Source organism: Dioscorea cayenensis, chromosome 17 (assembly GCF_009730915.1).
Source record: "Dioscorea cayenensis subsp. rotundata cultivar TDr96_F1 chromosome 17, TDr96_F1_v2_PseudoChromosome.rev07_lg8_w22 25.fasta, whole genome shotgun sequence".
NCBI lineage: Eukaryota > Viridiplantae > Streptophyta > Magnoliopsida > Dioscoreales > Dioscoreaceae > Dioscorea > Dioscorea cayenensis.
Genome location: NC_052487.1, coordinates 15,851,126 through 15,915,288, shown reverse-complemented (window position 1 = coordinate 15,915,288; position 64,163 = coordinate 15,851,126). Strand labels below are relative to the sequence as shown.

At 35.2% G+C, this 64,163-nt stretch overlaps 3 protein-coding genes across 3 annotated transcripts; 2 read left to right on the top strand and 1 right to left on the bottom strand.

The window, feature by feature from the left end:
- Window positions 1-5,332: 5,332 nt before the first annotated feature.
- LOC120280374 (dipeptidyl aminopeptidase 4) lies at window positions 5,333-10,426 on the bottom strand. Its single transcript, XM_039287199.1, has 5 exons — window positions 9,823-10,426; window positions 9,398-9,592; window positions 7,871-7,900; window positions 6,680-7,786; window positions 5,333-6,044 (listed from the first exon to the last, which is right to left on the bottom strand). The coding sequence occupies exons 1-5, from the start codon at window positions 10,273-10,275 to the stop codon at window positions 5,493-5,495; spliced, it is 2,337 nt and encodes a 778-aa protein (XP_039143133.1). The 5' UTR covers window positions 10,276-10,426; the 3' UTR covers window positions 5,333-5,492.
- A 41,385-nt stretch (window positions 10,427-51,811) lies between these two features.
- LOC120280231 (GDSL esterase/lipase At5g08460) lies at window positions 51,812-54,849 on the top strand. Its single transcript, XM_039287006.1, has 5 exons — window positions 51,812-52,255; window positions 52,395-52,522; window positions 52,868-53,107; window positions 53,900-54,155; window positions 54,234-54,849. Exons 1-5 carry the CDS (start codon window positions 51,871-51,873, stop codon window positions 54,461-54,463), a joined length of 1,239 nt encoding a protein of 412 aa, XP_039142940.1. The 5' UTR covers window positions 51,812-51,870; the 3' UTR covers window positions 54,464-54,849.
- A 773-nt stretch (window positions 54,850-55,622) lies between these two features.
- LOC120280698 lies at window positions 55,623-56,461 on the top strand. The gene has a single exon (XM_039287625.1). The coding sequence runs from the start codon at window positions 55,758-55,760 to the stop codon at window positions 56,340-56,342; it is 585 nt and encodes a 194-aa protein (XP_039143559.1). The 5' UTR covers window positions 55,623-55,757; the 3' UTR covers window positions 56,343-56,461.
- The last annotated feature ends 7,702 nt before the right edge of the window (window positions 56,462-64,163 follow it).

The window sequence follows — 64,163 nt, the reverse complement described above, 5'->3', positions numbered from 1 at the left end:
GTGGCCTTCCTTAAATTGAACCCCTTGTATAATATCACAAATTATATTTCATTTCACTCAAATAAAATAATTTTTTTTTGCATTTCTTTCATATATAGGAAAGCATGTCCAGCCAGGATGAATGCATCATAAAGTATCATCATGCAGGGATATTAGTGAAAGAAGAAAAGGTTGAATATCTTGATGGGTTAGAAGTTGAATTTGTTGTTGATCTAAACAAGGTATGCTACTGGGATTTATTATCAAATATTGAGATAGGATATGATATTACAAATTCTGTGAGCATATTTTTCAATGATGATGGGGGAACATTGAAAGAGATTTCTAATGATGAAGGCCGTATAAGTTTAGTTGATCATTTAAGGAAAAACAAGAGAGCAGATGTTTATGTGGAGTTTTTAGTGGTTAAACATGAAAAAAACATTCCACAAAATTTGTTGTCTAACTCCAAAAGTGATATGGATTTGGATGTGAGAGAGGTTGAAGAAATTGACAGTGGTAATGACTCAATTGAAGATGATGAATAGGAGATGCTGCATATCCCACTTATTAATGACTATTCAGATGTTGATGAAGAAAGAGAGGAGGCTAGGGTCAAGATGAGCAAATATGTGCAATTAAAAAAGTCAGTGCTAAATGAAGGTGGTAATCAGGATACTAGTGGTGGAAGGTCCAATAATTGTGTAGATTGTCCTACTGAATAGACAATGGATCATCTAGAACTTGAAGATGAGCATATTGGTGGGTATAAGAGTGACTACATAGAGTCATCAGAACCTGGGAGTTTTTTGATACTAGTGGTGGGAGTGATGCAAACGATGCAAAAAGGCACAAGTCAAGTAGAAAAAATTATGATCCTACTATGCCTTTAGAAGAATTCTACCTAGATCTTAGGTTTCCGGATATGAAAATGTTCAAGAATGCACTTGTTGAATTTTTCAACAAGAAAAGGTTTGAGTTTAGGTATATAAAGAATGATGTAGTGAGGGTTAGAGCCAAATGTTCTTCAAAAGGGTGCACTTGGTTAATTCTTTGCTCATGGTGCACTGCAAAGAGGTTGTTTATAATCAAGCACTATATGGTAGAACATTCCTGAATTCTTGGGGCAACAAGGAATAGGTGAGTGATAATAAATGTGGTTGTGGAAAATTATGGAGATATGATGGTTGCTATGCCTATATTGAAGCCCAAACACTTGAAGGCCCTTGTTAGAAAGGAACTAGGTGTGTTCATTTCAGATAAGGTTTGCAAAAATGCTAGGTGTTTGGTTTTGAAGAAAATAGAGCAACAATTTACTGAAGATTTCAATATTCTGAATAATTATGCTTTGGAATTGAAAGAGACAAACCTTGGAAGTAATGTGATTGTTTTAGATGAAAGACGAAGTCCAGAGGCATTACCAGTTTTCCAAAGAATGTAAATCTGCCTCACAGCAAACATGGAAGGCTTTATTGCTGGTTGTAGAAGGCTAATTGGACTTGATGGTTGCTTCTTGAAAGGTTTAATGAAAAGCCAACTAATGGTGACTGTGGGAAGGGATGGGAACAATCAAATATTCCCCATAGCTTGGGAAATTGTGGAGAAGGAAACAACTCATAGTTGGACATGGTTTCTTCAGCATTTAAAATCAGATCTTGGCATTGAGGATATCCTTGGTTGGTCAGTTGTCAGTGATATGTAGAAAGTAAGTAATAATTTTCATTATTAGCCCTTTCATTGATCATTTTGTTATATAATTTTCACATTGTTTTTCTTGTAGAGCCTTATTCATGCGATAAATGATCTTATGCCACTAATTGAGCATAGGATGTTTGCACACCATGTTTACGCAAGATGGGGAAAGCAACACCCAAGTAAGGAGCTTCAGATTCAGTTTTGGAAAACAGCCAGGGCTACCAGTCCGCCTGAGGTACAGAAGCAATTGCAATGTATGAAGGAGATGAAAAGAGGTGAGTAGGCTATGGAGGATCTATTTGAGAGATGGCCTATTAATAATTGGTGTGCAACATTCTTTAATGATTTTGTGAAATCTGATGTTATTGACAACATGTGCGAGACATTCAATGGAGTGATCTTGGAAGCTAGAAGCAAACCAATGATAACTATGTTAGAAGACATAAGAAGATATGTGATGCAAAGAATAGTTATAAAAAAAACTTTACTAACAAGTGGAAGTTTAATGTTGGGCCTAACATACTTGCTAAACTTGAGAAAGAGAGAAACCAAAGTGCAAAGTGGGAGGTTGACTGGAATGGAGTTGTAGAACATGAAGTGTCTCGAGATGATGTGTTAATGCTAATGAGGGAGAGCTATGTTGTGAGGTTGGTAAATAATAGTTGCTCTTGTGGAAAGTGTGAGAAGAGTGGTATCCCCTGCCAGCATGCACTAGCAGCGATTGCATTCCAAGGAGCTGATCCACTTGCATATATTTCTGAATGGTTCAGTAAGGAGATATACATGAGGGCATACCAATTCACAATCAGTCCAGTAAAAGGCAGGAGATTTTGGCCTACAAGTGAACAAGACCCCATGTTGCCTCCTATAACCAAGAGGATGCCTGGGCAACCTGCAAAAAAAAAGGAAAAGAGAACCCTTAGAAGGCAAAGGCAACACAAAGCTTTCAAGGGAAGGGAGGCTACTCAAGTGTGGAATCTGTCATGTGGAGGGTTATAACAGGAAAAGTTGTTTGAAAAAATTTAACAGAGTAAGGTTTTAATTCTCTTGTGCTATTTATTTTTGTTCCATTGAGAATTTAATGGCCATAAGCATAACTATTATGTCTTTACAGGGCACAACTGAAAATGTTGCCTCAAGTATCAAGCAAGAAAGATATGAAGTAGTGAAGAGACAGGGTAAAGAGAAGACACAAGCTACATCACAAAAGGAAGGTTATAGGCCAATGAGAATTTTACAAGTAAGCAACATTTACCATATTTTTACCTCTAATGTTGAATTAAACCTTAGTGTTTCATGAATTCATCATTAGGTGTGTGAGTTACAAAGGAATGAAACATTTTTCTTTAATGTGCAAGGTCTTGCACACACTAGTGATGTTGTAGTTGGAAGAGAAGTGGCACATAGTCTATCATTACCCAATGAACTTTATGATCTCCCAACACAACAGAGCATAATTAGTGATGCATTTGAGAGAAATCCATAACCTGAGGCAAAGAAGCATTTAGTTAGGGTGACTTTTGTTACTGGAGTTTATTTTATTTTATTTTTATCTCCAGTTTGGAAAAGTATATCTCTAGTAAATTGAATGTGAGAATTGGTGACATGAAAGGTTGTATCTTTTTTTGTTAATTGCATGCCAATTTTGGCTCTTAGATTGTATCTTTTGCCATATTTCAGACTATCAGTAAAACCAAGATAGTTTGCATCAAATGTTTCTTCTTTTATGTGAAAATATGAATATCAGAGAGTTGAAATATTTATTAAATGGATGTTTGTTTGTTTACAAGAACAGGTGGTATCTCTTGCCATATTCTAAATTGTATTAATTGTGAGTGAATGTAAAAAACTTGGATCAATTGTTAAATGATATATGTTTGCAGCTTTATAAATTAAGGTTGCAGTTAAGATGACAGCATGGGACTTGTTCCTAATTGAAGGGAATGTATGAATGATTGTGTGTGATTAAATCTTTAGTGTTTTTTTTTTCAATTGTAAAGATCTGATTAACCTCTCCATTGCAGTACATCGTCACCCAATATCTGTACAATACAAAGCAATCAAAAATGGAATTCATGACAAATTTCCCATTAACTTAGACATAAAACACATGTATACATTTTCATGTAGAATGCCATCAATAAAGTGCACAATTAAAGAAAAAACTGAATACAATCTATAAAATAACGTCAAATATAAAAACAAAAAAAAAACAAAAACAAAACAAAAGACATTAACCATTCTCTATTTATCATTTGTTTCTTAAAGCCTCATATCCTTAAGTCCTCAATTGAATGACAGATGGCATTCTTTGCTTGGCATCTATTCACAATTTAAAATCTTTGAAAGAGAAATTGGGTGAATTGCAACCTCTTCTTATGATCGTGGTCTCCTACAATAGCTGCAGCAGTGGCAATTCCCAGTAGTAGCAAATTCAACTCTCCAAAGGATGAACAACTGATGAAATAAATCTCCCCTTGGTGCCAAGTAGCTGCAGCAGTGGCAACTCCCAGTAGTAGCAAATTCAACTCTCCAAAAGTTGAACAACTGATGAAATAAGTCTCCCCTTGGTGCCAAGGTACTCGAATGGTGGTAAGGCCTTGGCTGTAGTGCTTCACCGGTGTCTAAAGATGGGAGATGTGGGGGAATGAGAAGAGAGGAAATCCTATGGATTAGGGATTTCAGATGGGTTAGGGATTTCATAGATTATGGATGGTTTTAGACTTGGGATTCGGATTCTGATCATTAGATTAGAATCCGATAATAATTTTTTAATGTTTTTATTCATCTACTCTTTTTTTAATGAGTATTTTAGTTAAGATTATGCCACGTCTGCAACCATGTAACGGCGAGTTCAACGCCCGTCACCTAAAGGATCTAATTTTCCAAATCCGAAAAATAGGACACAAAGAGTCTAAAAAAAAATATAAGAACCAAAAGGGAAAAAAAATTGTACTTTTTGAGAGACCAAAAAGGTAGTAAAACCTTTTATATATGTTATAATATTTTTATTTAAAATATTTATATATTAAGTACTATTATTATTAAAATAATTTTCTATTTTTTATAATAGATAAACTTATTTAATATAATATATAACTAGGGACAAGTATCTCAATTACAAACTTTGTAACATCATGGTATTTTACTTACAACATGAATAAATCACTATTCATATAATTCACCCTGTGTAAAAACGAATTCAACCTTCAACCTCCTACATATGAAACCCCCATTCAACCTTCAACCTCCTGCATGAAACCCCTACCCCATACTGTTAGGCTACATCAATATTGGTACACTATGACCTATAAATAGCTTTATAATTTACAATTTTCCTGCAAGATAACTAGCGAGTCTTAACACGTGGCGCATCAATTAGCTAAAGGTGTTAAACAACGATTCAAGACATACATATATTTCTCACAACAATCATAAACTATACATTCTTCATGTAGGTTAAAAAAAATAAAAAAATCTATTTTGTAAAATGAGACATCCCATTCTGCTGCAGGAATAAATACATCAGATCAGACAATAAAAGGTTAAAGACCTTGCCTGAGGCTTCTGACCATGCTCCTTTTTCAAACATTTATTGAAAGGAACCTCCACGCCTCACTTGGAAGTGTGGGTCTACTAGAGAGTGGAGACCAACACAAATCAATCAAACTCTGAATTTCCTTTATTGGCAGAAACTCCATGAGACTTATAACTTATGCATTGCAGGTAGAAGAAAAAAATTGATCAAAAGAAAGAACCATCCTCGCTCAAAACAACAACAAAAAAAATAATAATAATAATAAACAGAATGTCTCGCTTTACAAGTTCCTCTCAATGAACTCCCAAATCCTCTCTTCCATATAAACTCTGTCCCGAAGTCGCCGAGGCATATGACGCTCATCCGGGAATACCAAGAGCTCATATGGCTTGCCAGCATCAATAAGCGCATTTACAAGCCGCACTGTATGCCTGAAATGCACATTTTCATCAATCATACCATGAACTAGCAGTAGTTTCCCTTTTATCCGGTGAACATGTTGCATAATAGATCCGTTCTTATAGCACTCAGGACTTTCCTTGGGTGTATTCATGTATTTTTCAGTGTAGAATGTGTCATACCCATCCCATGAAGTGACAGGCGCCCCAGAGACAGCACACCTGAAACTATCAGGATATCTTGCTAGGCTCATGGCTGAAAGGAAACCACCATAACTCCATCCATACAGGCCAATCCGTCCAGCTTGAGCAAGACCTTGTTTCACAAGCCAATCAGCACCAGTGAGCTGATCTTCTGCATCTACTCTACCAAAATTTTTCTTTAGATGGCTTTCAAATTTCAGTCCTCGCCTTGCAGTCCCTCTGTTATCAAGCTGCAATATCAACATAGAGCTTATTGAGTTTATAAAGCAAGAAAGACCTCCATTGGTTACAGTCCTTGAAAGTGATGTGCATGAGAAATAAGCAGTTTGTTTACTTCATATTGTTCATTTTAACAATCTTATAAGTGTTAAGTACAATTATCTGGATGCAAACTTGCCCTAGTCATCAATCAAAGATGAGGCAAAGAGTTTCTTTTGCATAAACCTTCCAAAATATTATTGAATTGCCAATAATCTTTAAACTTCACAATCATAATATAAGGCCCACAAAGGCTCAGCTCCCAGCAACTCCCTAAAAGGAGCATTGTAATCGATGCCCAAAAAAACTGTCAGACAGTGGAAAGAGTGGCTTGCCACCAATTAGCATTTAGCAAAAAATTAGATAAATAAATAAAGGTCAAGATGTCACACATTATTACAGAAACTTTCCAGAAGAAGACGGTGGAGAAATGCAAAGTCCTTTTCCAAACCCTTGAACTACCTGAACTACAACTCCCATAAACCAAATTTTCACAAGTCATGCATAATATTTTTAGTCTGGAAAGCTATTGTGATTACTTGGAACTCAAATAACTTATTTATAATATGAACAATCTAAATTTTAAATAATTGCAAAACTGACCTACCTTCCACACGAGGATCCCCTTGTTACGTAGATACTGAGCTCTCATGTCAACAGTATTCATCCATGAATCACATACAAGCTGGATGCTTGGACCACCATAAACATTGATTAGTGTTTTGTAAGGAGGGGGTCCGAACCTATCTACATCAGGCTTGTATAAAGCACCATACAAAACAGTCCCATCCTTTGCTGATAACTGGACAATCTCTGGTGGCACAAGTTGAAGTTTCTTAAACCTGGGGATAGGGAGTGGCTGCTCATAAAGAGGCAATATCAAACTTCCATCATGCAGTGAACAAAGCAGTACTCTAGGTGGTGTGTTCAGTGAATCATGAACATCAACAAATTTCTGCATTTGATGATCAAGAATTACCGTATGCCTGCCTTTTTCATGAGTCAACTTCTGTGGAGGTTGCAATGGAAGGTTCCAATCGGGAAACAGGCTTGTACAATACAAGTTAGACTCAAGGGGACCATCCATCGTTCCAGTGAAGTAGATCAGTCCTGCATTATCATTCACACCAACAATTTGCTCAACCATCCAATCACCTTCTGTGATAGGTCCTAAGCAAATCCCATTCTTGTCATACAGATACAGATGCCTAAAGCCAGTTCTGTCACTGGCCCAAACAAAGCCATGAGTAATTTTATTTATTCCTTTATCTAGAGGCGTAAAGCAGTCATGTAAATTAATCCATACATCCTGATTTTCTTCCATTATAACTTCCTTTTTCCCTGTCCAAATGTCAAACTTGAGAATCTTCAATGTCGAGTGAGATCTATTCAGAACTTGGGCAATAAGAGTATTATCAGGCATCCAATTGACTCTAGCTAAATATTCATTGCTACCAACTCCATCGAATTTACCACAAAGAAGATCCATCCAAGTAACCTGTTCATCACTGATGGAAACAACACCAATTCGGACTTTAACATTGGAAGCACCAGCAAAGGGGTAAGCATGATCTTCCTGTGCATCTGGACCAACAGAATCTTTACCCTGGTGCATGATTCTGAAGAGAGGAATCTCTGATGAATCAACTTCAGTGAATGCGATGTACTTGCTATCAGGTGACCACCAGAACCCTGCCTTCCGATCCATCTCTTCCTATAGCCATCAAGCATAAGACAATGACATGCACATTGTTTTAGTGTGTGTTTCTGAAGAGTAAGAGAGATAGAGAAAAAGCACCTGGGCAATATATTCGGCGAGACCATGGGTCTGAAAAATATAAAATAAAATAAAATAGGTCAGAACAGTCAGAATCCAGAAGGGCAAGCATGGAGATTAAAGAAATATCTTAAATTAAATTATTTAAATGTCTGACACCATACTATTAACAAATCTTCAAGCTTTCAAGTCATTCTCTTTTGGATCAAAAGGGAAAAAAAAAACCAGCTCTTGTCAATAATTTAAGGGCCTCTTTGACTTATGAATAAAGCATTTCTAAAGTTTTCTGTGAGTGATTCTACCATAAATGATTTTATTGAGTTCCTATCAAACACTTCATACATTATTTGTGTGAAGGGCAATTTCACCCCAAAAATGTAGCCCACTTATTTCAGGCCTATAGAAATGTCCATCCTAAAGTACCACCCAATAGCCTGAAAACAGCAGTCACTGCTGTTTATTCAAGAAGCCAACACAAACAATGAGAAGCAGACCCATATGGGATTAACTTGTCAAATAAGTGCTTTTTACACAGAAGAGTCGCTCTAAACCAGCCCAAAAAAAAGTTTTTCTAACAGTCTACTGAGCGTAAAATTAAACAGCCTAACAGACCTGTTCAGAACTTGACCTGTAAGTAGTACATTTTATAAACCAAGAGCCTGGACAGTCTGTTCTGATAATATGAAAACCAGTGCTAGAAGGAAAAAATACCAACATAATGGAATGGTGCTCCTTCTCTCATCTTCTATAGTTTTTTGAGCATTCAATAGGAATGTACTACAAAGTTCAAAAAGTGTGTGCTTCTTCAAACCAACCTATCAGCTTATAGCAGTAGGCTAATATCAAAGTCCAAGCCATCTCTGTAAATCATATAACAGATAAATATCTAAATTAGCAATTGTTGGAATTAACAGAAGAAACATGCGCTTACTTTAGAGTTATCATTTGAAAACTTCTAAGTTTTGATATTTTGATTCATTATTAACCTATTAATTGAATTGCATGGCCACCTTCATCTTGTTTACATCAATATGGCCGAAAAGTTACAATTTGAGCATATTATTCTAATCTAAGCATGGATGTAAAGGAATGTAGGCAATGGGAGGAGTTCACATTAAATTCTAAATCAAGCTTGGAAGAACTAACATATGCACTATCCTTCTGACACCAAAATGACACTTGAGCAAGGACAGAAAAGGTTTCTATTTAGAGAAAAGAACAATAGCCATAGGTGAGCATAGAACCGAAAGAAAATATATTTAATTTTCCAAACATAAAATTTCATGATTAGTTTTAAGCAAACCTTTTCTACCATCTACTTTCTCAATGCATTTTTTTTTTCACAACAAGCTGACTTTAATTGATTTAGTAAAATTGTAACGAAACATATCAAGGAGTGATTTGTACACACATCTTTAGCTAAATCATGAAATAGCACACAAATAAATTGAAGAACAACAAAAATAACGCAACACAGCTGAAATCCAAAAGGAAAATACACACACATTATCTGGCATGGCATACCACCCAAAAAGAAGAAAACCACACCTTTGCATTTCCTCTCGCCCCAAAAGACAGCTGTTTAGCCTCGCCATTAGACAAGTGCAAAACATGCAGTTCATCATCCTTCACATAAGCTAGCATACTTCCATCTGGAGACAAATGCGGATCAATAATAGGCGAGCCAGCAACACTTAGCAATTTGAGTTCAGGTTCCCCGCCAGCTATCTCCTGGAAGAAAATCTGCACCATCAAGAGAAAATAGTCTCACATTCTCAAAATAAGAAAACATGCCAAAATGCAATCAATTCTGTAAAGAAGCAATTTTGCCAAATTCATCAGAAAAAAGGAATCATCAAGATGACATCTTTTTCAGCAGATCACAGCATATACAAAAAAATGAATAAATAAATAAACTTTCTACCGACAAAAAGCCAGCAATAAACAAGGAAAATCAGATCTTAGGAACAAACCCCGGATGGCAAAGGCACCATAATGGAATGACCACCAAGACCACCAGAAGCCGTAGGGTTCCTCGCCCTCCACTCATACCGGGTGACGCCCAATCCCCTCTCCCTCGATCTCTCCCTCCTCAGCTTCTCCTCAGCCGAAAGATTGCTCTCGTCCAAGCCTCCTCCCTCCGGCGGGCTGAAAACCATCTCCTGGCTCCGCGACTGGAGATCAAACAAGAAGACCTTGCGGTAAAGCGACGCATCAGGGCTGAATAGGAAGCCAATAAAGCGGTCATCAGGGCTGAAGCTGATGCAGGAAGGGGAGACGTAGCCAGGAAGCGGGTACTGGACAATCTCCTCCACCGGAAAGAGGAACGAGTCGTCGTTAGCGTCGGTGAGGGGCATCTCGCCGTCGATCCGAGGTTTCTTGGTTTTGGTGCTGGTGCTCTCCGACGCCGACGAGGAAGCTTGCATCACAGGGAGAGAAGTCGAAGAAATGGCGAGGATTAAGGGAGAAGAGATGATCGAAACCCTAACCCTAGGAAGCAGAGAGCGGATCAGGAAGGAGTTGAATGGGATGAAAGAAAGAGGCAGAGAAACACTTGCCTTACGAATATCATTTGAGTGATTGGCAAATGAAATTATTATTATTATTATTATTATTACTATTAATAAAAAAAATAGTATAAGACTGAGTTCATGATTCATTTTTGGAATTTAAAATTAAAAGGTAAAAATACAAAGTAGATCCTCAGTTATCTCCTATAATGTTTATTTATATTATTTGATGAAATACTAAGTTTGTTCTTAAATTATATAAATAATATATCAATTTTGTTCTGTACATTACATATTACATCAATTGTTATGTAATTTACAGAATGATGTAAATCCATAAGTCCTAGTTATGGATTTAGCATGCATTCTCTAGAGTTATAAGATTTTCTTAGATACTTTGTCCTAAAAATTTTCAATCACGCATCAGCATAATTTGAATAAACATTTAATTACAGTACATTCAGCAATCATTATATATATCCATCATATTGATTAGCTAGTGTCTTATATGGTGTTCATCTCGCCTGGTTCTATAACTAGGTGAGTCCCTGGTCAACCAATTACAAACTGACAATAGTTTTCATGAGATGATGCCACGTGGCCACAAAGATTAATAAAAAAAATTATTAAAACTTCTCTTTGACGGTGGACGACGGGCCGTCAACAAAGAGAACAGGAAATGAAAATTTCTCCACCCTCTCATCTGGGTTCATCTCCACTAACCAAAACCTCTTCATCCTCTCCTTCTACTCTACCGCTGCTGCCGCTGCCACATCACCTTGCTAACTCCGAATCTGGTGAGATAATCTCCTTCTTTGCCCTCCTCTCTCCGGCAAGACAATCTCCTTCACCAGCCGCCTCTTCGTAACGCACCATGAATTCCTTGAAACCTAGATTTGAAGCTAGGGTTCCAAGTCTCTTCTCCTAGTTTCAAATCTGAGCATTTTAAGGTCTGTTCTTCACGATTTTAGCCCCATCTTCACTTAATTTTGCCTCTTTTTTGGCTTTTCTCAAGTCTCCAAGATATGATTTAGAGACATAGAGTGGAGGAAAGAGATTAGTTTTGGGGTTTGGAGAGGTTCTGATCAAGAAGTCTGATAGCTTTCGGGATTTCCATTAAAGTGGACACTGCCATTTCCCAGGAATTTCTGGTACTCTATCTGTTTTACCTGCAAAGATATTGGTTTTATACATTAAATCATTTCTTTTTCATGATTAAGTTTGGATAGACTCTTGCAATATCTTAGCACATCCATCAATAAATTTCTACTAGTTCTTGAAATTTCACAGTAAATCCTTGCTTCAATTTTGTACTAATTAGAAATTTTTATTGTTTAGATATGGGAGACAATTTGAAGCATCAACTATGTCAAATGGAACCAAATGGCTTAGATCTTTTATTCTCTATTAATCCTATTGATGTTGTTGGAAGCTCGGTACCACAAATCTTGGTAAAGGAAAGTTATGCAGTGGAAAGCTCGGGGGATGGGAGCTTAAAAATGAAAAGCTCTGTAGTAGGAAGCTTTGATTGGTATGTAATTAAAAAATATATTACTCACTGGTTTTTATAGAAGCAAAATTAGTGAACTTGACTAAGTTATTTATGTTATTGTCATTTGGTTTAAATTAGGGAATATCATTCGGAGGAAAATATGATAGAACTTGATGAAGGAGATGAAAATGTGAACCAATGTAACTATGACAAGGAGAGGGAGAAGGTTAGTTTATCATTTAATAATTAGTATAATTAGATGCATAATATTAATAATTTAAAAATAATAACTGCTTTATTCTTTTCACAACAGGATGGTGACATATTTTATGATGATAACCCTAAATTGGGTAAGACCTTTGGTACCGAGTAAGATATACTCTTTTTACAATGCATATGCATTGAATGTTGGATTTAGCATAAGAAAAGGGTGGGTTAAGAGAAACAAATATGGTGTGATACATTGTAGAAGATTTTGTTGTTCTAAAGAAGGGAAACGTGCTCAAGACAAGAGGTATGAAAATTTGAAAATTCATCGGGCGGAGACAAGAACAGGTTGGTTGACACATATGATAATTTCATGAGAAGATAGAGGAATGTTTATAGTATCATGTTTTGAAGGGCAACATAATCATGAACTTGCATGTAAAGAGTTTGCACATATGTTACGTCACACCGGAAAATTAGTGAAGCTCAAGCAACACAAGTAGAATTGGCTTACAAGGCACGACTTACACCAACAGAAATATATGAGTTGCAAAACAAGATGGTTGGAGGTCGGTCGAATGTGGGTTTTATGAAAAAAGACATTGAAAATCATTTGGGGAAAAAATTGGAGAAACAAGTAGAGAAGGGTCTCCATAAAGTGATAATGCAATATTTCAATATGATGAGGGTTAAAGATCCACTTTTTGTGTATGACATGCAATTCGATGATGAAGGAATGATTACAAATATTTTTTGGGCTAATGGGAAAGGAAGATCCGATTATGAAGTTTTTGGTGATGTGGTTACCTTTGATACCACTTACCGAACAAATAATTATGAAAGACCTTTTGCTCCATTATTGGGGATCAATAATTATGGACAAACAATAGTCTTTGGTGCATCACTTCTATATCAAGAGAATGTGGAATCATTTGGTTGGCTATTTCAAACATTTATAAAGGCGATGAATGGGAAACATCCGAGTAATATTCTAACTGATCAAAGTGCTGCAATGACGAAAGCAATAGTGATGGCTTTACCAACTACTCATCATCGTATTTGCATTTGGTATATATATCAAAATGCTGCTAAACATTTGGCACATGTATTTTCTGGTATGCGCACTTTTGCTATTGCATTTCAGCATGTTATATATGACTATGAAGATAAAGCATCTTTTCTTGAAGCATGGGAAAATTTACTTGAAAAATTTAACTTAAGAGAGAACCCATGGCTTTTGAAATTATTTGGAGAAAGGAAAAAATGGGCTATGGTATATGGTCGGCATATTTTTTGTGGAAACATGATGAGCACCCAAAGAAGTGAGAGCTTTAATAGTCTATTGAGGAATTACTTAACATCCAAACTCGGGGTAGCAAGATTTTTTGAACAATTTGAGAGAGTTCTTGAAGATAGGTGGTATGCAGAACTTCAAGAAGATTACAAGATGATGGATCAATCAATATCATCAAAGGAGTTGTGCCCGATCTTGTGACAAACGGTACAATTGTATACTCCTAATATTTTCCAAAAGTTGAAGGAAGAACACAATAAGATTCTTTATGTGATGGTTGAATTATTAAGTGAAAGAAATCATTCGAAGACCTACAAGGCTATCCATGTTGATGCTCCTCATCATGTTAGTGTAGTGACATTTGATTCCTCAAATGATACAATTGAGTGTAGTTGTAAAAAATTTGACTTTTCAGGGATTCCTTGTATGCACATATTGCGTGTCTTGGATGTAAATCAGAAATTTGTGCTTCCTAGTACGTATATATTGAAAAGATGGACTAGGAAAGCACGAGATATTGATACTTGTATTTTTGTCTCTAACAGGGCGGAAGAGGATCCTATTGTGGCAAAAAGCAAGAGATACATGGATATGTGTCATCATTATTAGAAATTAATTTCAAAAGCATCTGAATGTGAAGAAGCTTATAAAGAGGTCGTGCGTCATTCTTTTGTTCTTGATGCGAAGGTGAAGGATATTGTGAAGATGTCTCACTCAGGGAGGAAAGAGTGTCTATCAACATATAATGTATATAATCATAATTTAACTTGTGAGTACTCTGATGCTAGAGGATTGGCTATAAGGCATAAGCCAAGTCGTGGAGGTCATAGCACTAAAAGAATTAAAGGTCCACTATAGCAATTGAAGAAGAAGTAAAAGAACTCGTGAGTGATATTTTTTATTGAATTATAATACCTACACATATTAAAATAAAATAATCCTTGTTAAATTCCTTTTTTTTTGTGCTACCTTGCAGGTGATCCATTGGAGGGAGAAAAATTGAGTTGATTTTTATTTAGGAGTTAAGAGGTGTATGGAGGTGGTCATAATAGGCAATATGTAAGTAACTTGATTTGTATCCAAGTGGCTATGAGAGAAGAAAGCATTTCTAGTTGCCTATTTGTGACTGACATTTGTTCACTTTATGTAGGTATTGGTAGCAATTATCCTAAAGAATTGTCCTTAAGCAATCTTGCTGATGAAGATGTATTTTTGAAACAATCATTTTATCTTTTGATTTTTTAGAAGTCCAGTGAATGGAATCATTTTGTAAAATACAATTGTTTATAAGCATGTTTGTTTCATTACATCCTGCTTGTTGTTTAGAAGGTAAAACATTTCAACTTTGCTGGGATCATTTTCTTTTTTGATTTTTTTGAAAGTCCAGTGAAATGAAATCATTTTGTAAAATGCACTTGTTTATGAGCATGTTTGCTTCATTTTATCCTGTTTGTTGTTTAGAAGGTATTTTAAAAACATTTTAGCCTTGTTGCGATCGTTTTCTCTTTTGATTTTTTTGGAAGTCCAGTGAAATGGAATCATTTTGTAAACTACAATTGTTTATGAGCATTTTGCTTCATTACATCCTGCTCATTTTCATTCACAACCTTCAACACTTCCAACAAAGACAAAATATTGAAATAGTTTTGACAAAACAAAACAAAATGACAACCAATTTTAAAAAGTTCTATGGAAACAAACAAAGATACAACCAAAGATAACTAACATATTTTCATTTGTACATTTCTTGGTCATCTTATTTGCTTCATTACATCCTCTGGTTTTGGTTCTTGTTCTTAACATTTGCAGGCATCCCTGAACTGCAGTTGTTATGGTCACAAACCTAAGTCAACATCAAAAACATCCAAAAATATTTATATACACATGCTTGATCATATATATATATATATATATATATATATGATAAACAAATCACATACAATACTTAGTTGTTGTGTGGAGAATAGTATAGTTAAGCTCCAGGGACACACTTCATATAAAACAATCACAAAAAGAAATTTGAAGAAAATGTAATGTAAAAGCAAATCAAGAGAACAAATCAACCCATAAACCAATTTCATCCTTTTGCACACTCGTTTTAAGGCAGAAAATCAACTCAGAAACCAATTCAAGACAAGTAGACTATGCCAGAATAAATTCATCAATAAATACTCACAAAACTACACAATAAAGCCAAACTCAAAAGAAATTAAAAAAAAACAGTAAAATCATAACAAGATCAACCTAGAGAGGATTAACCCTAAAAATCAACTTAAAATCATAACAATATCAACCTTGACAATATTAACCCTGAAAATCAACATTAATCAAGAAAATAGAACAAAAAAAGCCAAATAGAAGCACAATCAAGAATCCTCAGATAGAATGACAAGACCCAAGTCCTGGCATCTTATCCTAGCAAAATTGAAAAGGAATCGGAATCTACAATGAGAGCAAGGTGAAGAATGGACCTTGAAATGCTCAGATTTGGAATCAGGAGAAGAGACTTGGAACCCTAGCTTTAAACCTAGGTTTCATAGCATCCGCGGTTTACTTCGAGGCCGCCAACGGACCTCAAAATGCTCAGATTTGGAATTGGAAAATGAGACTTGAAACACTGACCTCAAACCTAGGTTTCAAGGAATTTGCAGGTTATGAAGAGGTGGCCGGTGAGGCTAAGTATAATACGAAGGATCAGAGAGAGGAGGTCAGAGAAGGAGATTATCTCACAAGATTCGGAGTCAATGAGGGCGATGCTGCAACGGCGATGGAGAAGATGGAGAGAGGAGGTCAAAGAAGGAGATTGTCTCACCAGATTCGGAGTTGTCGAGGTGATGTGGCAACTGCAGCAGTGGTAGAGTAGAAAGAGAGGATGAAGAGGTTTTGGTTAGTAGAGATGAACCCAGAAAAGAAGGTGGAGAAATTTTCATTTCCCGCTCTCTTTGTTGACGGCCCGTCGTCCACCGTCAAAGAGAAGTTTTAATAATTTTTTTTATTAATCTTTGTGGCCACGTGGCGTCATCTCATGAAGACTATTGTCAATTTGTAATTGGTTGACAAGGGACTCGCCTGGTTATGGAACCAAGCGAGATGAACCCCCCTATATGCTCACCGAAAGTCTGAGTTTATGAATTTAGCATGCATTCTTTAGAGTTGTAGGGTCTTCTTGGATACTTTGTCTTGAAAATTTTCAATCATGCATCGGCATAATTTGAATAAACACTTAATTGCAATACATTCAGAATCATTATATACCCATCATATTGATTAGCTAGTGCCGCATATGCTGACTACTAGATAGCAATAATACATTTTTGAAATGGCGAAAGTCCCTTTTAACCAGTTGCATCAACCCTGAATTGTAAATATTTTGAATGATTTTTAAGAGCTTCTATAACTAGCAAGGACAACATCTTCCACATATGAAATATTCGACGAAATATATTCTTAGGATAAACTAATTCATTAGCGAAATAGTCATTTAAAAGCTTTTAGTGTCCTATTTCATGATCAAAATTTAAATGCCTTTAGTTTGTTCTATGCTTGTTGAATGTCTCACTTTGTTTTCTCATTTCCTTTACTTCTAGTGGCATGCACATTTTCTCTTCATAATCACCCATGTACTCATCTATTAAAAACTATTTGTTTTATTCCAAATGGGCAAGATCCATTTTCTAAGATGTAATTAACTAATATAGTTTGCAAAAATACAGAGTTAATTGAGTGGAGAAGCATGCAAATTATTCTCATCATATATAGAAAGTATAACATAAGCTAATTTTATAACGACTACATTTATAGTGGCTAGTTCATAATAATTAATTTGCTAACGGCTAGTTGAAAACGAGTAGCTTCATAACGGTTAATTTTCCTAGCAACTAGTTTTGCAACGGCTAGTTCTTTAACAACCATTTTTATAAATTAAATTACATTACTTATAAATTTCATTTTAATTGGATTCATTAATTGCAAATTACATAATAATAAAGCTATAATATAGCAGATCGCATTAATTTAAAAGTATATTTCATTAAAGACTAAAAAAATTACATTCCACTAAAAATATAAAAGATAAATATTAAATATTATATTTTGATTTTATGACATTGCACATCAGACGATGGTTCTCAAGTTGCTTTGCATTAATGTGGCTAATATCTATGGTCAAAATTTGATGATCTGCAATCATTTCAAAAGATTTTTCAAACTTCGCATTTTAGCTAATTTTTCATTCCTCTATTCTTATAATTCAACACATCTTTCTTCCATTCTTCATCCACATTTTTATCAATCGCCTTTGACTTCCTCATTCTCTTCATCTTCACTTTTGCCTTTGCTATTTTTTACCAAATCGAATGAAATTCAATTTCATTGTCATTTATACCAAGACTTGTACTTACATTAAATAAAAATGTGCAGCCACTGCTCTTTGTTTTCTTTGTGGACCTAGGAAGAGGAGCGTTTGTTTTTCATTTTAGATCGTTTTTCAACTTCACCCAAACATGCTCATGAAAGAAATGTTTTGTATGGTTTTGATAATATAGAGTATGAGTACGTTCCTTCAATTGGTTATCATTCCATCCACTATGATGCTCCCCCAATAATTTGTTATATAATTAGTTGAATTCATTAATAATTAGAAGTAGTTAAAACCAATGTTGCTTATAGCTAGTTGATTTTCTTCTTGGATCAAATATTCAATTTTCATTGAAATATTTAGTTACTCACTTCCAAAACATCTTATCGCTTTGATAGTGCCTACAATGCTATCATTTCAAAATTGTAAGCATGCACTCATAAGTATTTTATCATATCCTACTCTCCATAGTTAATGTTTTTTCACTTATTCTTTACCTTGTTGTTCATTTAGAACAATATTCTTAATCCTTTGGTGTGTTTAATAAGAGAGAAATTAAGAGTCAGAAAAAATCCATTTTAATAGCATTTTATTGATTGGTGCAAGAACCTCTATCAAAATTTTTGGGTTAGCTTGTAGGAATTGGTAGACTGCTGATTTCTACATTGTGAAGTTGATTTATAATGCACGAATTATAAAAACCCCTCTCCTAAATATATAGGATAAGAGTATAGAAAATTTGGTTGATTTTGGACAATTGAATTAAATTATGAAAAAAATTGTGAATTTCGATATTAATGCAGATTTTGAAATTTTTGTCAATATTGAAATTTTGCATACTTGGTAGAAAAAGAGTGGGGATAATTTTACAAATTTTGACACTTATTTAAATTTGAAATTCGTAGAGATGGGTGTTAGTTCCGGTGGGGTACAAATGTGGTGCTTTTCACTCAATCTCTCATGTAATGTAAGCTCACGCACACTCAATGTAAAATCAAACAAGCAAGAGAAAAGAGATACACAAATTGGATACTCAGTTTGGCACAACTTGCCTACATCTGGGTAACTGACTGCAGAGATAATGATCCACTAAAAGAGGTAAAGAAAGAAAAGTACAACACTCACTCTCATTTTTACAATGAATACATAAACCCTCTCTAGATTAGGTGATGCCCAGTCTCACTTACCTACACACTTGGGTTTCTCTCAAATAACACATCTTAAATCTAAAAGCAGGATCTTTTATATAGATGTCTTCACGTCCCAAATATAGTACCTCCCTCTTTTAGAATCTCCATGTCCCAAATATAGCACCTAATTTAGACATTTTTCAAAATTATACGTTGCAACTCATGTTATAATTGAGCTTGCAACGCGGCCCACTTGTTGATCCTAATTGAGTTCTAGCTTTCATTGCAACATGACCTTGTGACTTCTCCAATCCTCCCGATTGTGCCAGTTCAAGATGATGTAGTCAACTCCTTCTGAGTGCTTCCTGCCAGCAAATAGCTTGCCTCCTCACATCATATCAGTAGGTCTCTCTCGTGAGGATCGCACCCACCAAGGTGCGTCTCCATCTCACCAAAGATGGTCTTCAAATATTTTCAAAATCTTCTTTCCAAACTTGATCTCCATTCACCCAAGTTTGGTCTTCACAATTTTCAAACTTGATCTTCATTCATCCAAGTTTGGTTTGTCAATATTCTTGTTACTAAACTTCAACTCCTTTCATCCAAATTTAGCTCTTCAATATCTTCCAAGCATGATCTTCATTTATCCAAGCTTGGGCTTAAATTATCTCCAAATACATTTGTGCCTTCAAATAGATTTATCCTTGAATAGCTTGTGCTTCAAATAGCTATGGCCATAAATAGCTTTATATCATCAATTAGTTGTGACTATAGATATCCTTGTGTCTTTAAACACATTTTCTTTGCAAAGATAGTTATGTAGATATTCTCCACATGCCTTTAGCTTGCTCCTCAAAAGAGATCTTCCAAGGTTGATGCTCTTACCAAAGATAGCTTCAATAGATTTTCTCCACTTGGTTTCTTGAGAGAGATCCTTCAAATATAAGTTCTTACCAAAGATAGCTTCACATGGTTTCTTGAGAGATCGTCTAATTATAGCACCAACCATGGACTTCCAGTCTTCAAGCCATATCATCATCATCTCTTGCCAAGTCATCTTGTCACGTCACCATTGACACATGTCAAATGATGGCAATCATAAAGTCTAGCTCTAACAATGTGGAATATTTTTATCTATAATAGATTAGAAGATTGAAAGAGAGTAGCAAAGTGGACAAAAATGTAATTTTTTTAGAATAAATCATGTATTTATAGACAATTTTTTTTTAAATAAGTAAATAAAATAAATAAATAAATAAAAATTAATTGTTTTCAAATGGTTCTCGTCTGAAAAAAAAATACGGATGCAACTGTCTTATTTTAAAATGTGGGTGGGTCTTACAATTAAGCTTTTGGTGGGCACCAAACACTTATGGTGTTTTAAATGTCAAACCCTTGTGGGCTTTACTCATTCCACCATTAAAGATACCCTAAGTCATTCCACCATTAATGATGTCGTAAGAATTGCAAATTGGTCCTTAATTCTAATCCAGAGAAGCCAACATAACAAGAGAAAAATGTTTTATTTTCTTAAAGAAGTTATTTGTTGTAACTTGTGGAAAAATTAGGCTTGAATTTTTTTTAATTTATGAAACTACCCTTCAACAAGTGGCATGATACTATACAAATGCCATATCAACCATATGCTATGCTTGGATGGGAGGATTTTTGGAGGTTTTATAAGGTAAGGTTTTAAACCAACTCATGCTTGGAACCATGGTTTTAGAGAAGGTATGGTTTAAAGGGGTAAAATGGAGGTTTGCAAAACTTCCATTTTACTCCCATTCTGGCAGAGGTAATAGTCTTTAGTTGTGTAGGATTATGTCTTTATTTCTAGATGATTGTTCATGAATTCCATATTTGTAATAAATTCATGATCCCTAGTTATTAGAGCACTGATGATGTCTCTTCTTCTATGGAAATGGTGTTAAATCCTTTAATTTCATATCTTTGGATAGGAGAAATATTTTGTGTAGGATTTGAGACTTGAGTTTATTTGACTGTTTGTGAATTGTTGATTTAAAATGAATTTTGAATACCCAACATATTCAAAGTTGGTTGTTTCGGAAGTCAATGACAAGATATTGAAATTAGATTGTGAAATACATGTTCTCTGCATTTAATTCCCCTCTATATAAGGAAAGAAGACTAAGTTCAGATGTGTAATATAATGTATGGAGGCTACTTATTTTTTTTTATTGGTTAAAAGAGGAATTAGGAGAAAAGAACAAGAGAAATTATTGTAGGACTTGACATTCATGAACTTGTTATTTGGTTTGTTTTTCTTAACAAATTCTTTCTAAACTCCTAAGTTACTAACATTTGTGAATAAATTTGATTCTTTGACTTGGATGATTGGCATGATGGAAGTTAATAAATGATTGTGGGCCTTCACATCCATGCTTAAAAATAAGAATCCATGAATTGGTTTGTTTGTCTTAATAAACTAATATGAACAAGTTATTTTGAAAATGAACTATTAACAAATAACAGTTTGTGACCGACTTGGATTTCATTGTATAGTCATTGCATTGTGTATAATATGAATTTAATTATTTGCCATTACGTATGAGTCATCTTGTTAAATAGAAAATATGAGATAAATTGGAAAGTACATAACATTTATTTTGAGTATTTTTGACTTTCAAAATAGTACATAACCATCTAGTCTTAAAATAGGAAATAGCCTAGTTTGGATTTTTCTTTTTAGTTGCTTCAAAGTTTACATACATGCGTTGGATTACTGGATTGGTAACTTGAGCTTTTTGCATTGCCGCATTAGGTTGAGGATGGCATGCATTGACACAATTTCTATCTCCATGGCCTCTATTTTAATATTAATAGATTAAAACTATTTCTAGGTATGCCTTCTCTTTTTATATTTTGGATGAAGCTAATGTGTAGATAATTATATTAACACTACCTTAACATTAGGAGAGTGGTACTCCACTTTGCTCCTAAGTGGAAGGTTGAAAGTTTGAGTCTCTTCAAACGAGGTTGAAGGTCGTGGCTTATCCACTTTCTCAAGAACAAAAATAATAATAATTATAGTAAAGTTTTATTTTTCAAGGCAAAACTAAATGTTAGAAACCATACATATAAAACCTGAGAAATTGTAATTTAGAGCATGTATTGTTTGAGAGAAGATTTTATAATGGAGAGAAAACACAAATTCTATGTAACACTAAATTGAGAAGAACACACACACCAAGGTTTTCTCTTTTGTTTAAAACCATATTAAAGCATGCCTTATATCAAGGCTTCAACGAGAAAACTAAAAATTGAAAACACTACTAAAAACATCTACTACTGCAATAATCAAAGGAACTGATTAACTAACTCAAGACTAAGTCTAAGACTAGCTTATTATTCAATGTAAGAAATCCCATAATTTTCTACTTAGCTACCACATTATTAAGCATCTTTCAATTAACCTCGAACACTCCCCCTTGATTGAAAATTGCATACATCCAACATTAACCTAAGGTAACAATGCCTTTGAGTAGGAAAAGCCTTAGTAAATATGTCTGTTATTTGTTCTTCAAAGTTGCAAAATTTCAATGTTGTCTGGCCATCTACAACTAAGTTCCTTATAAAGTTATATCTTAAGTCTATACACTTTGTGGGCCCATAAAGAACTAGATTTTTAGTGATAGCGACCGCTAATCTATTATCACAATAGATTTAAGTTGTATCGGCTTAGTTTTGGCCTAAATCAGAGAGTAATCTCCTGAGCCATATTTCCTAACACACTGAAGCTATTGTTGTAACATATTCAATTTCTGTTGTTGATAATGCAGTGACTTCTTACTTTCTTGAACTCCATGTAACAACACTCAAACCCAAGGTGAAAACATTGCCATAAGTGCTCCTTAGATCATCAAACAACCTTGCCTAGTCACTATTAGTAAAGCTATGAAATTTAAAGTTTGAGACATGTGTATACACTAAACCATAATCTAATGCTTCTGTAATGTATCTCAAGGTTCTTTTTTGTTGAATTGAAATGGAGTTTTGAGAGACAACTTATAAATATTGAGATTACTCCAACTAAAAAAAAAATATAGGGTCTTGTGTAGGCCAGAAAGATATATCAAGCCCCCCACCAAACTTTTATTTTTCCTTGCATTTACACCTTAAGTACCATCATGTAAAAGAAATTTATCTCCAAAATTCATAGGTGTCACTACTTTCTGACAATGTTGTATGTTAAAGTATTTAAGCAGGCACTCTACATACTTTTTTGTTAAATAAATATGCCATCCTCTCCCTGTTTGATCTCCAACATGAGAAAATAGTGTAGTAGCCAAGGTTTATCATCTTAAATATGTTCATCATCCCAAGCTTGAATTCATCAACAAGAGATTGTGTTGAGCCCATGTATTTTATGTCACTTGATGAGCTTGCCATGCTTCCAACTTGTTGAGTTGAATCAAAATTATTAGGCATGGATGATGATGTAATAACTGGCTCTTCCATAATATCAAGTTGAATCTTTAATTATTTGTCATCATCACTGCTTCTCCAATCCCACTTAGGGTCTGTTTGGTTAGGAAGTGAGTGACCGAAGTGGGGGAAGTCTGAAAACACCACTTCGGTGGAAGTGTGAATTTCAGCTGGAAGTCTTGACTTCCATGTGTTTGGTTGAGAGGGAAATTGTCACTTCAGTAACCACTTCAGGTGTTTGGATGGTGGAAGTGAAAATATGGAAAAGATCACTTCACTAGTTCCTTGTGTTTGGTACACCGAAATGGGGTTATGATCACCACTTCGGGATGGGGGTGTGGTTACCCCAATTTTTTTTATATATAGGTTATAAATACTTTTAAAATATAATATTGGTTATTAACATATTATAATGCTAATTAATTACTTATAAAATATTATAGTTTTATGAGGATAAAAATTGGGATAATTTTAACTATACAATTTTTAATTGAATTAATTTTGTTTTCTTTTGTTATAACCCCAAAGTTAAGACTATAATTTTTTTAATTATTTTTTTTTTGTTTTTAACAATATGATCTTTAAATTGTAATTGAAATAATTTTTTTAAATTATTTCATTATACAATATGATCTTCCAATTATCTGTTTCTTATAATTTCTTGAACATTATTTTATATTTTTGTATTAATTTATTTTTTTAAATGTTTTGCTACAAAAGTACAAGTGCTATATCCAATTATATAAAATATTGTCAAATTAAATAAATATATACATATAATACTGATTTTGCAAAGGCACAAGAGGAAACATCCACCTGCAGATTTATAAGGACAAGAAATCAATTCTAAGTAAATGGAAACAAACATTTTAATAACAAAAATTGAAACAAATGAACAAATGGGTAAAATTTCAAGTTTGTATAACCTGTTAATGCACAACAAATTAATCAGCATCCATACAACATGTGCACAGCATCATATGTCCAAAAATAAAACTACAAACACTCAAGACTGTTACAAAAAAAAAAAAATTACATATTGTACAACTTGCAATGCATTTAAAATACAGCATACAAAATGAAGCTCAGCTGGCCTTTACAATTTAACATTCTTGAACTTCCAGCAGAAGTAGATAAACCACCAAACCTGCAAGCATAGTTACAAACAAAATAACTTAAACTATGGACTAAAATATAGTCACAAATATAACATTAAAAAACTTGCAAAAGATAAACCACCAAACCTGCAAGCAAAGTTACAAACAAAATTACTTGAACTATACGGTACAATATAGTCACAAATATAACATTAACAAACCTGCAAAAGATAAACACCTTGAAGTGGCCGAAAATGTTGAGCTTTGTCCTATGTGGCTCAGGTGACAAGGGTGACAATGCATATTCATCGGCATTACCATCTATCCTCATACTGTTTTATTATTGAGAATTCAAAACATAAAATTGAACACAAACAGGGAGGCTGCAATGGTGGAATAAATGCCTCCTTATTGCCACGCCTCATTTGTAAAACACAACAAAAACACAAATGATAGATAAAACAAATCACCAGTTGACCAGATCAACAAAATATGACTAACTATGATGTAACTGTGAAAAATGATACCCAGTATACAATAAAACAAGTCATGGGATAACATCAACAGAGCAACAAAATTCATGCGCAAACCTGGTCAAAAATATGCAAAGCTGACAGATATAGTGGGAATTCACAATATAACAGAATTGAGGATATCAGGTAATGATATTGTAATTATAGAAACTAAAAACCACAATTGGGCACGATATGGCTGCAAATTGAAAGTGATTACTCGCTCATCAATTTGCCCCGCCAGTGTACCCAATTTGCTTTTAGGCTTTATTAAGGGGACTTGCCTCTATGCAAATAGTCACAGCTCTTGTACTCATCATCGCCATACCAACCATGCACGCAAATACACGCAAAAAAGAATAGAATAAATGAGTAGATATCAGGTAATGAAACACACATCATACATAATAATATGGCATAGATAACATCAGAACAAGTCCATGGGTAGATAAGCATGCCATTAGCTAACATGATGCAACTTGCATGAAAGAAATGCATGAAACATGAAAAGAGTCAGTATATGCGGATGGGAATGATGATAACATGTCATGCTGTGCAGTTGACGTGGTCAACATAGTGTTATACAAAACAATGCATGCGATGCAAACAATGCATGAAACATAACAAAACAGATAATTAGGTGTCTAGCACATCTGATAGTTGGCAATATAGAAAGCCTGTTAATTCACTCCATCCTCGACAGATAATTCTTAATCCATTCCACACGTAATTGAAGATAGTCAAACACATCAACGAGCACGGCCTCATCAAATCCCTCAACCTCCATCACCTTCGTATACAAGTACTCAGTCCAGTGGGTTGGGTTTTTAATGGCATCAGTCATTTCACCCACTACAACTAGGAGGCCACTCATTGATGGACCTTTTTGGCTCCTATTTGAGCATTGCGATCTTGGGGTCGATGATGTAGCTGGACTACTAACAACTGGGGGGGCAGAATGGTCATCGCCGTCATCGTCACTAGGATGTTCTAGTGGAGCTGTGTCACCATTATCAAGGTTGTTGTCTTCATTTTCAGATCTATCCCCGAACTCAGAAAACATAGATGTCGCATAGGAACCAGTTGTATAGTCTTCTCCACAAATAATCTTTAAGGCTTCATAGTTTTCAATTGGTTTATTAATGTATGGTCGTGCAGCCGGGTGAGCCTGCATTGTAATAAAAATTAGGTTACTTGTTTGTGAATTATATCAAATTTATAACACGTTACCTCTATGTATGTGAACGCCACAACAGGTTCCAGAATGATGGTCTTTGTGGTATCATCCCACCCTGCACCACTCAAGTCTTTCACTTTTTTTATCTCAGCATATCGCGCTTTCAATGTTCTATAGTGGTTCTCCACATTCTTAGGAGTATATTCCGTGTTGAACTTAACATTAACAGCAAGTGCAGCATACGCAAACGCTGCCCTCTTAAACGACTTATCACATTTAAGTCCTTTTGAAACTTGATCCACAAGTAATGGGATCAAGAAATTATCATACTCTGTCTTCCATCTTTTGTTAAGTGTACCCCATTTGCTTGTACCAGATTTTGAAGTGGCCCTATCACTAGCGCGGTCGAGACTTGCCATGATTCTTGGGATTCTAGTGAAAACGAAAATAACAACATACTGAGTTTCATATACAATGGAAGATCACATAAAAAAAAATTCAGAAGTCCAGTCAGGGCATGCAGAAGATTGACAAAATTCATTGTAAAAATGAACATAAAGTAAGATCAGTACATTCAAAATGAAAGCAAGAAAAACAAATTCCATTAACAAAGCTGTAAATAACCATCACATACTGACAATTTTAAAGAAGAAAATTAACAAACCAGTAAAAATTTCTGAAAAGACAAAGTTCATGGCAAATTACTAACGACAATGCATAAAACATCGAGAATAAATGCTGCAAACAATGAAGGCTACAATAAAAGCACAATGTACTTGAGTCACATGATATGCACAACATGTTAATTACAATATAGAAACCACAGTGCAATCACAAAGCCATGAAAAAATCATCACAATGCAGTATGCAATTCTGATGGACATGTAGATATGTTCCCTAAAGTAAACTAACAGCAGATTTAGCAAGCACAATAAAAATACAACATAAAAATGTGCTTTGTCCACAGTTTAGACACAACAGATAGTTACACAGAAGAAAATGCAGTCATGATTAATGCATGATATGCACCAACAATAAAGAGAACATATATAAACCCAAATAAGCTGGCAGCACAAGTATGAAAATAAATGACTTCAAACGAAGCCATTGTAACGGTTCCACATGTCATTCGCGATCTTGTCCCTCAACTCCACCCATTGCCTATTTTCCTCACGTCGCTCCCGTTGTGTTCGGGACTGCGATGAGGAAATTTGTGAATCCGACCGCATGTTTATTTCATCATGCAAAATTGTGTCACTTGAGTCGACACCTGCAATATAGTTATGCAGAATACAACATGCGAGGACCAACTTGACCTGTGTCTTGAATGGAAAAAAGGGATGAGATGTTAGAATCTTAAAACGATTTTTTAGTGTTGCAAAAGAACGCTCAACACGGGAACGCAACATGGAGTGTCGAAGATTGAATAATTCTTTTGGGTTTGTTGGTGGCCTTCCACTGTGTTCTTTTAGATGGTACCTAACACCTCAGTACGGAGCTATGAAACCGTTCATAGTAGTGTACCCAGCGTCTACCAAATAGTACTTGCCTGCAATTAAAGAAAATATGTTAATTATTATTGGGTTACTAGCTACGTGGACTATTGCAACTTATCCTACCGTCTATCACTTTCAGCCCTTCAGGCTGTGGTCTCGACAACGCATCTCTTAGAATAGTGAAATCATTGGCGGAACCTTCCCAACCCGCCAACACGTATGTGAATTGCAAGTCAGGATTCACCACCGCGAGGATATTTTGGGTTGGCCCTTTTCGACCACGAAACCGTGGTATTTCATTAGCAGGGACGGACGCATCAATATGCGTTCCATCTAATAATCCTATACAGTCCTACAGGGAAGAACAATTAATTGGAAATTGACAAAAGTGATTTAAGGATATCATACTAATTTACGTTACCATTTAACAACACACTTACTATGAAATAAGGGTACCAGTTTGGATTTGACTCAATTTCAGGATGACATGTACCATTGGGGGGATGAACAAAGTCATCACGGATGGCATAGATTGCTCGAAGGGCATTGTTGAAATACAGACTGACTGTTTCACCAGATCGTAAAAACTCAACTCTCATGGTCCTGTTTTTGGTGTTGTGCCCGACTACATGTAAAAAAATAGCTAATTGCTCCTCGACTAACACATGTCGGGTGTCGGCTAGTAGATGCTTGTCGCGGAAAATAGAAGCAAGATGCAAGAATGGTCCTACGTCCATCCTAAGATAACTAACGGCATAGTCACGTCCACCCCTCAAAATGCGTTCCATGTGCTTTTTCCTAGTTATGTCACGCGGTAGTGATGGTTCTTTACTTCTACCAGGCTTGTTAACATGCATGTCCTCAAATAGGCATGCAATAACAACAACCATGGTGGTGAAAGCAGCGACCAATGGTCTCGCCCGCTCATTAAGGGTCCAATTATCCATCTACTAAGAATGGTGAAGTGTTGAATAGCTTTAGTAATTGGATTATATACAGTTCACTAAAGAATTTAGAACAATTACTAAAAGAATACATATCTTGAATATTCAGTCACATATTGACAGTAAAATACGAACAAATAACTGAAGTAAGATTATGTCACCAACACATTAAAAAATACATCAATCATAAATAGAGGGAAGGCATGCTTTGGTAACAAATAACTGAATTTAGATGCAAAGGATCATTACGCAGGTGACAACATAAGAGGGATAATCAATACAAGAATCAGCCTATACATGCTAGTTATGCAAGCTTTAAAAAATACAAGAATGTAAGGACAAATGTAAAGTAAAAGAAAAGAATACAAGAATCAGAAATAAACAAGTGAAGAATGAAATATATAAGCTTGAAAAGGTAATTAACGAGGTGACAAAGTAAATCGAAAAAGCAAACAAACAATTTATTAAGTGGTGAGTATAGATGTACATCAAACCAAGTGAAGAATACAAGATTCAATTCATACATGCTATGTTATGCACGCGTTAAAAACTAAAGATAAACCAAGGTTAGATCAACTGCTCATTCAAAAATACAATAATGAAACATAGAGGTAAGACATGCTTCAAAGAATTATACAAGTAAACAATGAATAATAATAGCTCCAAAGGATAATTAACAAGGTGACAACTTAAGATCCAAAGCAATCAAACATGCTTATTAATTGATGTGTGTCAATGTACATCTAAGCAAGTGAAGAATAGAAGATTCAGTTCATACGTTATGGTATGAAAGCTTTAAAAACCAAAGGATAATTAACAAGGTGACAACATATCAGAAAAGCAAGCAAACATGTTCATTAATTGATGTGTGTAAATATACATCAGAACAAGTCAAGAGTACAAGATTCATTTCATACAATATGTTATGCTAGCTTTAAAAAATAAAGATAAACCAAGGTTAGATGAACTGCTCATTGAAAAATACAATAATGAAACATAGATGCAAGACATGCTTCACAGAAATGAAAATTAAACAATGAATAACATTGGTTTGAAAGGATAAATAACAAGGTGACATCATGAGGGAAAAAGCAACCAAACATGGGAAGAATGCAAGATTCAGTTCATTTAAAACTATACTAGTGAAAGATAGAGGCAAGGCATGCTTCACAGAATATAAAAACTAAAGAATGAATAACATTAGCTCCAAAGGTTAATTAACAAGATGACAACATAAGAGAAAAAGCAAACAAACATGTTTATTAAATGGTGAGTGTATATGTATATCAAAACAAGGGAAGAATACAACAAGATTCAAGTCATACATGGTATGTTATGCAAGCTTTAAAAAATAAAGATAAACCAAGATTAGATTAACTGTTCATCTAAAACTATACTAGTGAAAGATAGAGGCAAGGCATGCTTCACAGAATATAAAAAAACTAAAATAAGAATTCAGAATTAAGTGCATAGATGCTATGTTATGGTGAGTGTAAATGTATATCAAAACAATTCAAGAATTAAGATTTCAATGCATACATGATCTGTTATGCAAGCATAACGAAATAATAAAAAAAACCAAGGATACATCACCAGCTCAATGAAAAATACAACAATCAAGACATAGAGGAAGGCACGATTTACAAAATTTAAAAACTAAACCAAGAAAAATACCAATAGAAAAAATTTAACAGAGAATCCAGGAAAACTATGAAAATATATGGAAAAAATACAAAATTACAAAAATACAAGCTATGAGGATGACCGGCGTTGGAAAACTTTGGAAATCTACGAAAAAAATACCATACAAGCTATGAGGATGACCGGCGTCGGAAAACTTTAGAAAATATGGAAAAAAAATACCAAAAACAAACAAATATACAAGCTATGAGGATGACCAGCGTCGAAAAACTTTGAAAATTTAGAAACAATACAAGAAATCCAAAATACAAGCTATGAGGATGACCGGCGTCGGAAAACTTTGGAAATTAGGAAAAAATACCAAAAAACAAAAAAATATACAAGCTATGAGGATGACTGGCGTCGAAAAACTTTGAAAATTTAGAAAAAATACAAGAAAACCAAAATACAAGCTACGAGGATGACCGGCTTGGGAAAAACTTTGACAAGCTAGGAAAAAATACAAAAAATACAAAAGATACAAAAATACAAGCTATGAGGATGACCGGTGTCGGAAAAACTTTGGAAATCTAGGAAAAAATTACAAAAAAATACAATAATAGAAACTATGAGGATGACCGGTGTCGGAAACCTTCGAAAATCTACAAAACTTTGAAAATACAAGCAATAACGGAAAAACCTAACAGAGATTTTCGAAATATTTCAAAATCTACGAAAATACAAGCTGTAAGGATGACCACCGTTGGAAAATCAAGGGAAAAAAAAAACCCCCAAAGAGGCGATGATGCCATACCACAGAAAGGGGATCTGATCGATTGGAATCCTGAAAACTTGATAGAAACGAGAGAAAAACTCAGATCCACATGGGAAGGCAAAGACAAAAGGCCATGGAAGAAGATGGAGAAGATGGCGCCGATGAAGAACTCTAGAAGAATGCCGAAGTGGGGAAGATGGAGAAGATGGCGGCGATGAGAAGAGAAAACTCAAAAAACCCTAGAAGCATGCCGAAGTGGGGAACTCGGGGGTGATCGTTAGAAGGTCACGTGAAGGTCACATGGGGGGAAGTGAAACCCTGAAGTGCGACTTCGGGGGTTTTTCGGCCGAAGTTGAAGGGGTGAAGTGGGCTGGAAATGAAGTTGTCAAATCACCACTTCAGGGCCCACTTCAGTGAACCAAACACACTGAACTGGTTCAGAACTCACCACTTCTGCCACTTCAGGGCCCACTTCAGTGAACCAAACATGCCCTTAGCATCTACAAAAAAATAAATAAATAAATAAATAAATAAATAAAAAAATCTTGATTGACAATTAACTATGCCACTAATAGGATTATATAACTTATATGCCTTGGATTTAGTATAGTAGCCAATGAAGATAGATTTCTCAAACTTTGCATCCAGTTTTTGATGTTGTCAAGGATTAATCAAAGTATATGCAATGCAGCCAAATATTCAAAGTAACTTATTAGGAGTTTCATATTTGTCCATGCTTCATAGGGTGTTTGCTCCATCATAACTTTGGTTGGTGAGAGATTAGCAATACACTAAGGTTGCCACTGTCTCTGCCAAAAATTGATTTGAAAGGCTTCTCTCTTTTAGTAGACTCCTCGCCATTTCAACTATAGTTTTGTTCTTCCTCTCTATAATTTGTTCTACTGAGGAGTATAGGATGAAGTGAACTCCCTGTGGATCCCCATGCTCTTTACAAAAGTTGGAGAATTCTTTGGATAGGAACTATTCGCCTTTGTTTGCATGCAAGGTGTTAATACAACAAACACTTTATTTTTCAATGAGGGACTTAAGTTTTGAAAGCTTTCAAAGGTCTATGATTTGAATTTGAGAAAGTACAGCCAACTCATTGTGCTAAAATCATTAGTAAATAATACAAAATAGCGGCTTCCTCGTAATGATTCTATTTGCATAGGGTCACATAAATCAGCATCGATCAGCTCCAATTATGTTAATTCTCCAAACCTAAATAGTAGCCTTTTCACCATTTGTTTTTGACTTAACAGTCTTAATCCTTTAATGGTGAGATGATTATACATTAAATGCCATGTTGAGTACATACAATTAATAACAACAAACCAAGATTGTTCATGTTCGACACTTCAAGTGGAAATATATTATTCTTTGTCATTTTAATAATTGCTATAGATTTGGTAAGTGCTTGATTATACATATTTTTCTTATCAAATTCCTTAATATTTCACTTGTTATATTTACTCTTATTAATAACTACCTTACAAAAAGAACAATATTGATTGGCAAAGGAAAAAAGGAGCAGTTGTGGAAAAATCAAATGATTCAAGTGATGATGATAGTCCAAAACTAATTCACTCTTAAGGGATTCAAGCAGCCAAGCAAGCAACAATATATGAGCCACAAGATGCTTCCAACCCAAATTCCAAATCCTCTTTTATCTAAAGCACTGGTACATCTTGGTCAATCACAGGCCAAAAATCCAAGTAGAGCTAAGCCTTGAGTGTGCGAACTTTGCGACAACAAATATTCTAGTTCATAAACCAGAATCCATTATCACTTTTTTTGGCACTCCAGTTTGGAAAAAGCACAAATTTAAAGTTGTGCTAAAAAGACAAGAAGAATATGGAATGGTAAGGAAAATAGTCCAAGAAGTTGAGAAGGTTGGTATTTCTTCATCTTTAAAGAATTCTATTGTCAACAAGAAACAAAAGCCAATGATTGTTAAATTGATTTAGGAGACATTTGGTATAGTGGAGAGAAAGATAGTGGATTTGAAGGTTATGAAGGGATCATGTGCAAATGATATGCCCTTTATTGTTTTACGTAATCCTTAATTGGTCGATATGATGATAGCAATTAACAAAGTTGCACAAGTATACAAAACTCCTTTATTTGAAAAGAGAGGACAATTTTGTTGGATGAGTGCAAAAGGGATAAAGGAAAAGACTTTGCTCCAATCAAAGATACTTGGTACATTTAAGGGATGTCTATCCTTTCTAATAGATGGTCTGATGTAAAGCATTAATTTTTAATAAATGTCATTGAAACTAATAGTTGTGAATTGATGTTTATGGCTATTAGAGGCTTCTCTAAAGTTGGAAAAATGGGGATGTCATAAGTGCTATTCTATACATGTTTTATCAATACTATTTAGCCCTTAAACAACCCTATTGAACACTATTTCTATGGATAACTAGTACTTAATTGTTCATTTTGTATCTCAGGTTAAAAGAAGCACAATAAAAACCAAAGGAAGAAAATCGGGTGTAAATCGGTGCCAAAACCATCAAATAGAGAGATACACGGTCAGGTACACGCCAGTGTACCTACCCATGTACAGTTTGGCCAGTAGCATTCAATAACCTCCAGATCACTTCCTACTGAGGAGAACACCCCCGTGTAAACTAGGTACATGGCCATGTACATTTGAAAGTTCACACAGCGCGTCCCAGACAAAAGCACAAGCAGAGTAAAGGTTGCATGGGCATGTAACTGAGTGACAGGAGAAGAAGTCTTGGGAGATACATGGCCAGAGATAGAAGTACACGATTGTGTACAGCAGACCATGTACACCAAAGTTGCGAGTTTTAGGATTTTCTAGGTTTTGGTCAAATTTGGGGGGAAAGGTTTGAAGTTTTGAAGAGTTTTTTAGGGCATCTAAGTTTTGACCATATTTGGGGGGGAAAGACTCTGAAGTTCTTTAGCTGTGGTTGAATGAGGCTTTGAAGGATTAAAGGAGGAGTTCGAAGGAGTAGCCAGAGTGATGATCCATTGGTGACGATAGCAGCTCACATAATCCCCAACCGCGGGGCATTGGGAAAGAGGGTTTTTCTTCACATATTTAGGGTTTTAGAGCTTTAGATTTACTTTGTATTGATGAACATGAGCCCCATAAATGGCTAACTCCTTTGAGTGCTCAAACTGATGTAGCTTGGGATTACTTTATCTTTTGATTTCTTTTAATTTAGATTTACCTTTTTCTTCCGGATTCATCCTTTTTTCAATGTTGGTTTTGTGTATCGAAAAGTGGCTATACCATTATGATTTCACTTGTGTATTTAGAGATCCTTGCGAATAGATCACATTTGGATGAGTAGCTATCACTGATGCTCACTATAGATAGTAATGGCGCCATATACCTTTCGATTGGAATTTCAGTGGTTCATCCCCGATTCTGACATGGAAATCCGAGAGCTTATTGCAATCTTACAAGGGGTAGGAGTATGAGAGCTTCACTTCCACCTTAAGCAAAGGTTTAAACATTAAGGAATCTTGAGAGAGCATTTGGTGAGTTTTTGGTTTCCTTCATTCCGATTAGCTAAGGTTTAATCTCTATTGAATTGCAATCATCCTATTCATTAAATTCCTAAGTGAAATTGATCCCGGCACTACTTTATTCATTGTGTTTAGTTCCTCACTTCCGCTGATTCAGTCTTGTGATTGTTTTTATTATCTCTTTTTAATTCTGAAAGTAAATTTGATTCTTGTTTTAGTAAGTTAACAAAGATAGGGTTAGTACTTCTATTTTCTAGTCTCTATCGATTTGACCTTGCTATTGCATGTTTTATATTGATTAACGCGTACACTTGCATGCATCTACTTTACGTTGATCAGGATGCAATTGCAAAATTCTTATTGAAAGCTATTAAAGATATTGACCCATCAAATGTCATACAAGTGGTCATTGACAATGCGGTAAATTATAGAGCAATTAGAAAAGAAATCGGAAAAGTACATACGCTCATCTTTTGATCACCTTGTGTTGTTCATACACTCAACTTGAATTTTAAATATTTTTCCAATGAATTTGAGTGGTTATAAAACACAAATAAGAGGGGTAAAGCAATTGTTAAGTATTTCCTAAATCACATACAATTATTATCTCTGCTTCGAGCACAATCAAATTTGGACTTCTTAAAAGTTGCTAAAACCATATTTGCTTCTCATTACGTCCTGTTAAAGAGGTTGCTTGATTGTAAATGATCACTTGCTACTACCATAGTACTTAGAACATGGTTAAAAGTAGGAGATGAAAATACTAGAAAGATGGGATCTCTTGTAGTTGAAACTACTTCTAGTGAAGGTTGTTGGGAGGATGTTAAGAGTGTGATTAAAATAACAAAACCTATTTCTTTGTTAATTAACATTATGGACCCCACATTTGCCTTATCCTTTTTGTTATAAAGAAAAGCACAGATTCCACTCTTTTCCCTCATCCCAAGCTATCTCGGGAGCTAGGCATTCTGGGACCTTGTTGCCATACTTTATCTATAATCCTTGTTTCTCTCCCTGGATACTGTAGCTTTGAAAAAGTGAGCTTCTAGTCACAGCTCCTTGGCATCATCGACAAAAAAGGGAGGACGGAGTGCTATCTCTAGTTCGTTGGAAGTGCTTAAGGTTAGTACTTTCAATATTTAGATTATCGTAGAAATTGTTAACTTAGTGTTAATTTCTTCTGAAGTTTGGTCATTTTGATGTAACTTGTGATGTTCTTAATGCTCTTGCATTCCTTAATGCTACGCTTAGCACCTCTGCCTTGTTGTAAAACTTCTTCTAGAACTCTTTATACCTTTGACCAACATTGTTGTGTTGGGTTGGGTTCTCATGGGGCTATAACTTATTCATGCTTTGCTTGACAAATTCCTGCCTAGGATGATTGTATCCACTCTTTCTCTTAAACTACCACTATAGTTTTAAACCTTTTTATTGAATGTTTTTGATAAATCATTATGCTAAGCTACAACCATTTTGAACATAGTTATACATATACACTTGCATGTTGTCTATGTAGTCTTATGTACATAATCTTGGTGTTTAATTGAACTTTCCTACCCAAAATAAAGAGAATCCAAACCTTGCTTTGATTTTAAACCAGTTTTGAAACCCATGCTTAGATTGATGATTAAATATGTATACCCTAATTTGCTAATGCCTTTGAATGTGGTTATCACTGAAATGTTGAAAGCCAAATTTGAAATATGTTCATAGATGTATATTATGCTATTTATTATATTTAATTATGGTGGTTATATGTTAGCTTAGTTTAGCTTTTCTACAAGTTTATGACATGCAGCTTAGTTTATTCTGCAGCCTTGAATATGTCATACTATATGCTTACATGATGAGCTGCAACCATTTGTATGTTATGTATACGTAGTATGCATATGCTTATATATTACTGCATGTTGAATGATAGCCCCAACATATGCTTATTCTCCACCTAGTAATGTGTGACCACATGCATGTTTTCTGACACCTTAATTATTTTCACATTGTGATAATGGCATGTTAGCTTATACCCATGGTTGTCAAAATCGCTTTTTTAACTAGGATCAATAAGAGATCCATAAAATCTTATCATAAGATTGAATCATAAAATTGTAAGATCTTACTAATTACTAAAATTGGTATTAATATATATATACACACACAAATACTTATGAACTAAAATTACACATATTAAAATAAAACTAAAAAACAACCAATTTCAAAATGATCTTCACAATTAAAATGGGCACACCTAAATTTATTAATAAATTCAAATTCTTCAAAAGGCATAGCATCAAAGAAAATAAAATTCAAATACTTACAATATGTAATGGACCTGCAAAACTTACCAGTAGTTTTGTTTTTCCTTTGAGAAATTTTGGCAAACACCTTGTGTGCAAGGTTGTCAATCTACAATTGAAGCTAAAACTAAAGAACAACAATAAGAAATCAATACAAGTATACACAAACACAATTAGATAATTAAAAGATATAAATAACTACCTGTAAAAGTTATGGCAATACAATGATTCAAGTTACTCAAAATAAAAATGAAGATGGAGAGAGGCAATTGGAAGATTTACATTTAGAGAATAAGAGAGACAACTGGCAAGCTATGACATTGACTCAGATATGGAGAGAAATATTCGAAATAGGAGTTGGGAGAAGAAGATGAGAGAGGGAGAAATATTTGGCATGGAAGATGAGCTCCTGTGGCCTTCTTAATTAAAGGCAAGGATTTGGACTTTTTTAAACATTAGATAAGGTTTTCTTTTATCATGAACATAATCATGTCCATCCAAATGCCTTGGAATATGTATTTTCTTGATAGTGATAAAATGAGCTAGGATAAAAATTTGGATTTTTGGTGAGTTTTCAAGATTGGTGGAATTGGAACAAGATTGGTTATTTTTCGACTATTATTTTATGTGCTTAATCATCAAGCATAAAAGATTACCTTTTATTTATTTGTTTGGTTTTAAATTACTTGAAATTGATGCCATACATTGGTACTTATGTTCCATCCCTCTATGTATTTAAACTTTATTATTTTCTTTTTTTCTCCTTTATTTCATTATTTAGTTATCCATTCATTCTTTTAATTGTTTAAATATTCATTATTTGCATATTTATTATTTATGTACTATCTCAGTGATTAATTACATCAGCTAATTATAGTGTTAATTTTTATTTTAAAAATAATTGTTTATTTTCTAAAGTGGGATTATACACTTTTAATATGTTTGTTTGTTTGAATATGGAATTTCTACTTGTACAAAAATTTGGGAAAATTAGTGAATAATTCTATACTTTGACTATGAGATGTTTTGAATATTTTTGTATCCAAATAAGCTATTCTTAAACCTGATAGCGGAGGTTAATTACTTAAAATTTCTAAAAAAATGAGGTTGCAGTTTCACACATATCAATTGTTGAAATAATAATTGTGAGATACTACCCTCCTAAGAGAGATAGTTGGGCTTTGCCCCCTTAACACAATCCATATATTATCTAGTTAACGCCAAGTTTACCCTTCTCTGAGGATCAAACCCGTCACCTAACCCTTTGTCTCATTCTTGGGCGAGCGTCTCTCACCAACTGATCCGCATGGAGCAGTTGCACCCACTGATGACCCTATTCCTGTACAGCCAAGAGATGTGCAACATGGAGCACCATCTCCACCCTCATCTCTTTCACCACCTAGGAAGGGAGCCACATCCACACCCTAGGTGCATTTGAGCCTGCACCCCTGCCGCAAGCGCCTGAGTTAGTTCCATCCCCAGGTAATGCAAGCTTTTATGACCTATTGGGACAGTTAGGGGAGATATCCTACCTATCAGGAGTATAGAGACTTCATGAGTTATTGGAGCTTGTTTGGAGGGCGTGTACTAACTGGACAGTTGCCTAAGCCAATGCCACCACCAGTGCAACTAGCACATCGATAGCCAATTTTGATGACATGGTTCTTAAGGATGAGTTGAGAATAAAGGTTGCCACCATACTGCTTGAAAATAGAGCCAAAATTTTGTCAGAGAGTTTGAAGGGTCGATCCTATACTTTATTACCAAGGTGGCAGGTCTGTGACAGAATAAGAGACAGTTGAAGGACTTAGCAAATGTCAGAGATGAGTTGGTGAGTATAGAAGAGCTGTTGTGCTCGAAGTTTGAAGCAAGGTTGAATTTTAACATTCAAGAGAGGATGTGTTATGCCCCTACTCGTGGGCCCAACATGCGATAACCACCGTGATAACCCGATGAGGGATAACCAGGCCACTCAACACTCGAGTCACCATAAGGCTAACAAAACAATGGAATAAGCAATACTGAACAGAATATACAAAAGTAAGGAATACATAGATACACAGGGGAAGTAACAATATAATAACCTGGTAGAAGAGTTCAATAAAATATGTTCATCACAAGTACAACAAAGTTCCAAGAGCTAAACAAGTAAACAAACCAAGCAAACATAGTTGAAACGTACTAGTGGATCCATGCCCTTATACAACAAGTTCATGCTCAAAGGATAACATACATGATAATGGAAATGAGTAAAAAAGAAAGATGATAAATGCCTAACACTTTGTCTTGCCGCCATGCTACGACCTAAAACCTGGAATAAAGGGGAGAGGGTGAGTAACCTAAGTCACTCAGTGGATGGGTTAGTATAATTCTGATAGAATACACCAAAATAATCAATAAAAACTGCAAAGCTAGGATTTTGCATAATACAAAACATTAGAACATACTAGCATATAACATTATACACAAGTGTATGAAAACCATAGACAGTATAAACAAATCCTTTTAATCAAAAAGGATTTCAATATTCATAACTCATGAATAGCAAAATACAAATTTTAACCCATAAAACATGATACTTATCATCAAATCAATTTAATTTCCAAATAATTTACAAGAGATCACCTGTCAAGGTATACTTTGCATACAAACATAGGTTCTTTAAAAATATGAAGTTTGCATCGCAAGAAAACAAGTAGTGGTCTAGAAATCTCTCTAAACTCTAGCTGTGGTCGCAGCTAAGTTCAGTGCTGTCAATGTTCTCATGTCCTTGACATTGACCCATCGGTCCACCGGGTGGTGACTCTGGCTTCATGATGAATATTCAACCAGGGCTCTTCACTCCCACCTAAACTAGACCAATAACTTAACCGGTCTTCCATGCCACCTCAATAGCCTGACCATGAAGACCGCCTACTGCAGCAAGATGTCACCAACAAAAACAATGCTATACATGTGATAAGTGCTTGTGCGATATGAATGCGAAGCATTCATTCCTTATGTTGAGCATTAGTTTTCTTGGGTTTTTACACTAATATGTGTGTTTTTATGTTACTTTTATGCAGGTAGGATTGTGAGGCCGAGTATGAAGGAAAGAAGCCAATGTGGATTACAATGCACCGATTTTGGAGGAAATCTTGCTAAGGTTCAAACGCGAAGACATAGGTCGATGTGAGATGCTAGAGTGTGTGCCAACCTCCTCGTATTCGAGTTTGGCACATCCATTTGGAGGGGCACAAAGGCAGTCACACTCGAGCATTCTGACTTATGCACATAGAACAAGAGCTCCACCAACTTGTTTATCATTAAAGAAGCAAGTGATCCATGACGTGAACGTGTGCCCGTTTGCGTTACTCCGATGAAAGTATGGATTCGGGAAGCTATTCAGGCTGGATACTGTAGCAGGTACTGTAGCAATTAACTATAGCAGTTACTGTAGCAATTAACTATAGCAGTTACTGTTTACAGCTGGCCGAAAATCGCAGTTTCAGAGAATCCACACGGGCGTGTGGAAATTGCCCACACCTGTGTGGAAATTCCGCACGGGCGTGTGAAGCATCCACGCCCGTGTAGTCGCCCGATTCCAGCCCTATTTAAAGCCGAATCAGCCCCGATTTTGGTATTCTTTTCTCCATCTTTTCCCCAACTTGAGAGAGGGCTTCGGCTAGGGTTTCGAGGGGTATTGGCCAAGGTTTTGGAGAGGATCTACGGCTCCGACATAGTCATTCCTTAGGAAGAAGGTTGGTAGGGGAGCTTCCGTCGAGGCGTATCCTATACCAGACGAGGGAATCCTTGGATGACGAGTAGAGGACTTTCCACAAGACCATCGACATGACTATTGAGGGGGTTTCTTTATGGATTCATTGCTTTTGCATTCTATTTCTTTGATTGTACTTAGCTCCATGGAGAGCTAAACCCCTAGTGGGTACTCGGGTATTGTAAACCCTAGGATGTATTTGTTTCTTTGAACCTCTTTATTATGCTTTCAATAAATTGAGGTTTATTGTGAGTTCCAACCTTGAATGCTTGATTGTATGAACATTTCCCCTAGAGTGACACTAGGCTTGAGAGTTCTTGTTGGTAACCTTGTGAGTGAGTGACACACCACGAGCGTTAGACAAAGCTAGGTTGGAGAGGGTTGAGAGGGTGAGTCGAGAGGTACAGGAGCGTTCCCTTTCCCCTCCGGCGTGATAGATTCTACCTCCGTTCCTCGAGTTCTTTGCGGCCATAATAGAGTGAATGGTCTAAGGGATGAACTTCCGCTGGGGCTTAGTTGCGCGTGCAATGGAGTGAAGCGTTGAGGTGATCTTAGTATCTAGGGTTCAATTGTGGTTAGGGACCTTCCACCTGGACCAAAGGGTTAGATCTATAATTAGGAAGAGATTTATCACTTGGAATCTCTAGAGCTCATTGCAACTCTATGCGAGTGCGAGGTGTTGAGATTGTTCAATTTCTCCTCCGGAACATGTATAGAGTTAGGCATAATTGACCTTAGATTTGGGACTATGTAATTAAAGATTTCCACGACTCACCAGTGCATTGATTAGGAAGCATAATAGAGGGTTCTTGCACTTGAAACAATTATCCTAGGTGGAGCATTATCCGGGTACCCCATCTTTATCGATTTTCTTACCCCCTTCTTTACTTTTGCTCTCTTACTTGTTGCTTTTACTGTTGAGAATTGAATCATTGTCACACTCATTATCATTGATCTTTTACATAGCTAAGAATCGAATTAAGTATTTTTATTCTCTACTCCCTGTGGATTCGATACCCGCTCACCCGGGATTATTACTTCGACAAACCCGTGCACTTGCGGGATATACGCAAGGGGACCTTGTCAACATGTATACCTTATCATAGAGTCCATATCTAGGACAACATTCAAATATCAAGAATAAATGTCATGTCCACAAAGAGCAATACAAGAAGCATGTTTCAAATAACCAAAGGCTCATAATTCGTTTCAATTCAAAATATAGATATAATCATAAACATATTTGGTCAAACATCAAGAATGTCCTATATATTTCAATAGCAAAATAATTTCCATCCAAACTGTCGAAACATAGATTCAATACGGTAAAAATCCATGAAATGCTTTCAAATCCATGAAATGCTTTCAAATAGAGTAATAGAAATCTTTAAATAATATTCTAAGAGAATTATGCAAAACACAAATCCCACTCACTACTAAGGCAATTTAATTCTTGGATGCGCTACTTCTTCGCCGGCTCCTTGCCACGAGTCGAGCTCTTAGCTCCTAGCCAAAGCACATACACAAGCAACAAACAAGAATTAAAAAAACAAACCAAAAAAGAAAAAATGAAATCCTTGGTTATAATGACATGCAACCCTAAATCGATCTTAGAGTTGGCTTAAAACTGAGTCTTCAGGTTGCCAATGAATTTCTAAGGGTTTGAGCATCACTCTAAACCAAAGAAGCCAAAGAAATAATTAAAGTCCACCAGTACTATAGTACTGTGACCCACCCCTTGCATGTGACCCGCAAGTGCACGGGTTTGTCGAAGTAATAATACCCCAGTGAGTGGGTAGTCAAATCCACAGGGAATAGTGATCAGAAACACAAAGATTGCTATTTAACTAACGTGAAGATGAATCAATAGCGGTGTGAACAAAATTAATATGAAAATAACTAAAGAAAATAAGAAAGAGAGGCACAATAAAATGAGAGAAAGGCAATCGATAGAAAGTAGGGCACTCGGACATTGCTTCCCCTAGGACTATTGTTCCAAGTGCAATACCAATCATTATACCTCCTAACTGATGTCTAATAAGTCGTGGAGATCCTTAAACACACGGTCCCAAAACTTAAGATCAACCGTAAGCAACCCTACACTATGCCCCGGTGGAGAAATCTCTCAGTCTCGACACCTCACACTGTGCTAGGTTGCTTTAGGCTCTAGGGATTCTAAGTGATAAACCCTATTCCCTAATATAGATCTAACCCTTAGGTCCTGGCGAAATATCCCTAATAGCAATTAAGTCCCAGATACAAAGGATTACTTCAACGCTTCACTCTGTTGCTCGCACATCTAAGCCCCAGCGAAGTTCATCTCTTAGCACTTCACTCTATTGTAACCGTAAAGAACTTTAGGAACATAGAGGTGGGATAAATCACACCGGAGGGGAAAGGGGACGCTCCGCTACCTCTCGACTTATCCTCTCAACCCTCTCCAATCTAGCATTGTCTAACCCTCATGGTGTGTCACTCATCCACAAGGATTACCAAGATGGATTCTCAACCCTAGTGTCACTCTAAGGGAAAATCAACACAACAGGCATTTAAGATTGGAACTCAATTAAAACCATCAATTAAGGAAAGCATAATAAAAGGTCAAAGAAACAATATCATCCTAGAGTTTACAAGTCCAAGCACCCACTAAGGGTTTAGCTCTCCATGGAGCAAAATACAATCAACAGTGAAGTCAAAAGTAAAGAGATGCAATCCATGAATAAAATCCCCTTGGTAATCGTGTCAATGGTCTTGTAGATTAGCCTCGACCTCTTTAAAGGTTCCCTCGTCAAGCCTATGGCACACTTCACCGAATTAATGCCGATGAAAGCTCCCCCAATAACTATCTTCTGACAGAACGCGGTGTCGAAGGCCATAGAACCACTCCAAAAACCTTGCCAAAGTCTCTCTAAACCCTAACTGCAGGCCACTCCAAAGTTGGAAAGAGATGGAGAAAAGATGGAAAAGAGGATTCTCAAATCGGGCTGAATCACGGCTTTAAATAGTGTTGGAATCGGGAATCCACACGGGCGTGTGGAATTTCCACACGCCCGTGTGAATCTGTAGGAACCTGATTTTCTGTGGCTTGTGAATAGTAACTGCTACAATAAATTGCTACAATGATTTTCTATAGTAACCTGCTACAATACTCCGCCAAAAAATACTCCCGAATCCACACTTTTCTTTGAGGCAACATAAACGGGCACACGTCTATGTCGTAGATCGCGTCGCTTCTTAGATAAGGGATGACATTGATGAAGATCTTGCTATCATTGCACAAGTCAGAACACATAAGTGTAGCTGCCTTTGTGCCGCCCCCAAACCCCCCAATTTACATATTCCATCAAGCATAATGGAGAATGGCACACACTCATATGTCTTCGAGCACAACTTGTGCCTTCTCGTGTATCCACTTCAAGATTCCATCAACATAATACATTCACAATCTACTTTGGCTCCTTTCTTCTCTATTTAGCTCCACAACCCTATATGCGCAAAAGAACACAAAAAACACAAGTATTAGCGATAAAACCTGATAAAAGTAATGCTCATCTTAAGAAAAGAATACTTCGTATTCTTAGTACACAAGCACTTATCATACTGCTACAGTAATTCCCATCTACAATAACCACGTTTTCCTAAAATAAAACCCAGTTCAACGATACATACAACTATGGAAGAACAACAATATAAAATATCCTCTCTAACCTAACAATCAGTGAACAAAAAACAAAGATAACTTCAAGCTTTTACCAACACACACACACACACACTCAAGCCATAGCTCCAGCTTTCCATCCAAGCATCAAGAAAACCAAGAAGGGATGGAAGCTTACCTCTAGGTTTAAGGAAAATAGATGAAGGACCTTGAAACTTCAAACTAGCAAGAAAGCAAAGGTCATCCCACCTTCTTTTCCTCCAAGAAAAAAGAAACTAAGCAAGATGAGAGAAAGAAAAGAAAAGGGACTAAAGTTGCAAAGAAAACTTCAAGTTACTACAATACCCCAAGTTACAGTATCGCATAAAAAATCTACAGTGCTGGGCTAAAAATTTTATAGTAATAGGCTTGGAAAGCTAGGTTATAATAAGATGGTTGTCTCCAAAGACTAGAGTTTCAAAGAGGTAGTACAGTTAGTTCTTCGAGCAGAAAAATTGATTCAGGAAAGTAGGCTAGTCTGAGAGAACTTGGCTAAGAGAAGAGGTATAGACATAAGTTAGTCTTCTAAGAAGAGTAGGAGTGAGAGTTCTTCTCTTGCTACTTCTTCACTTGGTTCCTTCAAGTCTCCTTCGAACCAATTCAGTGGTTAAGGGAGTTTAGTACCTTCTAGAAGTATATCAGGTGTGAGATCAGTAGGTCTAGGCACTATTATTGAAATTACAACAAGTCCCATGAAGGATGGTGCCTAGAACCTCGCAGATGTTCCCATTGTGGTCAGCCAAGTCACATCAGGTCAGCTTGTCCAAGGTTGAGCCTTGGTGATCTTACTCTAGTACTGATGCTAGACCATCCTATTTAGTCCAGGGGTACCCATTTTGCAGCCCAGATATAGGCAGTTGCTAGCCGATCCTTGGCAGGCAACAATACCCCTCAGTTAGGAAGACCATGTCTATTGACTAGATTTCTAAGCGGACTTGATTCCTTTGGAGATCTGAGACTTTAATGCTATCTTGGGTATGGATTGGCTTGATAGGCATCATGCCTCTATTAATTGGTTCAAGAAGGAAGTGACCTTTCAGGGGCCTCATGAGACTTCTGTAGTTTTTGTGAGAGAAAGGAGAACCCTTCCTATGTGTTTAATCTCGTCCCTTAAAGCTAGGAAGTCGGTAAATAAGGGTTGCCAAGTGTACATAGCTCATGTGGTGGATTCCAGTATTGCAGAGCTAAGGTTGGAAAATGTGCCAGTGGTAGTAGAATTCTCTGATGTGTTTATAGAGAAGTTACCAGGATTGCCACCTAACAGGGAAATTGAGTTTATTATCAATCTGCTGCCTAATAAGGCTTCAATTTCTAAAGCACCTTACAGGATGGCGCCAACAGAGCTTAAGGAATTGAAAGTTCAATTGTAAGACTTGAGGACAAAGGTTTTATTCATCCGAGTGTTTTACCTTCGGGTGTGCCAATGCTTTTTGTGAAGAAGAAGGACGGTTCCTTGAGGTTGTGTATTGACTACCGATAACTCAACAGTGTGACCATTAAGAACAAGTATCCCTTAACAAGGATTGATGATTTGTTCGATCAGTTGAAGGGAGCAAGTGTGTTCTCTAATATTGGCTTGCATTTGAGATACCATCAGTTGAAGGTTAAGGAAGGCAATGTGGCGAAAACGGCTATTCACACTCATTATGGTCACTATGAGTTTTGTGTCAAGCCATTTGGATGGATGAATGCTCCTGCAACATTCATGGACTTGATGAACTAAATTTTCTGGCCTTACTTGGATAAGTTTGTGATTGTGTTTATCAATGAAATCTTGGTATACTCACCTACGGATGAGGATCATGCGCAACATTTGCATATAGTTCTACAGACTCTTCGAGAGTAGCAGTTGTATGCCAAGTTTTCCAAGTGTGAGTTTTGGCTTAGTGAAGTGGGATTCCATGGTCATATCATGTCCGAAGATGAGATCTTCATTAACCCAAAGAAGGTGGAGGCTATTGTTAATTGAGAACCACCAAAGAATATGACCGAAGGTCAGAGTTTTCTTGGTTTGGCAGGTTAATATCGATGTTTTGTGGATGGTTTTTCCTCAATCGCAACTCTTTTGTCGAGATTAACTAGGAAAGAGATAAAGTTTGATTGAAATGAGAAGTATGAGCGGAGTTTCCAAACTCTTAAAGATCGATTGACATCCATACCTATTCTTGCCTTATCCACTAGTGGGAAAGAGTTGGTGGTGTTTAGTGATGTCTCACATCAAGGTCTGGGTTGTGTTTATGCAATAAGGAAAGGTGATAGCCTATGCTTCATGATAGCTTAAGAAGCATGAGTTAAATTACCCATCCCATGACTTGGAGCTCATGGTTATAGTGCTTGCGTTGAAGATTTGGTGGCACTATTTGTTTAGAGAGTGGTGTTGGAATTTCTTAGACCATAAGAACATGAAATATCTCTTCACCCAAAAGGAGTTGAATTTGACTTAATGACAATGGTTAGAGTTGATCAAGGACTACGACTTAGTCATAGACTACCACCCAGGCAAGGCCAACATGGTAGCATATGCCTTGAGTAGGAAATTTCTTTTAATCTAGCTTCTATGAGGGTGGCATACCTATGACAACTCCAATCCATTCAAGAGTTGGGTTTAGAACTCAAATCCGAAGCTAGTGGAGCCCTATTGACAAGTTTTGTTGTGAGATTGTCATTGTTGGAGCAAATTTTGGAGTCTCAAACAATGGATGAAAAATTAGCCTATGAGAGGTAGAGGTTGAAGGAAGGAATTACTAATGACTTAAGTGTGCGAAGTGATGGTCTTTTGGAGTTTTAAGGTAGGTTTGCATCCCGAAGGATCCTAATCTTCGAAGAGCCATTTTAGAGGAGGCTCATTCTTTGATTTACATAGTTTATCCTTTGAGTACAAAGATGTACTAGACCATCAAGGGAGAGTATCGGTGGCCGGGGATAAAGCCAGAGATAGCCAAATTTGTAGCTCATTGCTTGGTGTGCCAATAGGTGAAAATTGAGCATTAGTAACCTTCAGGATTGTTGCAGCCTCTACCGACTCCTAAGTGAAAGTGGGAACATGTGACCATAGATTTTATGGTTGGTTTGCCATGTTTGCCTCAGGGTCTTAATGTAGTTTGGGTGATCGTTGACCGTTTAACTAAGTCAGCTCATATCCTAGCTATCCATGGCAAGTATTCTTTAGAGATGTTGGCAAGGTTTTATGTGGATGAGATAGTCAAGCTTCATGGAGTGATATTTTTTATTGTTTCAGATTGTGATCCTAGATTTACTTCACAGTTCTGGCCTAGATTTCAAGAAACCCTTGGTACTACCTTGAAATTCACCATAGTGTACCACCCTCAAACAGATAGTCAGTCCAAGAGGACAATTCAGACCCTTGAGGACATGTTGAGAGCTTGTGTCCTTGATTTCAATGGAAGTTAGGCTAAGCATTTGCCACTTGTTGAGCTTACATACAACAATAGTTTTTAGGCTAACAACCACATGGCGATATATAAAGCATTGTTAGGACAGAAGTGTAGAACCCTTCTTTATTGGAATGAGGCTGGTAAGAGGAAATTACAAAGTGTGGAATTGATTAATGAAACTGTGGATAAAGTGAAGCTAATTCGAGATAGGTTGAAAACCGCCCCAAGATAGGAAAAAGAGTTATGCTAATACCCAGAAGAGAGATTTGGAGTTTGAAGTTGGTGACCATGTGTTCTTGAAGATCACTCCATATAAGGGGGTAATTCATTTCCATATGAGAGGGAAATTGAATCTCCAGTATATTAGATCATTTTCTACTGTTGACAGGATTGGACTGGTCGCCTATCGCTTGGAATTACTAACAGAGTTAGAGAAGATCCATAATGTCTTCCATGTTTCAGTGTTGAAAAAATGTGCCTGACCCATCATACACATTTGAAACCCCTCTTGTGGAGTTGTGAGAAGACTTGAGCTTTACCGTGCTATTGGTTAAGTTTTTAGATCGACAAGAGAAGAGTTTACGTTGGAAGGTGATCTCGATGGTCAAAGTGCTTTGGAGAAGCGATTTCGTAGAGGAGATGACATGGGAGACCAAGGTGGCATTGAAGTGAAGTCATCCTCATCTTTTCCAGGAGCAAGGTAAGCAAAAACTTTTGAGGACGAAATTTCTTTAAGGGGGGTAGAGTGTGGTATTTCAATCATTTCTAGAGTGTTAACTCAAAGTTTTGGTGGACTTCTCTTTGTATTTACCTCAATAATATTTACCGAGTGGTTTGGAGCCTGTTAGAGCTATTTTTGTATTGTTTTTGTCTCCCATGGGCGAGTGTACGCCCATAAGGGTGCCTGTCTGACACAACCAATAAATAGTGCAGCCTATCATGCACTCGCATGGCACCCGCAAGAATTGGCCATGCAACTATACAGCTTGCCATACAGGCGCACGGTAGCCTGCATGGCATAGAAAACAACATGACACAACCCTGGGTTGTGCGGCTACTCATGCGCCCATACCTGAGGTCGCACAACGCGCTTTTGGCAGCGTTTTTTGAGTCTAGAATCAAGAGGAAAGGGCATTTGTGTCTTTTCTATAGCCCTAAACCCTTTTTTATGCCTTTCTTCCCTCTTTTCCTCTCATTCTCTTAGCTATCTCTTGGAGAAGAAAAGAACCTTGGATGATCCTCCATATCCCTTGGTGAATTGAAGCTCCAACCTTCATTCTTTCCTTTTCCCTTGAGATTAGCATGGTAAACACTTCTATCCTTCTTGTTCTCTCCTTGTTTCTCCATTGTGTTTGGATGAGAATGTAAGATCTAGGGTTGTTTATAATGAGCTTGATTCTTGTCCTCTTTCTTGAATGTTAAGTGCTTGAATGCTTGAGAAGAGTGTAGGTGTTTCCATTTTCTCCGTGATTAAGTGTATCTTGGAACCATTTCTTGTTGGAATTCATGGTCACTATAGCTCTGCCACTATAGCATTACTGTAACACAGGTAGAACTTGCTTATTTTCTTGCTTCATTGCTTCCTTGTTTTGGTTTGAGACCAAGAACCCTTAGGAGCTCATTGGAAACCTTGAAACCCAGTGTTGAGCCAACCCTAGGATCGTTTTAGGATTGCATTGCATTCTTAGACCTAGGCTTTCAGTTTTGTTTCTTTTGCTTACTTTCTTTCCTGACTTTGATTGGGTTAATTATAATTAAATATTATTAGAGAAGGGTATTTCTGTCAATTCCCTTTAATTCCCATCCATTACCTCTAAATTTAGAGGTAATGAAAACCAACCCTCTATTGCTTTAACCAGGGAATCTATTCTCATTCCCTAGCTTCCCCAAACATGTGCTTCTCTTGGGATATATGGCAATTTCCATTCTTGAGTAATCAAAACCCCCATCCAAACACATACTAAAAATAGTGAAAATTTTTATTTTTTATCTCGACTCTTGTAAAAAGTGGGGGCGGGGGAGGGAGTGTAAAAAAATTTGCGAGGCGATTATGGTATTAAGAAGTTAAAAACAGGTCGGGGCATGGGGCAAGATATATGGTGGCCAACCCCATCCTCACTCCATTACGATCCTCAATATCAAATAACAAAGGGGCAATAGGGCCATCCTACCTTAGTCCTTGCTTGCCTAGGAAAACCCCTTCCACTTACCTGTCAATTAACACTCAAAACATGCATGCAAGATCTCACACCATTTATAACCAACTTGATAAAATGGGAAAGAAATTTGAAAGCTAATAATATCTCCTCAACAAAGTCCCATGAAACTTAGTTATAAGCTTTATGAAGATCAAATTCAAAAGTACAATAATCATCCTTGTTCCTATGGTTGCTTCTAATCAATTCATGTGCAAGAAGTACATTATAAGCTATTCTCCTACTAGGATTAAAAGCAGACTGATTTAAATGAATTAATATGTCCTAAACACTAGGGTTGTAAACGAGCCAAGCCGAGCCAAGCTTGGCTATGTTCAAGCTCTACTCGTTACTATTTTGATCGAGCTCGAGCTCGAGCAGAGCTTATTTCGAGTTTCATTAATGAGGCTCGGGCTTGGCTCGTTAAGAAAATTAAAGGCTCGGGCTCGACTTGTTAGATCATTTAAGCTCGATAATTTTTTTAATTTTAATTTTTATATTAAATAAAATATCATTGAGGCTTGTTTAATGCAGGCTCGGCTAGGCTCGAGCTCGGGAATCATTTAAGGCTCGGCTCGATTTGAGCTCGGTAATCATTTAAAGCTCGGCTCGATTTGAGCTTGGGAATCATTTAAAGCTTGGCTCGAGTTCAAACTTGTCAAAAGCCTCATTAAACAATAATAACAAAATGAATAAGGGTTACAATCATCAAGCTATCTATGCTCAATTGCTCATCTTTCAAATCTTGTTGTGAAACACTAAAACAATCAAGTCTAAAATTAGAAAAATAAAAAACCATCACATAAAGATTCAAGTCATACTTAGCATAATTAGACATCAAAATAAACCATGTTCAAAATCAAACATCAATGAAGTCTTCGCATAATTCAAAATCAACATAATTAAGTCTACAATTGTTCATATAAGAAGAGTTTCATTTTAGCCATAAATTCATTGCTTCCATAGCTTGAAAACTCCTACAAAACAATAAACATAACACATATGTAAATGTATATGATACATTGATACTATAAATAAATCCCTTAATGATTTTTATCAATGTGCTATTAATGAGATGTTAAACAAGTCCTTTAACGATTCTTATAAACAAGCTTTAATTGATACATTATACAAGTTCTTTAACAATACATATTAACGAGTTTTTAACGATTCATATAAACGGGCTTTTAACGATTCATATAAATGAGCATATAAACGGGCTTTTAACGATTCATATAAACGAGCTTTTAATTATTCATATAAATTAGTCTGCTCACGACCTTAACGAGTAGAGCTTGATGGTGTTCAGGCTCGATTCGTTTATTTTACGAGCTTAATAATCGGGCTTGAGAATCACTCATTTAACTTAATGAACGAGTCAAGCCGAGCCCTTAACGAGCCGAGGCTTCGAGCTTTTAACGAACGTATTGGCTCGTTTACAGCCCTACTAAACACCCCTCAACCTTACCGCTAAAATATTTTAAATCACTTTGTACAAGACATTGCAACATGTCAATATATTCATTCAAAGATTTAGAATTTAATACTTTATGAACAAGTTTAATAACAATAGAATTAGTTTGTTTGAGAATGACACCATTCTAAAGTAGTCCTTCACAGCCTCAATAATATCCAAAGATTCCAAACCCACAATAGACCAAGTTGTTTTTTTTTTTTTGTTAAAAAAAAGAAAACTGTTGTACTGACTTGAACTAGGGCTTTTATCATCATTTATACTCCAAAAAAAAAATTGATAATAAGCAATAATTTCTCTTAAAATGGCACCTTTTTCTATACAAACCTCTCCATTTGCAAGCTCCTACTAAGAAATATGATTTCTAGTAACATTATATTTATTCCCAACCCTTACCAACAAGATCTATACTACACAAATAAATTACTCAGTTAACTTTTAAAAAACACACACACACACACACACACACACACACGCACGCACGCACGCACGCACGCACGCACACAAAGTTTGCTCATTTTTCATTAATTTACTTAATAATGTTAACAATTAAGATACCACCTTTGCTCAACTCGCGGAACGAGAAACGGGAATCGAGAAACCATCGCAGTTTGAGTACCACGATTTGGAAGCTCAGAGCCAACAATGGCGGCAAGGCTCCTTCTCTCCTCTCTCCTTCCACTTTTCCTCACCTTCTCCTCCTCCTCCTCCTCCTCCTCCTCCTCTCCATCTCTCCAAGATCCATCCCTCCACAAACCATCTCACTTCCTCATCGATGCCTTCATCCCCGTCGCCGGCGACGGCCAGCCCTCCACTACCGCTGCTCCCATTGTGGCGCCATTACCAGTTCTCCCCCCTTTCCCTCTCGCTCCGGCGCTCTTCGTACTCGGTGACTCCACTGTGGATTCCGGCACCAACAACTACTTGGGCACCTTCGCCCGCGCCGATCGTCCCCCATACGGCCGCGACTTCGACACTCACCGCCCCACCGGCCGCTTCTCCAATGGCCGGGTCATCGTCGACTTTCTAGGTTTGATTGCTTGCTAACTTTTGGCTCATCGATCCCTCTGTTTGGGATTTGAATTTCTTGAGTTTGGCTTCGTTTGTTCTTCCATTTGGATCTAAGAACTGAATTTCTCCTATGGATTTCTTTGGGGAATGGGATTCAGCGGAGAGATTAGGTCTGCCATTCGTGCCGCCATACTTGGGACGGAGTGGGCGTATTGAGGATATGATCCATGGGCTCAACTATGCGTCTGCGGCTTCTGGGATTCTCTTCTCCAGTGGTTCTGATCTGGTACTATGCCAAACAATGAGATTTGTATGATTCTTGAGATGGATTTTTTTTTTATGTTAGTTCTTTAAAAAAAGATTTTTATTATGCCTATTTTTTATGCTAATTTCTCATCATGATGCCAATTTGAAATGTCTGAATGCCAAATTTTGTGGCTAGTTCTTGAAGTAAAATGATAACTGTGAATTTCCGTGATTAAATTGTCAAATCATACTATTTCTTGGAAAAAATGTTAATTGTCATGAATTATTGATCAAGAGTTTGCTGAATTTTGTTTCAAAGCTCATAATTTGTTAGTTTCCATGGTGGATAGGAAATGTTGAATTTTTTTTCCCCTCATGAATGCAGGGCCAACACATTTCCTTGACACAGCAGATCCTACAGCTGATAGACACATTCCAGCAGTTAGAGATGGATCTCGGGGTGGCAGCAGCAGCTGATTTCATCTCGAGGTCGGTGTTCTACATCTCCATTGGGAGCAATGACTTCATACATTACTACATGCAGAACACGTCCGCTGTGCTTTCGTTGTTCTTGCCTTGGGAATTCAACCAAATGTTAGCGAACACCCTGAAACAGGAAATCAAGGTGCTATGTTTTTCTACTATTAAGATATGGAGTTTAAGGAGGTGGACTTGCTTCATGTGCCATAGTTTCTTGGGTTGTCAGTGCTCATATTTTCCTCGTTTTGGCATTAAGATACTTATTTGTGGGATTTAAGAGTTATTTCTAGATAGAAAATTACCATTTTGATCACCAATGAGCACAGAATGGCCAAATCATGTATATGTTATCCTCACATTGATAGAAGACCTGCTGCTTAGGACACAGATGCATTGCAGTTATAACTTCACTATTAAATTGTTTGACATTGAGAATTTTGGTGCTTAAGTTAATGTCCTTTTCACTTAAAAAGGGTTCTACCTGTCAATTACTTGAAAATTTTGGACACATGCATTGCAGTTATAACTTCACCATCAAATTGTTTGACATTGAGAATTCTGTTGCTTAAGATAATGTCCTTTTCACTTAAAAAAGGTTCTACTTGTCAATCACTTGAAAATTGTGGTTGAGTGACTCTTGAATGACGAAACAATGAGAGCTCACCTTGTATGTTTGTTGGCCATGCTTGGTGCATTTGTTGAGTTACATATGTGATTGCTATTTGCTTGATTCCTCAAATATAAAGAATAAAATCAGGAAAATCACCTACATCAAGGAATTTCTTCCAGATAGTTTCTTCTTGTGAATTCTGCAATTATGATTTGAAGATTCTTTCGATGTGCATCATGTGATGAATTTTTGCAAATTTATGAAAGAAGCATTCTCAAACTATATTTCTATATTTGACATAGATGCAAATTTTGCGCTTGAATGCAGACATTATATGAGAAGAATGTGCGGAAAGTGGTATTCATGGGGATAGCTCCAATTGGTTGCACCCCACACTACCTGATGCTTTACGGCAGTAAGAATGGCGAGTGTGTGGATGAGATCAACAATGTGGTAATAGAATTCAATTATGCAATGAGGTACATGATAGATGAGCTCAACCATGAACTTTCTGACGCCAAAATCACTTTCTGTGATGCATTTAATGGCTCCATGGACATACTAGCCAACCGAAACCTCTATGGTGAGGACCACTGCTGCATTCCCTCACAAGGGATTCAACTTTTGGTGCCTTGTGTGCTAATTTCTGATTTCGACACAGGTTTTCAGACCACAACCGAGGCTTGTTGCGGACTTGGCAAGTATAGAGGCTCCATTATGTGCCTATTGCCGGAGATGGCATGCAGCAATGCATCAACTTATGTGTGGTGGGATGAATTCCACCCAACCGATGCAGTGAACCGGATCCTTGCAAACAACATTTGGTCCGGCGAGCACACTGTCATGTGCCACCCGATGAACTTGCTTCAAATGATCGATTCAGGTCACTGAATTCTGGCTCTTGAATACATTCCATATTGAATTCTTTTGGCACATCATCCCTGACCTGATCTTTGTATACTTAAACTGTTACTGTGTTCCATGTGCTTTGTTGTAAATTCTCAAATAACCATTCTTAGCTGCATTGTACAAAAATTCTGCTGTACAGAAATTCAATTTTCCCTATTCAACATTGTATTTTCCTGAAATGTCCCTGATACATTCACTTGAGAAATGTAGAATTACATGTAATAAATTGACAGTATATGTGGAGATGATAATCGTTTATTTCACGGAAAATTGAACTTGTTTTGTTTTGAACTGGTTATTTGAAATTGTGAGTACTAAGACATATCAGTGTAATTTTTTAACCTGCATTTGTTAAAACATTTTTTTTTTTAAGACACGCTTAGGAGCTGCAGTTATTATTATTATTATTTATCAATTAATAACATTATAATTATATATAAAAAATATTTTGTCAACATTGTATTAATTTAAAATTTCTATTAAATCAGTAGTGGTGAAACTAATATCATATAACTGCGTGTTTGGAATGCTCAAAAAAGCCTTACAGACAAGATGCCTAGCGCATGAGCTTGAAGGTGCTGAATTAAGTACCTCATCCGAGAGAAAAATGAAAAAAAAAAAAATTTGTATTATTTATTCGGATGAAAATGCTCAAAAGAAATTAGATAATATATTCTCCGTGTCATCTCTCTCTTTTTTTCTCACTTTCTTTTTAAAAAGACACACATAAATCCAAACAACACATCAAAATTAAAAAAAAAAAAGATTTACAAAGACAACTTTTATTAATGCAGTATTCTTAAAATCACAACAAGTTTCTTTAATTTTGAAAGATATCATGTTTTTAATAAAAATAAATCTAAATCACCAACAAAGAACTTCAGTCAAATTAAAAATCATTTCCCTTCTTAAAAAATCATTTTAAAAAAATAAAAATAAAAAAATATCATAATTTTTCCTCTAATGTTCTGGAAAACACCTTTTTTTTTTAAAAAAAAAAACAAATAAAGAGTTTTTTTAAAGATAAATGTGAGCAATCTTTTATTTTTTTATTTTTTTATTTTTTTATTTAAAAACCATGCCCCACGAGCAAAACACGTGCCCACCACTGCATCCCACCCACCACCTTCCCCTCACCTTCTCCTCCCTTTTCAAAAGTCTCACACACTTCCAAGCTCACCATCATCACTTCTAACCCAAGTAACACAAAGAAGACAAACTCTGCCAAGAAGAGTTCTCAGGCGGGGGAAACGCGAACCCCGATCCCGTTTCCCCAATGGCCGTTTCCCCTCCTCCTCCTTGGCTTCACCCTCACCCTCACCCTCACCCTCACCCTCACCCTCGCTCTCCTTCCAAAACCAATCTCGCCTCTTGCTTTGTCGCCGCCACGTTCCTCATCCTCCTCATCGCCGGCCTCGCCCTTGTTTTCTTCATCCTCTTCCGGCCCCGTGACCCCACCATCTCCGTCTCCGCTGTCCAGCTCCCCGGCGGCTTCTCCGGCGGCAACGGCACCGTCAGCTTCACATTCGCGCAGTACGCTGCCGTACGAAACCCTAACCGCGACGCCTTCTCCCACTACGACAGCACGCTGCAGCTCGTCTACGGCGGCAGCCAGGTCGGTTTTATGTTCATCCCGGCCGGGGAGATCGGCGGCGGGAGAACTCAGTACATGGCGGCGAGCTTCACCGTGGATAAGATTCCGATGGTGGCTGGAGGAGGGGATTTGGAGATGGAATCGATGATGAGGTTGAAAGGTAGGGTTAGGGTTTTGAAGTTTTTCACGCATCGGGTGGAGACGGTGAAGGGGTGTAGGGTTGGAGTGGAGTCCAGGGATGGATCGGTGATCGGATTCCGGTGCTGAGATCTGGCGGCTAATGGCCGGAGAGAGATGGATCGGAGAGATCCGTTTGTGAGAGAAGAACGCTCATCATCGTCCTCCACAAAACACTCAGAAAGATACTCAAGTTTAGATCTTTTTTTAATTCTCCACTGTGATTGTGATTGTCTAGCTATTAAAAAAATTTGGATGTGATTTTTTTTTTGAAGTTTTGGTAATTATGTTTGACAGCATTGGATTTTGAAAGATTTATGAAATGCCGAAAGATGGATGAAATGCCTGAAGGACTTGACTGAATACTGAATATATATATATATATATATATATATTTATAATTAGCACTTTCTTGGGTAGATAATGACATTCCTGGTCATTGCCTCAATTTTCAAAATAGATTTGGATTTTATTTTTATTTTATATTATCTATTATTTTGTTATCAACTTTTTATGGTTTAAATTAGGTTAAAATAGGAAGATGTTTTTAATTTTAGTAAAAAAATTATGATTTTCATTAACATTGAGTATTTATTTTTTTTTAAATTTTTAATAAGAATTTATGATGTGCATACTGAAATCAATGATATGCTTATCTAAGTATTTCAACTCAATTAATATAAATTAGGTATTTTCTCCATCATTTCGGAGTTTTTAAAATTTTATGAAAAATTTTAAAATTTTGAGGCAATATCATATATAAAATAATATAATTAAACAATTTTTACCATGAAGTTATTGTATATTTAGAATGTCAAAAATTTTTATGGATATTTATTATATAAATAATTATGTGTAATTAATGTTATTCAATTATTAATATTATAAATAGTTTAAATAAAAATTTAAATGTTATAAAAAAATTTAATTTTTTTTTTTCAAACACTCTCTTGTTTTCTGGTAGTAGATTATACATTTTTTTTTTTAATAAATTATATATTTATTTTAATAATATGTATAAATGATAAATAAAAATAGAATTGAAAAAATAGCATAAAATTTGGAAAAGCTAAGCATTGGCATGTAATTTCACTGGAGGGCCTAATATAAAAATCTTTATTACTGGTAATGGAATAGGGTGTGGATTTTGATGCGGAAAACACGCAGTTGTGAGTCCAGCTGGCTTTTATTATTATTATATAATAATAATGGAATTTGTTACTTGTCTTATGCTGAGTGGTGGTTCTTGTCGGAGGATAAGTTGGATTTTTTATTTTTTATTTTTTATTTTTTATTTTTTTATCAAAATTGATTAAAATAACTACTCTCTTTAGGATAGATGTGGGCTGCATTATGCACTGAAGTATAAATGTGTGTATATATCTATATGTGTGTGTATATATATATGGGTAAACGTCATTGAACGTTATTTATTTATATTGATGGTTTTTTATTTATAATATTTACTAATTTTATTATATTTTTTAAGAGTCTAATTATATTAATTGCAATTAAACTAGCCATTGATAAAAGTTAATTTTTTTACTTAATATTTATTTGTATTTTATAAATATATATATTTTAAAAATTATTAATCAAAGAACTTTTTAATTTTTAAATAAATTTTAATTAATAATAACTAAACTAAAATTTTGTATTAAACAAATTCAAATTTCAAACACCAAATTCAATACAGTTTATCTTGAACTAAATGAACACTACAAATGTAAATTATAATAGATTGAATGTGAGGGACATAAATAAATTATAAATTGCAAATACTCTATACGATATTAGTGCATTTTCTTGCATTTCTTAAAAAATTATATATAGAGAAAATGAATTTGCAGTAGTATAAAATATTTAAGCTAAGAGAATAGCTATTCAAATGAATAAGAATCATGTATTTCATGGAAGAGAATAATTTATAAAAAAATAATAATTTGAGGAAAATGATACCAGTGAGATAACATACTTAATAACATATTTACTAGAAGAAGATTCAATAATTAATTATTTAATTTGTATAGCTAATCAAGCTATTTTTTTCTTTTGAGATTAGATTTGAGCAATTCAAAATATATGAATATATTTTTTTAATTTTTTTATGTAATTCAGACAAGGTAAAACTTGTAGATGATAATAGATTGAAAATATGTTGTATTAAGTTTGTAAGTTTTCTAAATAAGGCATATCTTTCGATATAAATGATTTAGACTTATTTTCTGAGTTTAAAGTTCTAAAAAATGTTTTTCAAGAAGAAACAAAAACACCACTAAAAGTTTTTAATTTTACACAAAAACTAAATGCATTTCCAAATAGTTGGATTGCTTTTTTACACAAAAACTAAAAGTTTTTAATTTTACACAAAAACTAAATGCATTTCCAAATAGTTGAGCAATTCAAAATATATGAAAATGTTTTTTTAATTTTTTTTAATCTAATTCAGACAAGGTAAAACTTGTAGATGATAATAGATTGAAAATATGTTGTATTAAATTTGTAAGTTTTCTAAATAAGGCATATCTTTCGATATAAATGATTTGGACTTATTTTCTGAATTTAAAGTTCTAAAAAATGTTTTTCAAGAAGAAACAAAAACACCATTAAAAGTTTTTAATTTTACACAAAAACTAAATACATTTCCAAATAGTTGGGTTGCTTGCAGAATACTATTAATTATGCTTATTGCAGTTGCTTCAGTAAAAAAAAGTTTTTTTTTTATAAATTAAATTTAATAAAATTATTTTTACAATTAACTATGTCACAAGAAGATTACATGGATATGCCATTATTTTTATTGAGAAAAATATGGTATCCCGACTTGAATACCATAATTTAATAGATAATTTTGCATCTCAAAAGGGAAAAAAAGTCTATTTTAATTGAGTTTTTTGGATGTATTGCAGATAGATTATTTTTTTAAATAAAAATGGATTAAAGAAGGAATTAAGTCTATGTAATAGAATGGTTTATGCCAAAATTTATTTTTTAAAAAAATTTAATATTTAAAAAGCTTTGTCTATTTTCTTTTAGTAAACTAGACATCTTCTATAAATTTTTTTTTTAAACTTAGCAATTTCCTAGTGTAATATATAATTAGAAAAGGTCTAGACTCTAGAGCTATCATCCCTTGAAAAATTTAAACTAACAGCTTTATTTTTAGTAGGTTGCCTTTAAACAACTAAATCTGTCAAGTTAGAATTAATAATTTTCCAAATTCTTTGATTATATAAATCTAATCCCAGATATGAAGATTATTCATTTTGACATTTGTTATTTTTTATATATATGAGTTGCATTTTCTTCATTCTATCCACTAGAATTTAAAGAACTCTCAATATTATTACTGTTATGAGGATTTAATTCTTTGCATGTTTCATCTAGTTCAAACATGTTACAATGAATTGTTTCATTTTCTAATTTTTAATATCGCATGTAATATTTTGCTTATTATTAGTAATAAATTTTCAAGTGTTTTCTTTCACTACGATAGTTATGATTTTTAGTGACAACTTTTTGTATAACCATGTTATCTGGCCACAAATATTAGATTTTTTGGGTCAATTGGACGCTATTATTTAAATTAGTTGGGATAACTTATGTTTTTGTCACATTATAGTGATAATTGTGACAATTTAATATATGTCACTATTAATATATTAATAGTGGCAAAAAAAATATTTTTTTTTTTGTGTTCAGTGTTCATCACTAAAAACATATAAGATTTGGCATAAAAAATTTCATCATGAGAATGATGGTAATTGTGACAAGAAATATTGTCTTCACTATAATATTCCATTCAATGTGGTAAACATGTTCTCCGTCACTCAACATATATTTTTTATTACAACAATTTTGACACAAAAAATTCAACAATTAACGGCTACTAAATATTATCACAAAAATTAAATTTCTTAACAATGTTATTGGGTTATATATTTTTGAAAAGTTAATTGACATTATAGTTTGGATTAGTTGAGATATCTAATAATTTTATCACTATTAAAATTTCAATTTTAATGATTTAGTATCCATCACAATTATACATCTTATCTTTTGTGTCGATAATTTTGGATATAAAAAAATCTATACATATATAGTCTTTTATAAATTAATATATATAATTGTAAAATTGTATTCTTAATAGAATATTAAAAAGTCTATTTTTCTTACCCAATCTCAAAGGTTATGTATAGATTTTTTAAAAATTTATTAGATGTTTTAAGTAATTATAGAAAAAATTTAAAATATTTTTAAAATTAAAATTTAACATAATTTTATCAAACAAAATTATTATTTATAAATATTTCAAAATAACCTATTAGATGCTAAAATTTTTTGTTCTATTAAGCCAAAATATTAACCTATTCAAACGTTTAAAAGCAACTATGCCCAAATACTAAATCATCACCATTGCATTGGTGTAGCCCCTATATCTTCATCGTGAAGAAGAATATTGCAAATATTATATATATATATATATATATATATATATATATATATATATATATATATATATATATATATATATATATCTTCATCAATCATTTACCAAACAAACAACTATTTTTCACATAAAAATACCAAAAATAGCCAAATAAATAAATAAATAAAAATATAGCAAAAATATAGGCATGGGTTTCTCCAATCTAGTTTTAATAAACTAAGGTGGCAATTGGTTTGAGGTAATTCTAAATATAGTGGATTTCCAATTACATTATAATTGGAAATACTTAGTTTTTAAAAAGTAGTGCAGGTAAATCTAGTGTTTGATTGGATGTAACTAGAAATCTTGTATAATAAGAATTTTTGTTTGTTAAAAAGATTTGTAAATCTGGAATTACAAAACATATGTTTGGTTTGATGTATTTTAGGGGTGTAGTCACTAATGGTAAGATTACCCCTATATCTTTTCATATATCAATTTGTTATGTTATTATAATTAGTAAATATTTATTAAGTATTAACCTTATTATTGTGATTAATTTATTATTATAGTTATTAATTAATTCTAATAGAAAACATTTTTCAGAAATATAGTTTATTATTAACGCTACCAAATTTCTTTTATTTGTTTATTCTAATAATTTATTTTAACGGGAAATTAGATCATTTTTATTATCATTTAGTATTTAAACTTTTTCATTTTTTCATTTTTTTAATAAAGGAGCTAATTAAAATTTTTTAAATGCTATCTTTTTCAAATAAATTTGTTTTTTTTTTATTTCAAATTCTACAGAATATAGCACCATTTAATACTTTCATCTTAATCAAGTTCAAAGTTTAACCTTTTAAAACATCCAAATGCACAAGACTCTAGATTGAGTACACAAACACAAAAGGCATATTCATAAGGAAGGGGAAAACCATTTTATAGTCATTCTCGGGAAACTTTAATAAGTTTACAATTCCATGATATTTACATTTGCCACCCTACAATACTCAGAAAACCTGCACATATAGAAATTTTTATATTTTATTTTCATGAGCTAGTTATTGATAATAGGTGTAATTCTCTAAACAGTCCCTATATTTTTCCTAACTTACCTTTTTAGTTCCTTTATTTTGAAGGGTACCCTTTTAGTTCTTTTTTAGAAAGATCTATTTGAAGAGAGATGAATATTCTATCATTGGCAAGAATTCAATATCATGAAGATTGTATGAAGCTATTAGAAGACAAAAGTTAAACTTGGTATGAAGCTATTAGAAGACACAAGGTTTAGTTTGGTGTGAAGCTATTTGAAGACACAAACTAAATAAGGTAAGAAGACATGCCAAGGAGATTATCAAGACCATATTTAGCAAACTCAATTTCAAGGAAGATCCAAGAGCTATCTATGAGCGGAACTATTCATAGAGACTAATCATGTGTGGAGATTGATTGAAGATTGCAAGAGATATGATTAGAGATTTGAAGATCCAAGCATGGATGATTGAAGATCATGCTTGAAGATATTCAAGGCTAAACTTGGATGAAGATGAGATCAAGTTTAGTAACAATATTTCCATGAGTTAAACGTAGATCATTTGGGAAGACCAAACTTGGGCCAAGTTTGGAAAGAAGATCGGGAGATCTTCGCTGGCTATCTTTGGTGAGATGGTCGCTTGTGACTTGGTGGGCACGTCCCTCAGGAAAGGGAGACCTTCTGAAGTGACGTGAGTAAGGAAGTAGCTGCAGGCAGGAGGAGCTCGGGTCGAGTCAACTGCTAGGAGGCGGGCTGAAGGAACCGGGAGTTTGAAGGTCGCAGATTCGGGTGTATCTGGCTAGAACTCAGTCATGTTCAGTAAGGTGGGCCATGTTGCAACTGGGTGTTGCAACATCTAACTTTGGAAGGTGTCTAAGTTAGGAAGCCGAGGAGAATTCTAAAAGAGGTAACTTTATTAGACGTCAGTGCGTCTATATAAGAAATCCTGCTTAAAGATTTAGGATGAGCCAACCGGTGAGAGAATCATTGGTAAGAGTTGAGTGTGTGGCCATCGGGCAATCTAGAGAGGATATTCTTTGTATTGTGAGAGTGAGTGAGTGTTGTACTCCTTGTTCCTATACCTCTTTTAGTGGATTGTTTCTCTGGGCCTGGCCCCCCAGATATAGGCAAGGTTGTGCCGAACTGGATTACCAATTTGCTTGTCTCCTTTCTCTTGTTTTGATTATGTGTGTTTGTTTAATTCTTGAGTGAGAATTTGAGTGTCATAGCCCAACACACACCCACCGGAACCATTATATATATATATATATATATATATATATATATATATATATAAGATACTAGACATTTGATAATATCATAATACACACAACCAAAACAACCTAAGTGGGCCTTAAAAATTCTCCTTGACTGTGAAGTGATTCAAAGAAGTCCTTCACCCAATACTTCCATAATTCTTCAGCTTTTGCCAAAAAACCCATAGCTCTACTATCGTCGGCCATTAACCAATTATAGGCCTTATCGATTTCCCTGCCAAAGTACCCTTACATTTTCCCTTTTCTTTTCTTGATTGGGTGGAAGACACTCCCCTGGGTTCTGTACTCTCTGATTGGTTGCGGATGGGTGGTGGTGTATTGAAATGGCAATCAGTCTCCTTAAAAAACATGCCATCAAGACCATTTGTTTGAGATGGACGGTGGGAAACAATGTTATCATCCATATGTGTATCGATATCATCCCCAAATTGAATAGTATGGTGTCCAGTTGCTTGATCGTTATTGTAAATAATCTGGAACAAGTCATGATCCTCAATTAGTTTGTTTAAATATGGCTCGCCCTGTGGATGAGCCAAGTATATAGAAACAAGTCAGCTGATAGTTTAAATAAAAATCATTTCATTCTATGTAAACAATTAGACAACATAAATAGAAATAAATAAGAAATAGATTTATACTTGTACATAGTTCCTGGATTATGATTCTCTCATAATAATCATCTTTAGTTTATTATCCTATCCCATTCCATTTAACTCTTTTAGTTTATTAATTCTTGCCCATCATTTGCGAATTGTTCTCAGGTGGTTAGTTACATTTGCAAGGGTAACCGTAACTCCAAACTCACTATTTATTCCAATAATTGTAGCATGGAATGCTTGGGGTTTGAATCCCTTGTCGACTTTGAAGCCTTGCTCCACTTGAAATACCATGAATCTTATGAAAAATTAGCTTTTGGCAGTGGTCCATCTTTTATTACCACCAGTTCTTTTAGTGGGGGTTCTCATTGATGACATTTGGCTATCTTCTGACATCCCTATATTGTCCATTATGTTATTAGCACATACACAAGTAATTTTTTTTTTTTTATATAATAGCTGAATTTTTCCCCAAATAAATGTTATAGCTAATAGAATGGAAGTTTCACAATAAGCATATGATAAATGGTAACAATTATAATTTTTTTTCATAGAAGCACAAAAATGAAT

What these genes read in the sequence shown, in the direction of transcription:
- LOC120280374 (XM_039287199.1), bottom strand. Translation starts at nt 10,275, where the DNA reads ATGCAAGCTTCCTCGTCGGCGTCGGAGAGCACCAGCACCAAAACCAAG. An exon ending in TCGCCGAATATATTGCCCAG is followed by an intron (nt 7,787 to 7,870) that starts GTGCTTTTTCTC and finishes TGATGGCTATAG; the next exon opens with GAAGAGATGGATCGGAAGGC. An exon ending in AGGGGATCCTCGTGTGGAAG is followed by an intron (nt 6,045 to 6,679) that starts GTAGGTCAGTTT and finishes TTGATATTGCAG; the next exon opens with CTTGATAACAGAGGGACTGC.
- LOC120280231 (XM_039287006.1), top strand. Translation starts at nt 51,871, where the DNA reads ATGGCGGCAAGGCTCCTTCTCTCCTCTCTCCTTCCACTTTTCCTCACC. An exon ending in GGTCATCGTCGACTTTCTAG is followed by an intron (nt 52,256 to 52,394) that starts GTTTGATTGCTT and finishes AATGGGATTCAG; the next exon opens with CGGAGAGATTAGGTCTGCCA. An exon ending in TCTCCAGTGGTTCTGATCTG is followed by an intron (nt 52,523 to 52,867) that starts GTACTATGCCAA and finishes TCATGAATGCAG; the next exon opens with GGCCAACACATTTCCTTGAC.
- LOC120280698 (XM_039287625.1), top strand. Translation starts at nt 55,758, where the DNA reads ATGGCCGTTTCCCCTCCTCCTCCTTGGCTTCACCCTCACCCTCACCCT.